Raw genomic sequence first — 72,089 nt, forward strand, 5'->3', positions numbered from 1 at the left:
ACGAGATGATCATGTGGTTTTTGTCTTTGAGTTTGTTTATATAGTGGATTACATTGATGGATTTTCGTATATTAAACCATCCCTGCATTCCTGGAATAAAACCTACTTGGTCAGGATGGATGATTGCTTTAATGTGTTTTTGGATTCGGTTAGCAAGAATTTTATTGAGGATTTTTGCATTGATATTCATAAGAGAAATTGGTCTGAAGTTCTCTATCTTTGTTGGATCTTTCTGTGGTTTAGGTATCAGAGTAATAGTGGCTTCATAAAATGAGTTGGGTAGAGTACTTTCTACTTCTATCTTGTGAAAAAGTTTGTGCAGAACTGGAATTAGATCTTCTTTGAATGTCTGATAGAACTCTGCACTAAACCCGTCTGGTCCTGGGCTTTTTATGGCTGGGAGACTATTTATAACTGCTTCTATTTCTTTAGGGGATATGGGACTGTTTAGAAGGTCAACTTGATCCTGATTCAACTTTGGTACCTGGTATCTGTCCAGAAATTTGTCCATTTCGTCCAGGTTTTCCAGTTTTGTTGAGTATAGCCTTTTGTAGAAGGATCTGATGGTGTTTTGGATTTCTTCAGGATCTGTTGTTATGTCTCCCTTTTCAGTTCTGATTTTGTTAATTAGGATTTTGTCTCTGTGCCCTCTAGTGAGTCTAGCTAAGGCTTTATCTATCTTGTTAATTTTCTCAAAGAACCAACTCCTCGTTTGGTTAATTCTTTGAGTAGTTCTTCTTGTTTCCACTTGGTTGATTTCACCCCTGAGTTTGATTATTTCCTGCCATCTACTCCTCTTGGGTGAATTTGCTTCCTTTTTTTCTAGCGCTTTTAGATGTGTTGTCAAGCTGCTAGTATGTGCTCTCTCCCGTTTCTTCATGGAGGCACTCAGAGCTATGAGTTTCCCTCTTAGAAATGCTTTCATTGTGTCCCAAAGGTTTGGGTACGTTGTGGCTTCATTTTCATTAAACTCTAAAAAGTCTTTAGTTTCTTTCTTTATTCCTTCCTTGACCAAGGTATCATTGAGAAGAGTGTTGTTCAGTTTCCACGTGAGTGTTGGCTTTCTGTTATTTTTTTTGTTATTGAAGATCAGCCTTAGTGCATGGTGATCTGATAGGATACATGGGAAAATTTCAATATTTTTGAATCTGTTGAGGCCTGTTTTGTGACCTATTATGTGGTCAATTTTGGCGAAGGTACCATGAGGTGCTGAGAAGAAGGTATATCCTTTTGTTTTAGGATAAAATGTTCTGTAGATATTTGTCAGATCCATTTGTTTCATCATTTCTGTTAGTTTCAGTGTGTCCCTGTTTAGTTTCTGTTTCCATGATCTGTCCATTGGTGAAAGTGGTGTGTTGAAGTCTCCCACTATTATTGTGTGAGGTGCAATGTGTGCTTTGAGCTTTACTAAAGTTTCTTTAATGAATGTGGCTGCCCTTGTATTTGGAGCATAGATATTCAGAATTGAGAGTTCCTCTTGGAGGATTTTACCTTTGATGAGAACAAAGTGCCCCTCCTTGTCTTTTTTGATGACTTTGGGTTGGAAGTCAATCTTATCAGATATTAGGATGGCTACTCCAGCTTGTTTCTTCATACCGTTTGCTTGGAAAATTGTTTTCCAGCCTTTTATTCTGAGGTAGTGTCTATCTTTTTCTCTGAGATGTGTCTCCTGTAAACAGCAAAATGTTGGGTCTTGTTTGTGTAGCCAGTTTGTTAGTCTATGTCTTTTTATTGGGGAGTTGAGACCATTGATGTTAAGAGATATTAAGGAAAAGTAATTGTTGCTTCCTGTTATTTTTGTTGTTAAAGTTGGCATTCTGTTCTTGTGGCTGTCTTCTTTTAGGTTTGTTGAGGGATTACCTTCTTGTTTTTTCTAGGGCATTGTTCCCGTTCTTGTATTGGTTTTTTTCTGTTATTAACCTTTGAAGGGCTGGATTCGTGGAGAGATAATGTGTGAATTTGGTTTTGTTGTGGAATACTTTGGTTTCTCCATCTATGGTAATTGAGAATTTGGCTGGGTATAGTAGCCTGGGCTGGAATTTATGTTCTCTTAGTGTCTGTATAACATCTGTCCAGGCTCTTCTGGCTTTCATAGTCTCTGGTGAAAAATCTGGTGTAATTCTGATAGGCTTGCCTTTGTATGTTACTTGACCTTTTTCCCTTACCTCTTTTAGTATTCTATCTTTATTTAGTGCATTTGTTGTTCTGATTATTATGTGTCGGGAGGAATTTCTTTTCTGGTCCAGTCTATTTGGAGTTCTGTAGGCTTCTTGTATGTTCATAGGCATCTCTTTCTTTAGATTTGGGAAGTTTTCTTCAATCATTTTGTTGAAGATATTTGCTGGTCCTTTGAGTTGAAAATCTTCATTCTCATCCACTCCTATTATCCGTAGGTTTGGTCTTCTCATTGTGTCCTGGATTTCCTGGATATTTTGATTTAGGATCTTTTTGCATTTTCCATTTTCTTTGATTGTTGTGCCGATGTTCTCTATTAAATCTTCTGCACCTGAGATTCTCTCTTCCATCTCTTGTATTCTGTTGCTGATGCTCAAATCTATGGTTCCAGATTTCTTTCCTAGGGTTTCTATCTCCAGTGTTGCCTCACTTTGAGTTTTCTTTATTGTTGCTACTTCCCTTTTTAGGTCTAGTATGGTTTTGTTCATTTCCATCACCTGTTTGTATGTTTTTTCCTCTTTTTCTGTAAGGACTTCTACCTGTTTGATTGTGTTTTCCTGTTTTTCTTTAAGGACTTGTAACTCTTTAGCAGTGTTCTCCTGTGTTTCTTTAAGTGATTTATTAAAGTCCTTCTTGATGTCCTCTACCATCATCATGAGATATGCTTTTAAATCTAGGTCTAGGTTTTCGGGTGTGTTGGGGTGCCCTGGACTGGGCGAAGTGGGAGTGCTGGGTTCTGATGATGGTGAGTGGTCTTGGTTCCTGTTAGTAGGATTCCTACGTTTACCTTTCGCCATCTCGTAATCTCTGGAGTTAGTAGTTATAGTTGACTCTGTTTAGAGATTGTTCTTCTGGTGATTCTGTTACCGTCTCTCAGCAGACCTGGGAGACAGATTCTCTCCTCTGAGTTTCAGTGCTCAGAGCACTCTCTGCTGGCAAGCTCTCTTACAGGGAAGGTGCGCAGATATCTTGTTTTTGGACCTCCTCCTGGTCGAAGAATAAGGCCCAAAACAGGGCCTCTCTCAGAAGCTGTGTTGTTTTGGCAGTTCCCAGAAGCTGTCAGCTTCTGTGGTGCAGACTCTCACCTGTGCAGACTAAAATCCTAAGTTCCAGGGAGTCCTGGAACCAAGATTGTGACCGCTGCTCCTGAGGCTGAGGCCGCCTCCCGAGCCAGGCGGACACCTCTCCTCTGGTCTGGATGGTGGCCGGCTGTCTGCGGCCCGCCAAGGGTGCTGCCTCAGCGGCTCTGTGCTTCCGCCCGTCCCAGAAGCTGTCCGGTTCTCTGGCGCACCCTCTAACCTGTTCAGACTAATTTCCTAGGTCCCGCGGAGTCCCGGAACCCAGATGGCAGCCGCTGCTGCTGAGGCCGCCTCCCAAGGCAGGTGGACACCTGTCCTCCAAATGGATCTTCTAACCCAAAGTTCCAAAGTACTTCCACAGTCCTCCACAAAACATGGCCAGGTTGTCACAGGAATACCTCACTCTTCTGGTACAAATTTGTCTTAGTCAGGGTTTCTATTCCTGCACAAACAGCATGACCAAGAAGCAAGTTGGAGAGGAAAGGGTTTATTCAGCTTACACTTCCATACTGCTGTTCATCATCAAAGGAAGTCAGGACTGAACTCAAGCAGGTCAGAAAGCAGGAGCTGATGCAGAAGCCATGGAGGGATGTTCTTTACTGGCTTGCTTCTCCTGACTTGCTCAGCCTGCTCTCTTGTAGAACCCAAGACGACCAGCCCAGAGATAGTTCCACCCATAAGGGGCCTTTCCGCCTTGATCGCTAATTGAGAAAATTCCTTACAGCTGGATCTCCTGGAGGCATCTCCCCAACTGAAGATCCTTTCTCTGTGATAACTCCAGCCTGTTTCAAGTAGACACCTAGAACCATCGAGTACAAGAAGGAAGACTAACATGTGGATACATCATTCCTCCTTAGGGAACATAATACCCATGGAAGGAGTTACAGAGACAAAGTTTCAGACTGAGACCAAAGAATGGACCATCTGGAGACTTCCCCAACCAGGGATCTATCCCATAATCAGCCACATAACACACACAGTATTGCATATTCCAGCAAGATTTTGCTGAAAGGGCCCTTATATAGGTGTCTCTTGTGAGGATATGCCAGTTCCTGGCAAATGCAGAAATGGATGCTCACAGTCATTTATTGGATGGAACACAGGACCTCCAATGGAGGAGCTAGAGAAAGTACCCAAGGAGCTGAAGGGGTCTGCAACACTATAGTTGGAACAACAATGTGAACTAACTAGTACCCCCAGAGCTCATATCTCTAGCTCCATATGTAGAAGAAGATGGCCTAGTCAGGCATCACTGGGAAGAGATACCCTTGTTCTGGCAAACTTTATATGCCCTAGAAGAGGGGGATACCAGGACAAAGAAGTGGGAGTGGATGGGTAGGGGAGCAGGATGAAGAGAGGGTATAGGGGACTTCCAGGATAGCATTTGAAATATAAAGGAAGAAAATGTCTTATGAATAATACTGGCCTTTACCTCTGACCAATTTTATTTCTTAACAAGAGGAGAATTAAAAATAAAAATAAAAACTAAGATATACCTTTTTAACTGGTCAAAATCTTTAGCAATTAAGGAAATAAAAATTAAACTACTTTGAGATTTAATCTACTCTAGTCAGAAATAATATGACCAAACCAAAAACTTACAACGAATACTGGTGAGATAAATGATTGTAATAACGTGGGAAATGGTGACCCTCACAAACTTAACTGAATTTCAATCTGATGAAGTCACCCTGAAAATCAGAGTGAAAAATGTATCATAAGGCACAAATAAAATATTCCTTGACAATTGTGAAAGGACTTTACATATTACTCCACAAATAGTTTCTCAGCCATGTTTATTACTGTTCTAGTCATAATAACTAGAAAACAAAAACAACTTAAATGTCCTTCAACTAATAAATGACTAATGAAACTGTGGTTTATATGTACAATCAAAATCTACTTAGCTGTGAAAATAAATGAAATCATGAAACTTTTAGACAAACAGGTGAATCTAGAAGAGATTTGTGCGTTCTGGCTTTGAATCTGTAACTGTGTGCTTATAACACAGAGTAACCACAGTAACCAGGAAAATTAAAGGGGATCATTTGGGAGAGAAATTCTAGACACTGGATTAGCACACAGGTATTACAAAGGGAGAAATGGGGGAAATAGGATGGAGTGTATTTTGGACACAGTACACAGGTCTAATGCACAGTAATAGAAAAGACAAAAGGATAAATAATACCAAGGATGTTTTAAAGAACGTAGAACATCATATTATCCAGTATTTATCTAAAATCACATATTACATACATATATGTTTGAAATATTAATATGTAGTTTAAAGATATTTTGCCATTTGGAATAATAATGTTCTCCACAAGAACTATGGACTATATATCAAAAGCCCAATACCATGCATGAGAAATATTCTCTAAAGTAGTTAGGAGAATCTGAGAATCCCCCCAAAAAACATCAGTTATTGATGCCCTTGGTTGCCTCTCAGAACTTGGAGGTGCACTTCAGACACACAATTTGGAGGAATTGATCTAAAATTGCCTGGAAATCTCTTGCCAATGAAGTGGTTTTCATAGTGTAAGACCTTGCTCACTATGCCAGGGAGAGGAACAATCACTCAAACTATGCAGGTATGAAGCCTGTGAGCCAGAAGAATGACTTGACTGGCAAAACATCCAAAGAAGCAAAACGGTGGCACTTTTATCTTGGGGTGATCAAAGGCTATATAATTAGACCTTAAGCCTACTCAAGAAGAGGGGAGCCATGTCTGGTATTATAAACATAAAACCAGGTGGGGATGGAAAAAGCAAAACCCCATGAGTCTCATTAGCAACAGTTCCCTAAACCAGTGTCATTTCCAGCAGTTTTCTAAGTACTTGACCTTAAACCCACAGGTCAATGCAGTTCTCACCTGTTGTCATACTTCTTTTTGCAAGATATGGTGACTCTGGCAAGGATCCACAATGGACCAAAATGTAGATAATAACAGAAAGGTACACAACCCCAACTGATATATCTGAAATAAATCCCTACAACCTAAGAGGCTCATAGAAAAAGTCACAGAAGAGGGTACAGAGTTCCCCCAAAGGCCAAGGTTCCTGTTGATACAATATGTCTCTCTTAGACACAACAGGAAAATAGACACATGAACTTTTAACAGTATAGTTACCCAAACAAACCAGCATAATGGTACTAGTAGGTATATTAAAGAGGCCAGGGGAAATTCTATATATTTTTACCCTATAAGAAGAAATACTTCATATCAATTGTTGCTACGATATGGAGAATAGGCTGTGTCTGAAGATGAAATCTCACATTGATTTTTCTAATCTCAACTGTACACCTCAGGATACATCGCATACAAGCTCAAATGCATGGACTCAGTAGGTTGACTATACATGTGTGCATATAGAAAATAGCAACAAATATTAAAGAAGAGATCAAAAATATGGGAAAAGTAGGGAAGGCTTTGAGGGGAAGAAAAAGGGCAGTTAATGTACTAGGAGTTTCTCAAAAGCAACCAGTATTTAGAAAAAAAGAAAAAAAAAAAGAAAGAAATTCCATGGAAAGGTTCTGTATGATCTCTATCATTTTTCTGCACATTCAAAATCATTTTGAAAGCTAAATTATATTACTAGACATTTTAAATTAACTTACATTTCTATGTCCTATTATGTTTTCCTGAGTCTCTGATTTGGGGTCATGAACTTGGTCTCACAAACTCTGCAGAATGTTATTTGTACAACTTTAAAATTTCTCAATATAGTAACCTTTGACTGTAGGTGACAATATTTATTTCTCCCCATCAGTAAATATTTCAAAACACATAAGAGAATGTTAATGATTTTTTACCTGTACTATAAATCTTACCTCTCAGCATTTGTTATAAGTTGAAGAGGTGTCCTGGACTGGAATCCTAACAGCACCTACAAGGAGTTATTCATGATGTCAGACTATAATTGGTTTGAAGGCATACCTTTTCCTGCCATATCATATCAAAGAGAAATTTTGGAAGATATTCGTAATAGGTTTGTGGTGAAAGAAGAAGACTTGTTGATATTGACTTACCCCAAGTCAGGTAAGGATCATCAGTAAGATTAATTCTGAAATGTATAAGGGAACTTAGTACTTTAATCCTAAATAATTTTGGGTGATGAGTAGAGTGTTCTATATATTAATGTCTAAAATGACTTGTGGGCATAGAGATTTGTGTATCTTCTACTCAGTCTGACATATGTGGGCAGAGGAGATCAGCTATGGCACCAGAACAATGATAGTGCTCCCTGAGACAGAATATGCCATTGGTCCCTCTCTCTGGGAAAGAGATAGAAGAGTGAGAGTTATGAGAATAAATACAAGAAATAACATTAAGAGATAAAGTCATGTATGTGAGGATATGTGGAGAAGAGGACAGTTTCAGGTAAAATTACTATGGACCTTGTCCAGGACATAGAAAGAATCAGAAAACTCAATAAAGCAAAAAGCAATATCATGATAGTTTTGAGATATGGATGATTGTTGTGTGGAAGAAGCACTGAACATTGAGTAAGTATTAGGTTGTTGACATATAAAGGAAAATGACACAGAAATTCCATAGGCAGTAGGAATACAGGAAAAAAGTACCAGACAATATCTGAGAGACTGAAGCTAGAGAAACATCCAGTGACAAGTATGCACATAAACACAAATCAAGTGTGTGTAATATAAATGCACAAGGCAACTGATTCACCTTAAAAATTAGAAGTACGCAGTCATATATTGCAGCATGGGGGTGTCTCAATGACACTGAATTAAATTAAACGAGGTAGTCTCAAAGGGCATGTGCTATGATTATAACAATCTGAAATATATAAGATACAAATTCATTCCACCAGAATGTAGAATGATGTTGGGCCAGGCCTGGAGGAGATATTCCATTGCCAGGTTGCTGTTTACTGAGTATAAGGTTTTGAAAATGAAGTCTAGAATATGATGAGTGAATATACTTTGCACTTATGTCAAACAGACATTGTGAACACAAGTCTGTGTGCTTGAAATTGGGCAGCACTGTAAATTGTATGGGCATATATTGTACTTGAGGCTTTTTCACAAGTAATGTTGAAATGCATGACAGTCACTTTTCCTTTTCATTCAGGAACAAACTGGTTGGTTGAGATTGTCTGCTTGATTCAGACCAAGGGAGATCCGAAGTGGATCCAAACTGTGCCCAATTGGGACCGCTCACCCTGGATAGAGACTGATATAGGATATCCTGCATTAATCAATAAAGAGGGACCACGACTCATATCCTCCCATCTTCCCATTCATCTCTTCTCCAAGTCTTTCTTCAGTTCCAAGGCCAAGGTCAGTGTCCAGTGGTTGAGATTTTCTTTGACTAAACACTCTTTCAACTTATTTTACCCGACAAGTCCTGGAGGTCTTGCTGAAATGTGAAGATGGGATTCTCATGCACTAGGTGATGCTGATGTTTCCCCACCTCAGACTATATTAGATAGAGTGCAAGGTTGTGGACCAGCACACAGTGATTCTGGGCAGCTTTAAGAAATAAAGTGAAATATCACACTGAAACATTCATGAACTACATATATAGGCCAAACAGAGTTCAATCTCTAATGTACAATGGATATTACTATATCATTGTCATCAAAAAGCCAATCTTACTTATATAATGTATAAGCTAAGCCCTGTGGGTGAAACAACTAAGACACAATTGCTCATAGGGGAAGAAAACTGACCAGGCATCAATGTTCAAAGATCAGTTATATATACAGTGTCATCACGTGTGTAGCTGTTAATTGAGATCAGTAGCCACAGGACTCTCCCATGAAATGGAAAGAGGATCAGTGGAAGGAATCAGAGATATCCACATACTGACCCATCCTAGTAAGAAAGTTTTGTGTAAATTCCTCCATCCATAAAAGTTATAAATAGTTTATGCTGCAACTACAAAGACAAACTTAGAATAATCTCTCACTGAAATGGTACAATGTTTGTGGCCATTCATATATATGTGTGTGTCTTTTCTGGATTTGGAAAATTTTGACCAGGGAAACTGAAGCTTAAAGAGATGAATTCTATATTCCTGGCAGAGCCTCTCAGGAGACAGTTCCTGACAGCATGCACTTCTTGGCATCAACAATAGTGTCTTGTTTTGGTTACTGAATATTGGATGGATCCCCAGATGGAGCAATATCTGTATAGTCTTTCCTTCAGTCTCTGCTCCACACCTTGTCTCCATGTTTCATCCCATGAGTTTTTTGTCCCCCCTTCTAAGAAGCATGGAAGTATCAACACTTTGGTCGTCCTTCTAGAGCTTCATGTGGTCTGTGAAATATATTTTGGTTATTCTGAGCTACTGGGCTAATAATCAATTATCAGTTAATGCATACCATTTGTATACTTTTCTGATTGGGTTACCTCACTCAAGATGATATTTTCTATTTCTATTAATTTTCCTATGAATTTCAAAAGTCATTGTTTTTTATTGATGAGTATTATGCCATTGTGTAAATGTACCACCCTTTCTGTATAGTTTCCTCTGTTGAAGGACATCTGATATATTTCCATATTCTGTCTCTTATAAATACAGTTGCTATTAATATATCCTTGTTATATGTTGTAACATCTTTTGGATATATCCTCCGGAGTGGGTCCCCAGGTAATATTTTGTCCAATTTCCCTAGAAACCACCAGACTGCAATCCCACCTGCAATAGAGGAATGTTCCTCTTTTCCATTTGTCCTAATGACAGTGTTCTTTGCCTTACAGAAACTCTGCAATTTTATTAGGTACCATTTGTCAATTCTTGATCTTTGAGCATAAACCATTTCTGTTCTGTTCAGGAACTTTTCTTTTGTGCCCACGAATTTTAGGTTATTCCCCCACTTTATCTTCTATAAGTTTCAGTGTATCTGGTTTCATGTGGAAGTTCTCGATACACTTGAAGTTGAGCTGTGTAAAAGGAGATAAGAATGGATCAATTCCCAGTGTTCTACATGCCGATAGCCAATTAAAACAGGCATCATTTGTTGAAAATGCTGTCTTTTTCCCAATGGATGGTTTTAGAAGCTTTGCAAAAGATCAACTGAACATAGGTGTGTGGGTTCAATTTTGGGTTTTCAATTCTATTGTTTTAATCCACCTGCATTTCACTGTACCAATAGAATACTTTTTTAAAAATCATTATTGCTTATAACACAGCTTGAGATCAGGGATGGTGATTCACCCAGTAGTTCCTTTATTGTTGAGAATAATTTTTTTTTTTTTTTTTTTTGCTATCCTTGGGAAGTAGGAGTGGATGGTTGGGTCAGGAAACACTTTAATTGAAGCAGGGGGAAGGAGATTGGATAGGGGATTTACAGGGAGGAGGTGGGAAGCTGAAAAAGGTAATAACATTTGAAATGTATACAAAAATATCCAATAAAAATATTTAAAATTTCTAAGAGAACTTAGAGAGATGGCTCAGGTGTTAAGAGTACTGGCTGCTCTTGCAAAGGACCTAGGTTCAGTTCCCAACACCCACATGGTGTCTCACAATTCTCTGCATCTCTAGTGCCACGGCATCCAACTCCCTTTTACTTAATGTCTGTAGGTTTCTGTCCACATATGGTGTGCAAAAATGAATGTGTGCACTCAGATATGCATAAATCAATATTTTAAAGTTAAAAAGATGAGATCTAGAATAATTGGTACGAAATATGAAGTTCCTTTTATTAAAAATTATTACTTTGGGGGCTGGAGTGTTGGCTCCAAGGTAAAGAGCAGTAATTGCTTTTCCAGAGGTACTGACATCAATTCCCAGCAACAACATGGTGTCTCATGACCATATGTAATGAGATCCAGTGCCTTTTGGTATGTCTGAATACAGCGACAGTGTATTCCTATATATAAAATAAATAAATCTTTTTTTTTAAAAATAATGATTTCTTTTAATTTATTTCTTTTATGTTTTGACATTGTTATAATAAAATATAATTATATACATCATTTTCCCCTACCATATTGTCCCTGCAAAATTAATATATCATTTTTTCTCTCTCTCAAATTTATGTTTTCTTTTTCCATTAATTTATGTTACATATATATATATATGTACATATTAATATACATATGTTTCTAAATATATTACTATGTTTATGTATTCCTATATAGATATATATTTACATGTTTCTAATGTATACAGCATATATTCATAAAATATAAATAAATAAATAAATAAATAAATAATCAATGTATTCCTAAATGAATCTGTATATCCCAAAACACTTCAGTACATCTTTCTCAGTCACTACAGTATTACTTGTATGTATATTTTACAGGCTTAGCTTTTGGTGTTGGATAACCAATTGTTATTGTAATCTAGAACTGTCAAATCAGTCTCTTTTTTACACTATTAATGAATTAGTCATTTTGTTGTTCCATTTTTACAAATCAAGTAAAATTAGAAAAGGGGAATTATGACTATAGATTTTTCACTTGTGTATATGCTTTCCCACATAAAAATAGCAAATGTAATTAGAAATCATTAGATATTAGAATATATCATGTAAATTATGACAGTTAAAAGGTGAGGAATAACTGTTGACCTTCATTTCCATTTTTATCCATTCAAGGCAATCTATCTCATCAGAAATCCCAGAGATATTCTTGTGTCTGGATACTTTTTCTATGGTAACACAAACATTGTGAAGAATCCAGGGTCTTTTGGAACTTATTTTGAATGGTTCCTCAAAGGAAATGGTGAGTAATCTGTGAAATATAGGAGGGGGGGAGAAACTCAAGACATTAATTACATTAATTAATTTATTAATAAATTCATTCATTCATATTATATATATTACATATTTATTTATTTATATTATATCACAATATTCAGAACACATCTCCTCTTAATGAACCCTAATCACAGCTCCTATCCCCATCCTCTTCTCTTCTGTGAAGGGATAGTTGCCCTAGGGTACCTCCCTACCACGACAAAATTCTCCCCAGGACTTGGTGTGTCTTCTCCCACAGAGACAAGACAAGGGAGCCCAGATAGAGGAATAGGATCCACAGAGGGAAACATGTTCATGGAGAGCCCCAGCTCCAGTTGTTGGGAGACCTGCTCGAAGACCAAGCTGCAAATCTGCTAAATATGTTCAGGGCCCCTAGGTCTAGCTCTGGATAACTTTTTGGTTGGTGGTTCAGTTTCTGAGAGTGCTAAAATGTCCAGGTTAGTTGACTCTTCTGGTCTTCATCTGGAGTTCTTAACACCGTTGGGTACAACAATCCTTTCCCCAACTTTTCCAAAAGACTTCCACAGCTCTAACTAATGCTTGGCTGTGGACTTACACATCTCTGTATTTCAGCTGCTAGGTGGAGCCTCTCAGAGTACAGTTATTCTGGGCTCTTGTAGGCAAGCATATCAGAGTATCAGTAATAGTGTCATGGATTGTTTCTTGTTCATGGTGTGTGTCTCAATCTTGACTAGTCAATTATTGCCCATTATTTCCATCTCTGCTCCATCTTTGTTTCTGGACATCTTCTGGTTAGGACACATTTGAGGTCAAAAGTTTTCTGAATGGGTTGCTATTCTTATCCTTCCACTGGAAATCCTACCTGTCTACAGGAGGTGGCATTTCAGGCTCCATGTCACTTACTGTTAAGAGTTTCAGATAGAGTCACCACCATAGAGACTCTGGAATCTCCCTAGTTGCAGGTCTCAGAGTATTTTTTTAAAAAGACAAAGTGAGAGATAGCTTAGGTTGGCCTTGAAATCTCTATATAGCTTTGGATGACCTTGAAGTGTGGTTCCTTCTTCTCCTAACTCTTAAGTTCTAAGACTAAAAGCACCTACTGTACACTCAACTTATTTGGTGCCTGGGCTCAAACCCACAATTTCATTTATGATACTTAACTTGCCTACATCTCTAGACTTTTAATATTTTGTAGACTCCATTTTATCTCTCTATGTTCAACAAGTCTATGGGCCCAGGACTCATCATCATTTCAACACTGATTGTGAAGTCTTTCTGTTCTCTCACACCACCACAGTACAGGACACAGTCAGAGATAGCCCCATGTTATAATATTTAAGCACCATTTGGAGTATCTAGTCTTTACAGACCTAATCTTGATATTGACATGGGTAATTATTTGAGTAAGAAATAGCCCACGTAGGCCCTCAAATTTCAACATTTGGTTCCCAGTTGGTGGCACTTTTTCAGAAGGTTTATGAGGCACAGACTGGTTGGAGAAAGTATTCCATTCAAGGTGGGCTTTGAGAGAATAAACACTCAAACCAATTCCAGTACACTCCTTATTTATTCCTGCATGTAGTTGAGAAAATGAAATCCCACGTTTCCATTCCTATCGTTCTGCCTGACACAAACAAGCTCTCTCTTCCTTAAGTTGCCTTCTTTAATGTTTTTTTTAAATTGGGTATTTATTTCATTTACATTTCCAGTGCTATCCCAAAAGTCCCCTACACGCTCCCCCACCAACTCACCCAACTACCCACTCCCACTTCTTGGCCCTGTCATTCCCCTGTACTGAGGCATATAAAGTTTGCACAACCAATGGGCCTCTCTTTCCACTGGGCCGACTAGGCCATCTTTTGATTCATATGCAGCTAGAGACATGAGCTCCGGGGGCAGGGGGTACTGGTTAGTTCATATTGTTGTTCCACCTATAGGATTGCAGATCCCTTTAGCTCCTTGGGTACTTTCTCTAGCTCCTTCATTGGGAGCCCTGTGATCCATCCAAGAGCTGACTGTGAGCATCCACTTCTGTGTTTGCTAGGCCCCAGCATAGTCTCACAAGAGATAGCTCTATCTGGGTCCTTTCAGCAAAATCTTGCTAGTGTATGCAATGGTTTCAGCGTTTGGAAGGTGATTATGGGATGGATTCCCGGATAAGGCAGTCTTTGCACAGTCTTTCCTTCCATCTCAGCTCCAAACTTTGTCTTTGTAACTCCTTGCATGGGTGTTTTGTTCCCAATTCTAAGAAGGGGCAACGTGTCCACACTTTGGTCTTCGCTCTACTTGAGTTTCATGTGTTTAGCAAATTGGATCTTCTATCTTGGGTATCCTAAGTTTCTGGGCTAATATCCACTTATCAGTGAGTACATATTGTGAGAATTTCTTTGTGATTAGGTTACCTCACTCAGGATGATGCCCCCAGGTCCATTCATTTACCTAGGAATTTCATAATTTCATTCTTTTTAATAGCTGAGTAGTACTCCATTGTGTAAATGTACCACATTTTCTGTATCCATTCCTTTGTTGACGGCCATCTGGGTTCTTTCCAGCTTCTGGCTATTATAAATACGGTTGCTATGAACATAGTGGAGCATGTGTCCTTCTTACCGGTTGGAACATCTTCTGGATATATGCCTAGGAGAGGTATTGCTGGGTCTTACAGAAGTATTATGTCTAATTGTCTTAGGCAACATCAGACTGATTTCGAAAGTGGTTGTAAAAGCTTCCAATCCCACCAGTGATGGAGGAGTGATCCTCTTTCTCCACATCCTCGCCAGCATCTGCTGTCACCTGAATTTTTGATCTCAGTCATTTTGACTTGTTTAAGGTAGAATCTCAGGGTTCTTTTAATTTGCATTTCCCTGATGATTAAGAATGTTGAACATTTTTTCATGTTTCTCAAACGTTTGGAATTACTCAGTTTATAATTCTTTTTTTAACTCTGTAACCCAATTTTATTGGGGTTATTTGATTTTTTTGGAGTCCAACTTCTTGAGCTCTTGTATAAAATGGATATTAGTCCCCTATCAGATTTAGGATTGGTAAAACACAATTCCCAATCTGTTGGTGGCCTTTTTGTCTTATTGACAATGTCTTTTGCCTTACAGAAGCTTTGCGATTTTATGAGGTCCTGCTTATCAATCCTTGTACTTACAGCACAAGCCATTTGTCTTTTGTTCAGGAAATTTTCTCCTGTGCACATATCTTCAAGGCTTTCCCCACATTCTCCTCTATAAATTTCAGTGACTCTCGTTATAGGTGGAGTTCTTTGATCCACTTAGACTGGAGTTTTGTACAAGAAGATAAGAATGTATCAATTCGCATTTTTCTACATGATAACCCCCAGTTGTGCCAGCACCAATTGTTGAAAATGCTGTCTTTTTTCCACTGGATGGTTTTGGCTCCCTTGTCAGAGATCAAGTGACCATACCTGTGTGGGTCATTTCTGAGTCTTCAATTCTATTCCATTGATCTACCTGTTTGTAGCTGTACCAGTACCATGCACTTTTTATCACAATTGCTCTGTAATACAGCTTGAAGGAAGGCATGGTGATTCCACCAGAGGTTCTTTTATTGTTGAGAATAGTTTTTGCTATCCTAGGGTTTTTACTTTTCCAGATAAATTTGCAAATTGCCCTTTCTAACTCAGTGAAGAATTTAGCTGGAATTTTGATGGAGATTAAATTGAATCTGTAGATTGCTTTCAGCACGATAGCCATTTTTCCTATATTAATCCTGCCAATGCATGGGTGTGGGAGATCTTTCCATCTTCTGAGATCATCTTCAATTTCTTTCTTCAGAGACTTGAAGTTCTTATCATATAGATCTTTCACTACCTTAGTTAGGGTCACACCAATATATTTTATATTATTTACTATTGTGAAGGGTGTTGTCTCCCTAATTTCTTTCTCATCTTGTTACTCCTTTGTGTAGAGAAAGGCCACTGATTTGTTTGAGTTAATTTTATATCCAGCTACTGCACTGAAGCTGTTTATCAGGTTTAGGACTTCTCTAGTGGAATTTTTGGGTCACTTACATATACTATCATATCATCTGCAAATAGTGATATTTTGACTTCTTCCTTTCCTATTTGTATCCTCTTGATCTCCTTTTGTTGTAATTTGCTCTGGCTAGGACTTCAAGTACTATATTGAACAGGTAGGGAAAGAGTTGGCAGCCTTGTCTAGTCCCTGATTTTAGTGGGATTGCTTCCAGGTTCTTTCCATTGAGTTTGATATTGGCTACTGGTTTGCTGTATATTGCTTTTATTATGTTTAGTTATGGGCCTTGAATTTTTGAATTTTCCGTGACTTTTATCATGAATGGATGTTGGATTTTGTCAAATATTTCTCAGGTCTAACAAAATGATCATGTGGATTTTGTCTTTGAGTTTGTTTATATAGTGGATTGCATTGATGGATTTCCCGAATATTGAACCATCCCTGCATCACTGGTATGAAGCCTACTTGATCATGAGGGATGACCGTTTTGATGTATTCTTGGATTCTGTTTGCAAGGATTTTATTGAGTATTTTTGCATGAATATTCACAAGGGAAATTGTTTTGTAGTTCTCTTTCTTTGTTGGGTCTTTATGTGGTTTAGATATCAAAGCAATTGTGGCTTCTTAGAATGAATTGAGTAGAGTACCTTCTGTTTCTATTTTGTGGAATAGTTTGAGGAGAGTTGGAATTAGGTCTTCTTTTAAGGTCTGATAGAACTCAGCACTAAACCCATCTGGTCCTGGGCTTTTTTTATTTGGGAGACTATTGATGACTGCTTCTACTTCTTTAGGGGAAATGGTACTGATTTGGTCATTAATCTGAATCTGATTTAAATTTAGTACCTGGTATCTGTCTAGGAAATTGTCCATTTCATCCAGGTTTTGCAGTTTTGTTGCGTATAGACGTTTGTAGTAGGATCTGATGATGTTTTAGATTTCCTCAGGATCTGTTGTTATGTCTCCTTTTTTATTTCTGATTTTGTTAATTAGGATACTGTCCCTGTACCCTCTAGTTAGTCTGGCTAAGGGTTTATCTATTTTGTTGATTTTCTCAAAGAACTTGCTCCTTTTTTGGTTGATTCTTTGAATAGTTCTTTTTCTTTCCACTTGGTTGATTTCAGCCATAAGTTTGATTATTTCCTGCCCTATGTTTCTCTTGGGTGAATTTTCTTCCTTTCCTTCTAGAGCTTCTAGGTGTGCTGTCAGGCTGCTATTTTATGCCTCCTCTAGGTTTTTTTTTTTTTTTTTTTTTTGAGGCACTCAGGCTTATAAGTTTTCCTCTTAGGTCTGCCTTCATTTTCATTGTGTCGCATAAGGTTGGGTAAGTTGTGGCTTGAATTTCATTAAATTCTAAAAAGTCTTAATTTCTTTGTTTATTTCATCCTTGACCAAGCTATCATTGAGGAGAGTGTTTTTCAGTTTCCTCATGAATATTGGCTTTCTATTATTTATGCTGTTTTTGAAGATCAGCCTTAGTCCATTTTTATGTGATAGGATGCATGGGATAATTTCAATAATTTTGTATCTCTTGAGGCCTGTTTTTTACCTGATTATATGGTCAATTTTGGAGGAGGTACCATGAGGTGCTGAGAAGAAGGTATATCTATTTGTTTTATAATAAAAAGTTCTGTATATATTTATTAAATACATTTTTTTTAGAACTTCTGTTAGTTTCCATGTATCTCTGTTTATTTTCTGTTTCCAGGATCTGTCCATTGATGAGAGTGGGGTGTTGAAGTCTCCCACTATTATTGTGTGAGGTGCATTGTGTGCTTTGAGCTTGACTAAAGTTACTTTAATGAATGTGTCTGCCCTTGCATTTGGAGCATAGATTATCAGGATTGAGAGTTCATCTTGGTAGATTTTAACTTTGATGTGTATGAAGTGCCCCTCCTTGTCTTTTTTGATAACTTTGGGTTGGAAGTTGATTTTATTTAATATTGGAATAGCAAATCCAGCTTGTTTCTTTGGACCATTTGCTAGGAAAATTTTTTCCAGCCTTTCACTCTGACATAATATCTGGCTTTTTCCCTGAGGTGGGTTTCCTGTAATCTGCAAAATGTTGGGTCCTTGAAGGGATGGATTCATGGAAGATATTGTGTGAATTTGGTTTTGTCATGGAATACTTTGGTTTCTCTATCTATGGTTATTGAGAGTTTTGCTGAGTATAGAAGTCTGGGCTGGCACTTGTGTTCTCTGAGGGAATGTATAACATCTGTCCAGGATCTTCTGACTTTATTAATCTCTGGTGAGAAGTCTGGTGTAATTCTAATAGGTCTATCTTTATATGTTACTTGACCTTTTCCCCTTACTGCTTTTAATATTCTATATTTGTTTTGTGCATTTGATGTTCTGATTATTATGTGTTGGGAGGAATTTCTTTTATTGTCTAGTCTATTTTGGTGTTCTGTAAGCTTCTTGTGTGATCATGGGCATCTCTTTCTTTAGGTTAAGGATTTTTTCTTCTATAATTTTGTTGAAGATATTCGCTGACCCTTTAAGTTGAAAATCTTCATTTTCATCTACTTCTATTATCCATAGATTTGGTCTTATCATTGTGTCCTGGATTTCCTGGATGTTTTGGGTTAGGACCTTTTTGCATTTTTCATTTTCTTTGATTGTTGTGTCCATGTTCTCTATGGAGTCTTCTGCATCTGAGATTCTCTCTTCCATGACTGTTGCTGATGCTTGCATCTATGATTCCTGTTTTCTTTCCTAGGGTTTCTATTTCCAGAGTTGTCTCCTTCTGGGTTTTCTTAACTGTTTCTGGTTCTTTTTTTTTTTTTTAATCCTGGATGGTTTTGTTTACTTCCATCCCCTGTTTGGTTGTGTTTTCCTCTAAAACTTTAAGGGATTTTTGTGTTTCCTCTTCAAGGCCTTCTATCTCTTTATCCATGTTCTCTTGTATTTCTTTAAGTGAGTTATTAATTTCCTTCTTAAAATATTCTACCAGCATCATGAGATGCAATTTTAAACCTGAATCTTGCTTTTTGGGTATTTTGGGGTATCCAGGACTCTCTGAGGTAGGTGTGCTGGGTTCTGATAATGGTGTGCAGTTTTGGTTTCTCTTAGTAAGAGTCTTGTTTTTGTTTTTGTTTTGTTTTTTTGAGGCATGGTTCCTCTATATAGCCATGGCTGTCCTAGAACTCACTTTGTAGACCAGGCTGGCCTCAAACTCAGAAATCTGCCTGCCTCTGCCTCCTAAGTGCTGGGATTGAAGGTGTGTGACACCACTGCCTGTCTTGTTTGTAAGATTCTTATGTTTGCCTTTTGCCATCTGGCAATCTCTGGCGTTAGTTGTTATAGCCGTCTCTGGCTGTAGCTTGTTCCTCTTGTGATTCTGTTAGCCTCTGTCAGCACTCTTGGGAGGCCAACTCTCTCCTGAGTACTCTCTTCAGGCCACCTCTCCTTTGACATGGAAGGAGCACTGATGTCTGGAGCTAACATCTGCTTCCTGGCTGAAGATGAAGGCCTGAAAAAGGGGCCTGTCCCAGAAGCTATACTGCTTCTGCAGTCTGAAGGCTCTCCTGCACAGACTGGTCTCTGAGGGACCTGGGATACAAAATCAAATTTATTGTCTTTAATAGTTGCATAGTATTCCATTCTGTAAATGTATCACATTTTCTGTATCCATTTTTCTGTTGAGGGATATCTGGGTTCTTTCCAGCTTCTGGCTATTATAAATAAGAATGATCAGCAGATAAAAATATTGAAGTAATCCCATACATCCTATCAGATCACCAAAGACTAAGGCTGATCTTCAATAACAACATAAATAATAGAAAACCCACATAAACGTTGAAGCTGAACATCACTCTACTCAATGATAACTTGTTCAAGGAAGAAATAAAGAAAGAAATTAGAGGCTTTTTGGAGTTTAATGAAAATGAAGCCACAAGATATCCAAACTTATGGGGTACAACAAAAGCAGTCTTACAAGAAAAATTGGTGTCTATGTTTTAATAGGGCATTGTGAACTTCCACGTGTACTGGAAACTGAATTCTTGCTTTTATGATTTCAAGTTTAGTGCTATATGACTTTTAAGGTAAACTCTAAAAATTTTCTTAATTTCATTTGTGCTGTGATAATGACTCCCCTTTTGTGTTTTACTGTATTACTTTTGGCATTTGCTATTTCTTTTGGTGAGTTTAGATAAGATTTGATCAATATTCATTATATTTTGAAGAAAATAATTTTCATCAACTCTCTATATTGTTTTTCTTGTTGCTGCTCTTTCCTTCTTTAATTTCTACACTGAGGTCACTGATATCTTTCCAGCTACTAAGTTTGGAGTTTGCTTTGTTCTTTTTCCAAATTCTCATGGTGAACATTAACTACTGTATTAGAAATCTTTTGATTTCTTAATGGAGGAACTTTGAGCTTTAACTATCCCTGTTAGGCCTGTTTTCATTTTATTTCACAGGTTAAATGCTGTTTTGTTTTCATCTTCATTTGATTATATGAATCCTTTTGTTCTTGACATCTTCATCATTCACTTGTGAGTTGTTAAATCTCCGTGAATTAGTTTGCATTATGGAGATTCTCTTTTAATTTATTTGTAACCATTTTATTGTTGTAAGTAGAATATAAGATATTATTTTAATTTATATTGGTTAATAATATATATATATATTTGAGTGATAGCTCCATAGGCTGCTGAGAACAATGTGTAGTCTGCTCTGTTTAGATTTAATGTTCTATAGATGTTGGTTAAGCCTGCTTTATCTGGGACAACATTTAATATTGTTTATTTTTTAATAAGATGATGTGTTAACCATTCAGATTGAGACTACTGTTTGTTACTGTATATCTAGTAGTATGTTCCATGTGGAACTAGTTGGACCTGTAATTACAACTGCACTGTCTTCTCCATGTGTTATTCATTTAATCAATATAAAGTGATGTTTATCATTTCTCACCAGAATTGATTCAAGTCAACTATGATTTGGTAAGATTACATCAGCAATATTTGCTTTTCGTAGTTACATTGGCCTGAAACACTTTGTTTAATCATTTCATTATTAGTTATTAGTTCCCATCTATCTTTTATGATAACATACAGCAAATATATTCTTCTCAATTTTTGAAGCAATATCCCAGCCCATGTCATTTGATTAAAGAATTGACATTAATTTCCTGGGATGGTGCCCTGAGCAGACTTTGGGTGCAAACCCTGAAGCCAGCCCCACAACACCCAGAGGCATCTCTGCTCCCAAATGTTCTAACACATCCAGGATCATAGGATCAGAAGTGAGGAAGACACAACATATGTCACAAAACTGGGAGTAACTGGGACCAGCAGAAACCAGGCAGGCAGGAACTCTTCCAGATCAGTGGCTTGGCTTATTTCCAGTCTGTCAGGGCCAGTGACCTAACATATCTTGGGCATAAACTATACAGTCAACCCCACAATACCCAGAGGAATCTCTACTCCCAGGCTGTCTAACACACCCAGGATCACAGGATCATAGGATCACAGGATCACAGGAGCTTGGTCACACCAGTATCTCAGGGTCCCAGAGGGAGCTTGACTCTCAGAAACTCAGATACACCCAGGATCTCAGGATTACAGGATTCCAGAACAACAGGGTCATAGAGACAGCTAGACTCTGAGAACTTCTGACACAACAAGGATCACAGGAAGGATGGGATCCAGTCAGACATATCCAGAGCAGGTAGCACTAGAAATAACCATATGACTGGAGGCAAGCTTAAGAACATAATCAACAGATACCAAGGTTACATGGCATCATCAGAAGCCAATTCTCCCACCAGAGCAAGTCCTAGAGTTTGGAGTGAGAACTGGGAAGCAGATATCTAGAAGCATGGAGACCATAAGCATGGTCACTGTCTTTTCACCCCATGTCTGCACTTTTAATGTACCTGGCTTCAAATACTTTATGTTCTACTTCTGGTTGACCTGTTGAGAGGAGAGCTTAGGAAATGAAGGACTGTGTTCCCTCAAGATGGTGGGGCCCCTGTTTTTGGAGAAAAGGAAGAAGTCTGTGCTGCATGCAGTGGTATATACAACAAGAAGTATTTGGTTGCAGTACTCCTACAGAACAGAACTCCATGCCCTGTGACAGTGTGCATGTGTGAACTTTCCAGTGTCATTCATGGTCAGCCATAGTAAACAGCCTAGAAAATGAGATTATAAAAGATTGAATAAAATCTACTTTAGGCTTCACAAGTGAACATTATAAGCAGTTTTTATTAACCTAAAATGTCAGAATGATAAAGCAACCAGAATAATTATGGTTGGTCATGGAGGATAAGCAAGAAACTTGTCCCTAGGGGACAGTGATTTTGTTTTTGACAAAGTTAATTTCAAAACAGAGAAGGAAGATGATGATCAAATTGCTTGTCACAGTTTGGAACAAGTGGACTTTAAAAGTGAGTCAGAGGATATGAGACAGACAGACAGTGTCGATGAACAGGCAGAAATCAGGGCAGCAAGCTGTGCCTGTCAGCCCTCTGGGAAAAACTTACCTGCCGAGAGTGAGGATGACTATGGCTCACTCTTCTTCCAGTATAGTAGCACACTGTACAACGTAGCCATGGAAACTGTGACCCAGAGCCTTCTTTCCTGGAAGAAGTCTCCAGCCTGGAAGCATTTCTTTATTTCCCCTGGAGATAGCATTAAGGCGATTTGAGCAAACTGTATGAAAGAGTTCAATAGGGGCAAGAATGAGAAAGACCTGAATAGAAGTTGCCTCATGAGACATGTGAGGCGGGCACACCCCACCAAGCTCATTCAAGAAAATGGAAGTCTATCAGCAGGGTCCTCCTTTTCCCCTCCCTCTCTTTTGCTTCCACCACAGCCTGCAGATGTGGGAGACCTTAGCACTGTGCTCTCGCCTGTCAGACTTGTCCAGAAAGTGGCTCACAAGATCCCATCTCCTGACCAAATAATGGAAGAGTTTGTGACTGTAGTTTCTTCTGAAGTGTCTGTCTGATGTGTCTGATGAAGTGTCCTCTGATGTGTCTGTCACTGAAAAGTACAGCAGAGAGGAGGCCTTGGCAGGCTCCTCTCCCAACCTCTCCGTGCTCCATTATGATGACACTTCAGAAACCATGGCAGACAGAAACCTTTCCTTTCCCAAAAGCACATCCAGGAAGAGATCAGCCATCTGGAAGCACTTCTACTTGTCACCTCTCGATAGCTCAAAGGCTGTCTGTGTCCACTGTATGAATGAGTTCAGTAGAGGGAAGAACCGGAAGGACTTGGGCACAAGCTGCCTCATCAGGCACATGTGGAGAGCACATTGCTCCATTTTACTACAGGAGAACGGAGCAACACAGGCATCCCACCATTGTACCCTATTCCAGAACTCTGCTGCCTGCCCTGCTTCCCCCAGAAGGGGAACTCAACTCTGCATCATTATCTCCAGGCAAACAATTCAAAGAGTCCCCTTCTCCCTCCTTATCCCCAGACAGGCTTCCTGAGGACCTGTCATCACACATTAATCCTGGGAATGTGTGCCCGGAAGATGTGTCCATGTTGTCATCCTCTCATGACTTGGGGGAGGCCTCTGTAGTGTTTTGTCCAGAGAAGCAGCCACCAGACACGGTAAATCCAAGGTATGAATCAGGCACTGTCTTCCAGCAAAATTAAGGTGATGAGAAGACTATAGTCAGAAGTCTGGCATCATTTTTCACTGGCCCCCATGGACAGTCTCAAAGCAGTGTGCTGGTACTGTAGCTGCATTATTAGTCGGGAAAAGAAGGGAGACGTTGGCACCAGTTGTTTGATGCAACACCTGTACGACACCACCCTGAGGTGGTTGGGAACCAGAAGGACTTTCTGGGTGCAAGTTTGGCAAACTCTCCATATGCCACTTTGGCCTTTGCAGAAAGCTCCTCCAAATTAACTGACTTGCCAGCAGTGGTCAGAAAGAAAACCATCAAGGTGTGTTTCCTACTAATAGCAAGAAGACCACAAAGCTATGGAATCACTTTTCTATTTGTTCAGCAGACTCAACAAAGCTGGTGTGCCTGCACTGTGGCGGGACCATCAGCAGGGGCAAGAAGCCCACCAACCTGGGCAACAGCTGTCTCCTGAGACATCTGCAGTGGTTACATGCCCATGTCCTCAAGAATGACATCTCAGAGACCACTCTGTCCCATTCTCCAGGCATCCGGAGGCCTCTGGACATAGAGCTCTTAGGGCCTTCCTCTTTCCGTGACTCCACAGAGAAGTTCTATGACTCTCATCCAGTTGCCAAAAAAAAAAAAAAAAATCACAAATCTCATAGCTGAAATGATTGCACTTGACCTTCAGCCTTATTCCCTTGTAGACAATGTTGCCTTTAACAGGCTGCTCGAATACTTGAAACCTCAGTACTCTTTACCCTCCCCTTCCAACTTCTCTAGAACAGCTATCCCAGATATGTATGACAATGTGAAACAGATAATTATGTCACATCTGAAGGATGCTGTGAGTGGTGTGGTTCATTTCACCTCTGGAATATGGACTCGTAATACCTGACCCTTACAGCTCACTGGGTCACCTTTGCATCTGCTGTCCCACCACATTGTGAGGACCACCATTGCACTTTTAGATGTATCACAGATTGACTGTGACTATAGTGGAAATAGCATTCAGAAGCAGCTGGAGTGTTGGTGGGAAGCCTGGGTGACTTCCATTGGCCTTCAGATTGGCATCACTGTCACTGTCAATCCAAGCATAGGGAAGATGGTGAGTGAGGGTGAACACTCAAGTGTGCAGTGCTTCCGTCACACCGTGAATCTGATTGTGAGTGAGGCTATCAAGAGCCAGAGGATGGTGCAGAACTTACTGAGTATTGCCCGGAAGCTGTGTGAGTGGGTCAATCAGTCTCCCAGAGCAAGAGAGAAGTTAGCAGAACTGCAGAAAAAGTACGAGCTACCACAGCACCAGCTGATCCAGTATGTACATCTAAGTGGAGCACATTGTTCCACATGCTTGAATGTCTGATTGAGCAGAAGAGGGCAGTTAACCAGGTATCCATTGAATGTATCTTCAGAGAATTGATCATCTGTGACCAGTGGGAGGTCATGAGGTCTGTGTGCCATGTGCTGAGACCATTTGATGCTGCAAGCCGAGAGATGAGTGCCCACATGTCTATGCTGAGCCAGGTCATCCCCATGATCCACAGCCTCAGCAGAAAAGTGGAGATGCTGTTTGGGGAGACCATGGGCATTGACACCATGCTTAAGACCCTGAGGGAAGCCATGGCAAGCTGCCTGTCTGCCACTCTCCATGACCCCAGGTACATCATTGTCACACTGTTGGACCCTCACTACAAAGCTTCCCTGTTCACAGAAGAGGAGGCAGAGCAGTACAGGCAAGACTTAATCAGGGAGCTAGAAATACTGAATTCTACCTCAGATGACACTGCCACCTCCAAAGGCTATGACTCAGGGTCCCCACTTAAAGACACTGGCACAGAGGAGAGCCTGTGGTCATTCACACGGATAAAGAGCGATCAGAGAGAGAAACTATCTGAAGACTTGGTGCTTGCATATTTGGAGGAAGAGGTGCTGGAACACATCTGTGACTCACTTACCTACTGGAACCTAAAGCAGTCATTGTGGCCTGGGCTGTTTACCTTAGCAGTCCGATTTCTGGGCTGTCCCCCAAGTACAGTCCCCTCAGAAAATTTGTTCAAAACACCCATGGATGCTGGCAGCTTTGGCCAGCCCAGGCTCATGATGGAGCATTTTGAAAAGCTCATCTTTTTAAAAAGTGAATCTTCCTTTAATATGCTTTCAGTATTGAACTCAATGATGGAGCCAACAGACTGGAAACGTGCTTCAGAGTGCTAGCTATTGTACCAGGGCTGACTTGCCTGGAAGAGCCATGTAGGACCCCAGACCAGGCATCTGGGAATACCTGCCAGTTCTCACCATAATATCCACATGTGCCTTACTCCTCCTTCAGGCCAGGTGTCAAGGTGCATTTTCAGAAGCCCACTAGAAACAAAGTCTTGGCAATTATGAATTAGGATTATCAGACTTAAAACTATAAAGGTTTTTTGTTTTGTTTAGAGGGGATAATAATCTGTTTTACTAGAATGAAAGGAAGATGTACACAATTTTATTATGTAGGGTTTTTATTCAGTTGTGTAACAACCACAAATTAGGTGCTGTATTTTAATTAAATATTTTAATTGCAACAAAACAGCTTTTGTGGCTGTTAATTGAAACCTGTAAATAGGAGGTGGAGGTTAAGCCATAATGACTGAACAGTTCTTAACCACAGGCTCCAAAAGTATGTCCTAGAGAGAATATTCTGGAAGCTGTTTACATTACTGAACCAGGCATTTGAAAACAAAACTGAACTTGGGCATATCATGGAGTGTCAATCACATGGCTAATTGGTCATGAGAACATTCCCATGTCAGGTGTTGCATTCAGGCTTTACAGGGTCGGTTAACTCAGAGATATCCTGCTTATCATGAGCCCCTTGAAATTGGATCCACGATTTAAAGTCATGCTTAGGACTTCACCAGGGTATGATATGACACGTATACAACAGATGGGGCCTGCTGATCAAATCTCCCTGCCTCTGGTTTACTTTTTACATGTCTATACAATAAAGCCATCTCGTAAGAAGTATGTACTGACCCCTCACAGTTTGACCAGATATTGCTCAGATTCTACTTTGAGGAGTTAACTTGTTGACAGGGAAAGCGCTTGTATATTGCAGTCATGCGAAAAGTCTTAGATATTTAGATTTTTTCCTATGATAGGGAAGTCTAAACCATCATTGGGACATTATAGAGTGCCAAGGATATCAAAATGAAGTATCAGCTATCAGACTCAAAGTTTTTGCTTATGTCTAAAAAACAAAACAAAACAAAAAAAAAAAACAAAAACTTTTTCATTTTCTCATTTCAAATCAGTTAAATATTATGGGTGAAACAAATCACTCATTTGCCTCTGACATTTTATATAAAAAAATGTTTTGTTGAAATACTGTATGTAGGCTCAGTATTTAATTTGCCTGGACTATGTTTTAGTGTATTTATAAATGACAAACTTGGATACTGAAATTAAACTTTTTATTTGTGATTTTCTAAAAAAAAAAAATAAAAAAGAAGAAGATTACTATTACCAACATATCCTAATCGATTGAAATTCAAAAATATAAAGAATCAGAAATTTGTAAGCTGAAATCCAGTGGTCTCTCTAGTTTGGTAATTGGAGAAATAGGTACAAAATTATGCAATCCATATAAACTTTCTGCTTGTTTGTACATGACCATGTCTTTTCATGTGCTTCTCCTATCTCAATCTCTCTCTTACTAACGTTGTTTATTTTATTTTTTTACTATACTATGATTTTCAGAACAGGTTACATATTTCAAAATTATTTATGCAGCCAAAAGAAATATAGACAACTAATTTGAAAGATGGCTTATAAGGGAACAACAAAGATTGAGATTAAATGCTTTGCTTGAATACATATAATTATTGTATCCATTTTTAAGAAAAGAACCATATCAGTTATTTTTATAAGGAGATGTAGGCTTTTCAAACTCATCACAGGAAAGGAACCAGAATCATAACCACACCTAATATCTGTGCCACCCTCCAAGCAGAACCATTCTACATTGAAACAGTTGATGAATGACTTCATCCATAGACCATCTTAATACTCACACCTTTTCTTCAATGAGTGTAACCTGTTCCTTGTGGGCTGAGAATGAAGACAATCACTCAAGTCAAAAAGCTTTGACCATAGCAGGAAATCTGTAAACAAAAATTATGCCTACAATTCATTCCTTAGCACAACAGAATTTTCAACTCTTAGCTTAGCTAATATGGAGGTATCACCTTTTGTTATGTGAGGAATATTGAAGTCCAGCCTTATTACAAAGACCTCCAATGTCCAAAAATTGTTCTTATTGTGGGTTTGCACCTCAGTAAGAGCAAAGATTGTAAACTCTACTAAAAACAAAACATTCAAAAAGACTTTATCTATTTATGTTCATTAAAAAAACCTAGTAGTGATGTCCTATTTTTTAATTTTTATGATATGTTTTCTTTATTTAAATTTCCAGTGTTATCCCCTTTCCTAGTTTCCCCTCTGAAAATCCGATATCCTCTCACCCTGCCTGCTTGCTAACCCACCAACTCTCATTCCTGGTCCTGGAATACCACTATACTGGGGCATAGAGCCTTCACAGGACCAAGGGTCTCTCCTCCCATTGATGACTTATTAGGCCATCATGTGCTACATATACATCTAGAGCCACAAGTTCCACAATGTGTTTTCTTTGCTTGGGGGTTTAGTTCCTAGGAGCTCTAGGGGTACTGGTTAGTTCATATTGATGTTGCTTCTATGGGGCTTCAGACTCCTTATTAAACTCCTTAGGTACTTTCTCTAGCTCCTACATTGTGGATTTTGTGCTCCATCCAAGGGATGGCTCTGAGCATCCACTTCTGTATTTGCCAGGCTCTGGCAGAGCCTCACAGGAGACAGCTATATCAGGCTCCTGTCAGCCAGCTCTTGTTGGTATCTGCCTCATGTCTGGTTTGGTGGTTGTTTATGGAATGGATTCCCAAGTTGGGCAGTCTCTGGATGGTCATTCCTTCATGCTCTACTCTGAACTTTGTGTCTGTAACTCCTTCCATGGGTATTTGATTCCCCTTTCAAAAAAGGATTCTGAGACTCTGGGCTAATATCCACTTATCACTGAGAGCATATCATGTGTGTTCTTTTGTGATTGGGTTACCTCAAGATGATATCCTACAGATCTATCCATTTGTCTAGGAATTTCATGAAGTCATTGTTTTTAATAGCTGCATAGAACTCCATTATGTGACTGTACCATATTTTTTGTATTCATTCCTCTGTTGAGGGACATCTAGGGTTTTTTCAGCTTCTGGTTATTATATATAAGGCTGCTATGAATATAGTGGAGCATGTGTCCTTATTACATCTTGGAGCATCTTCTTGATATATGCTCAGCAGTGGTATTGCAGGATCTTCGGGTAGCACTAAGTCTAATTTTCTGAGAAACTGCCAAACTGATTTCCAGAGTGGTCATACCAGCTTGTAATCCCACCAGCTTTGGAGGAGTGTTCCTCTTTCTCAAAATCCTCTCTAGAATCTGCTATCACCTGAGTTTTTGATCATAGCCATTCTGTCTAGTGTAGGTAGAATCTTAGTTTTGTTTTGACTTGTATTTCCCTGATTATTAAGGATGCTGAATATTTTTCAAGTGTTTTTCAACCATTTGGTATTCCTCAATTGAGAATTCTTTGTTTAGCTCTGTACCCCATTTTTAATAGGGTTGGTTAATTTCCTGGAATCCAACTTCTTGTATTCTTTATATTTATTGGATATTAGCCCCCTTTCCACTTTAGGATTGGTAAAGATCTTTTCCTGCTCTGTTGGTTGCTTTTGGTCTTATTTTCAGTGTCCTTTGCATTTTATGAGGTCCCATTTCTCTATTCTTGACAAGCCATTGGTATTCTGTTCAGGAATATTTCCCCTGTGCCCATATCTTCGAGGCTCTTCACCACTTCCTCCTCTGTAAGTTTCAGTGTCTCTGGTTTTATGTGGAGTTGTTTGATCCACTTAGACTTGAGCCTGATATAACTGTCTCCTGAGAGGCTCTGCCAATGTCTGAGAAATACAGAGGCAGATGCTTGCAGCCAACCATTGGAAGGAACACTCGGTTCCCAATGGAGGAGTTAGATCAAAGACTGAAGTAGCTAAAGGGGTTTAAAATTCCACAGGAAGAACAACATCTACCAACCAGATGCCCAGAGCTCCCAGGGCCTAAACCATTAAAGTATACACATGGAGGGACTCATAGCTCCAGCCACATATGTAGCAGAGGATGTCCTTGTTGGGCATTAATGGGGGGAGAGGCACTTTGTCCTGTGAAGGCTCAATGCCACTGTGGGGAGGCAGGGTGGGTGTGTGGGAGAACACCTTTATAGAAGCAGGGTGAGAGTGGATGGTATAAGGGGATTTCCAGGGAGGGGGAGGCTACCAGGAAAGGAGATGACTTTGAAATGGAAGTAAAGAAAATATCTAATAAAAAGGAAGACAAAAGAAAATATCCCAGAATAAATATATTACCGTTTGCTTGTTTGAAAGAGATGTTACCTCTATATTTCAGGCATTTGAATATGTAATGCCAAAGTGGTGAATATTTTGTGAGGATTATGAGCTGTGAACTTGCTTGAGGAATTATGTCACTGGAGGTGAGATTTAAAGTTTCAAAACTGGCACCGTTTTGAGTGATCTCACTCCCTCCTGCTTATGTATTCACTTGTGAGATAAAAATTGCTGCTCCAATACTTTGTCTACTTGAATAGTGTCATACTTCCAGCCATAGTAATGATGATATACCCTTGTCTCTCTAGATCCATAAGCCCCAAACAAAAAATTCCTTCTATAGGCTGTCCCATTCATTGTGTTTTATCAGAGCAGTAGAAAAGAAATTAATACAAGGAAGAGGTGATAGATCCTCTACAGTGAAAGTTTAACAGGGTGAGGCAGACACTAAGAGGTGGAAAATAGTCTCCTGCTCTAAGACTAGGAAAGTTAATGTTACAAAAAATTGTCATCCCTTCAAAAACAATATACAGATTCAACACAATCCCAATCAAAATATCAATGTCATTCTCCACAGAATTAAACAAACAAACAAACAAAAAAACTTGAATTCATACAGAATGGTAAGATGCTCATTCTTACATGGTACATTAAAAAACCACCTCTCATGCTCAGAGATTATTCCAGAAGAGATGGTGGAATAAAGGTAGGAGCTGAAGGTAAAGAGAGAAGTGCTATAAAATACTGGCTTGTGAGCATGACAGAGTCAATGCAGCAAGTAAAATCATCTGAAGCTGCTTGCAATGGGTCAGCACAAGACTGGCATCCATCAATAGTTAATCATAGGTTGGGGAGGAGACTCAAGGAGCATCACAAATCCCTGCTGAAGTGCTAGATACTGAAGGACTCTGGGTCATAGGAAGGCACTGTCTTCACTTATTCACCAATTCAGGTCCCTACTAGGTTTCAACGGGTAGTTCAACTCCACAGTTTCACAGATAATCCTATTCATGGTTATACTAATGGGTCATGAATAAAGAGATATGAGTGTTGTAAAAGAGAACTATAGGGAATGGAGGTTAATAAAGACAGAGGGAGATTAGAGAGGATGGATGCTGTCAATAATTAGAGTGTAATTTATACATGTATGAAATTTCCAAAAAACATATTCAGTAATGCATTCATATGAAAGCAAATAAAAACAATCACTCAGATAATCAAACTGATTTTGGGAAAAACAGTACCTTATTTCAAGTTATACTACAGAGATATTAATTAAAGACAGCATTGGACTGTTACAAAAACAGACATAGAAATTAATGGAGTAGAAAAACAAGACAATATGTTAACACAACTGATGGCTCTTTATGTTTGGCAAAATGAAAAAAATATATGTACATTCAAGAAAGATAATTTCTTCAGTAAATGGTGCTTTGGTAACTGGGTTGCTATATGTAGAATTGTGACTTATTTCTTCCTTTTCATTTTATTTTTTATTACATATTTTCTTCATTTACATTTCAAATGCTATCCCCTTTCATACTTTACTCTGAAAGTCCCGTTTACCCTACCCCTTCCTGCTCCCCAACCCACCCACTCCTGCTTCCTGGCCCTGGCATCCCCCTGTACTGGGGCATATAAGCCCTCATCCCTCAAACATATAAACAGTGACACACATAGACATAACAACAGACACAGACCGACAGACACAGCCTGACATACACACACCAATATCAAGTGGATCAAGAACCTCAACAGAAGACTCAAATCTATGAAACTGCTAAAAGAAAAGTAGTATATAGGTACAGGTAAGGACTTGCTACATAGGACTCATCCCACTCAGACAACAAGGCAAATAATGGACAAGTAGGACCTTGCTCAATGAAAAACCAATGTAACTCATTTGTCATGTGAAGATTCAGGCTACAAGATGGGTGAAAACCATTGCAATCTACATGTTCCCAGTCTGTGTTTGTCTAGAGTCTACAAAGATTTTTAAAAATTCAAAATCAAGAAAAAAAAACTGGAGCAAAACATGTATCATGGAACCTAATAGTTCTACCAAAACAGAAAAACAAATACCTCATCTCCAATTTTTAAACCATTCAACATTATTAGCCATTGTGGAAATGCAAATAAAAATTACTTTGTGAGCTTATCTTAATCCAGTCAGAATGCACATTTTCAAAAGACAGGATATTTATGAAGCCTTGGGAAAATAAAAGAAAGCATAAATATAAAGTGTTGAGAAATGATTTGTTACAGGTAATTTGCAAGAGTGTTGAAAGAGAATGCATGGCTAATTATTGTTTTATTTCTAAGTCTGTTAACACAGTTTTGTTTTGGGTGGTGGATAGTGAATTGAGGTGATGTTGAAATTGTAATATTTAATGTGAAGGTTTAAATATTCTTGTATGCCAATTCTTTTTTATTAGATATTTTCTTTATTTACATTTCAAAATGTTATTCCCTTTCATAGTTTCCCCTCTGTAACTCCTCTATCCCCTTCAACCTCCCCTACTTCCCAACCCACCCACTCCTATTCCAGATCCAGGCATTCACCTACACTGGGGCATAGGCCCTTCACAGGACCAAGAGCCTGCCTCTCCTCCCATTGATGATTGACTAGACTATGTTCTGCAACATATACATCTAGAGCCACAAGTTCTACCAGGTGTTTTCTTTGATTGGGGGTTTAGTTCCAAGGAACTCTTGGGGTACTGGTTAGTTCATATTGATGTTCCTCCTATGGGGCTTCAAACCCCTTAAGCTCCTTGGACACTTTCTCTAGTATCGCCATTATGGACCCTGTGCTCCATCCAACTGTTGATTGTGAGCATCCACTTCTGTATTTGCCAGGAACTAGAAAAGCCCTTCAGGAGACAGTTATATCAGGCTTGTGACAGCAAGCTCTTGTTGGCATCTACCACAGTGTCTGGGTTTGATGGTTGTTTATGGGATGGATCCCCAAGTGGAGCAGTCTCTAGATTGTTGTTCCTTCAGCTTCTGCTCTGGACTTTGCCTCTGTAACTCCTTCCATGGGTATGTTGTTCCCCTTCTCAGAAGGATTCTAAACTTATGGGTAATATCCACTTATCAGTGAGGGCATATCATTCGTGTTCCTTTGTGATTGGGTTACCTGAGTTAGGATGACATCCTCCAGATCCATTCATTTATCTAAGAATTTCATAAATTCATTGCTTTAATAGCTGCATAGTACTCCATTCTGTGACTGTACCACATTCTGTGTATCCATTCCTCTGTTTGGAGTTTCTTTATAATAAACTTAAAATGCTTAAAAATGTTATAAGAACTTATTTTAAAAACTGAAAAGAAAATGTGGGGAAAGAGAAACCCTGGTGGTACCTCATACTTGTACCATCACTATTGAAATCACTGTGGAGTTCACTCTGAAAGATGAAAAAGGATTTTCACGTAACCCATCTGTCCAATATTAAGTACATACTCTTACTACTTAGATGTATACTACTATATATCTAGGTGTCTATTGCCATGTACTTAGGTATATACTATTGTACACTTAGATGCACAATTAATTGCACACTATTATTTACTTAGATGTATAATACTACATACTTAGGTATATGCTACTGTGTAGTGAGGTATATTTCCTATATACTTAGATATATACTACTAATAGGTAGTTGAACATCTGTGCTCATTTCAACTCTATCTACAATAGCCAGGAAACAGGTTCAGCCTATGTGCCCATCAAATGAAAAATAGATAATGAAATTGTGATGTGTGTACACTACACAATGAAATTTCATTCAGGTATAAAAATAGCATTTGAGTTTCTTGGGAAAGTAGATGCAATTGGAAAATATACTTAATGAGGTAACCTAGGCACAGAGAGACAAAGAGTATTTGTTGTTAGTCATAAGAGTATCCCACATAACTTTTTATTGTGCTTAAATCAAAATGCATATAAAGGACAGAAATTCAGCAAGGGAACATTAGAAGGAGAACAAGAAAGAGACATTCCAAAATACTTATAATATGAGAGTGGAGGAATGAATATGAGAGTGGGGTGGTATATGAAAAGATAGGGTTGTAAGATGAAGGATATAATTAATCAAAATATGAATATATGAAAATGCCTTACAGAATCTCAATTGTTTGGAAACGCATTAATAAATTAGTCAAGATACCTTCCTTATACAGGTAGAAAATACTGCTTGTAGAAGTCATAGCTTGTTAAATGAAGACTCCATTGCTAGTGTTGGAAGACATCCCTCCCTAGGAGTTGTTGCCTGGGAAATGCCCGAGGAGTCAAATAATATGGGCAATTGTCACTGTTGTCAGCTGCCCATCAAAAAGTAGTTGGTAAGACACTATTGCTAAGGACATCCTTATGTGCTTGTCATTAGACATAAAGGAAGCATGCTGGGAGTAGGCTGGACTATGCCTTCCTGCTGAATAGCCCTCACAGTGTCAGTCAGGATGTTATTAGGAGATTGTCATTAACACTTACTCCACTGTGGACAATCTAATCTATACTTCAACCATCTTCACAAGATATGCTTAATAATGGCTATTGTGTTCTGTAGTAAACAGTCATTTTTTGATTTTCATTGAGAAGAGTTCACATCATTTTTATTCAACATGGTTAAATATCCACATTTTGGAGGGAATAGATCATAGTGTTGAAGCTGTCATTGTTATTCTGGTAAATGGATATGATGTGAACATCAACTTGTCTTCTAAATAACCATGATTTTCTGCTTACATATCTCTACCATCGACTTGATTAAAAAATGCTTCTTGTAATAGGCAATGGTAATTTCAGAGACTCAAAACTAGCCAAAGTGCTGAGAATAAGTACCCTTTTAGTGCTCACCATAAATGAGACATCTATAGCCCATAGTATAAATTTAGGAAACATCAAAGAAGAAGGTATGATATACGAGCCTAAAGATGGGATAGAATGATGTGGAACATTGATTTGTAGATATGATTTGGCCACAGCACCCTTGAACTCATATTATCTGTGATTACTGCTCAAGACTTCCAAAAGTCGGGCCCTTTTATATTCTATCAAGGAGAGAGGAGGTGCTTCCAAACCTTTTCCCCATTTCTTGAGAATTTATAGGCAATTAACAGTAGATAGGGACTGGGCTCATGAGACACTCCTCCTTCCAGCCTCTATATCATGTTAGTGGCTTCTGATGGAGGGAGGTTATTTTTCAGTAGAGTAGCTATTGTTAAGGTACCCATGTTAATAAAAATGACTCCTTTCCTTTGCTCCAGTAACAAACCCTAAAAAACTCAATGGGTCAAACACACACACACGCACACACACACACACACACACACACACACACACACACACACACACAGGAAAATGAAAGTAGAAAGGAGAGGTAGTAAAACTTCTTGAGTTCTTTATATATATTGGATATTAGCCCCCTATCTTGTTGTTGGTCCTCAGAGCCAGCTGCAACATGAACAACACAGACACCAAGTCAGGTTCACGCAGCAACTTTGCTTCGGGCTTTTCCTTTCACAGCTATCTTCCCCAACAGCTTCTTCTTAGGGCAAGGTCTAAACTACTCCTATTACAACAACTTCTCTTACTCTACTTCTACAAGAAGAAGTTTGGCAAGAGCTAAAACTACTCTTATTCTACTTCTGGCTTCTACCTAGGGCAAGGGCTAAAAACAACTCACTACTCATGGCAACTCATTTCCTTCTAGCTCTACTCCACCTCATCCAATCAGAATTCACACAGGCTCCAGGCCCATGCTCAGGTAGTTCACAGATAGGCTGACAGGTGGCAATCACAAGGAACAGTCCAGCCTGGCAGGCAGCCCAAGCATGCAGCCTCACTGTGCATGCTCTGGCAAGGCAGTAAACAAGTAGGTTTCATGGGGCCTGTGGCCTCACCCACTTCCCCCACTATCTGCTTTAGGATTGGTACAGATCTTTTCTCTGTTGCCTTTTAGTCTTATTGACAGTGTCCTCTGCCTTACAGAAGCTTTGCAACTTATTGAGGCCCAATATGTTAATTCTTGATATTACAGCACAATCATTGCTGTTCTGTTCATGAAACTTTCCCTTTGCCCATATCTTCGAGGCTAATCCCCAATTTCTCCTCTTTAAATTTCAGTGTCTCTGGTTTTATGTGGAGTTCTTTCATCCACTTAAACTTAAGCTTTGTACAAGTAGATAAGAATAGGTCAATTAGCATTTTCTACATGCAAAACACTAGTTGAGCCAATACAATTTTTTGAAGATGCTGTTTCTTTTCCACTGGAGGTGTTTGCTCTCTTGTCAAAGATCAAGGGGCCATAGTTGTGTGGGTTCATCTCTGGGACTTCAATTCTGTTCCATAGATCTACCTGTCACTGTGCCAGTACCATGCAGTTTTTATCACAATTGCTTTGTGGTACAGATGAAGTCAGGGATTGTGATTCCACCAGAGGTTCTTCTTTCTTGAGAATAGTTCTTGCTATCCTAGAATTTTTGTTATTCCAGATGAATTTGTAAACTACCCTTTCTAACTGGTGAATAATTAGTTGGAATTTTGATGTGGATTGCATTTAATCTGTAGATTGCTTTTGGTGAGATAGTCATTTTGACTATATTAATCGTGCCAATCCATGAGCATGGGAAATGGTTCCATCTTCTGAGATTTTCATTGATTTCTTTCTTCAGGGACTTGAAGTTTTTATCATACAGATCTTTCACTTCCTTAGTTAGAGTCACGCCAAGGTATTTTATATTATTTGTGACTATTGACAAGGGTGTTGTTTCCCTAATTTCTTTCTCGGCCTGTTTATCCTTTGTTTACAGAAAGGCCATTGACTTGTTTGAGTTAATTCTGGTGGAATTTTTAGGGTCACTTATATATACTATCATATCATCTGCAAAAAGTGATATTTTGTCTTCTTCCCTTCCAATTTGTATCCCCTTGATCTCCTTTTGTTGTCTAATTGCTCTGGCTAGGACTTCAAGTACAATGTTGAATAGGTAGGGAGAGAGTGGACAGCCTTGTCTAGTCCCTGATTTTAGTGGGATTGCTTCCAGATTCTCACCATTTACTTTGATGTTGGCTACTGGTTTGCTGTAGATTGCTTTTATTATGTTAAAGTATGATGAAAAAGGCTGTCCTGTGGTTGGATACTTCTCCAAGGAAAAGCTCTGCCAGCAGAAGTATAATGTGGCCTGCATAATGATCATGCCCCAGCACTAAGGGCAAGGATTTGGAGGCTTTCTCATTGATTTCAGCTATTTGCTTTCTCAAGGAGAAGGCCAAGCAGGGTCTCACAAAAGCCACTCTCTGACCTATGCCGGCTCTCCTACCTGACCTACTGGAAAAGTGTCATCTTGGAATACCTCTACCACCACCACAAGAGGCACATCAGCATCAAGGTCATTAGGAGAGCCACAGGTATGTGCCCACATGACATTGCCACCACTCTGCAGCACCTCCACATGATTGATGGAGAGATGGCAGGTTTGTCATCATAAGAATGGAAAAGTTGATATTGAGCCACATGGAAAAGCTGAAGAACTGTGCCAGACCCAACAAAATTGATCCAGAGGTTCTAAGATGGACTCCAATTTTAATTTCTAGTGCTGTGGTTTCTGAGGAAGAGTGAGAAGCTGAGAAGGAGCCTGAAGGACTAATGGAACAAGTCAGCTGATGGGAGAAGGAGGAGCAAGAGATCCTGTAGTCTAGAGTTACCAGTAGGCAATCGTCTGCAAAAATACAATAAAAAAATAAATAAATACCTGCATTGTCCAGATAGGCAGCCAGTGGCCAGGGTGAGAGGACAGTAGTTAAAACTGTCCAAAGAGAGCAGTGAGGAAGAGGAAGAGGAAAAGGAGGAGGAAGATGATGAGGAAGAGGAAGAAGATGGGGAAGAGGAGGAGAGCATTCACACATCTCCCCTACAGTTGACTAAGCCACAGTCAGTTTCCATTAAAAGAAAGAGGACTTTTGTAGTAAAGGAGAAAAGAGGTCATAAACGCAGGAGGATCAACAGCAGTGTAACCACTGAGACCATTTCCGAGAGGACAGAAGTGCTGAACGAGCCCTTTGACAACTCAGATGAGGAGAGATCAAAGCTGCAACTGGAGCCTACCTGTGAGGTCATAGTGTGGGGGGCGGGGAGACTACGACAACAGGAAGCCAGTTCTGAGAAAAGCATTCCAACATCAGCCAGGGAAGAAAAGGCAGACAGAGGAAGAGGAAGGAAAAGATGATCATTTCTTCAAGAACCCTGCCCTTTGTAGAAAAGATGTAGATAATGATGCAGAACACTTGAAAGAAGGCAGTAAAGACAATCCTTAGCCTCTAAAGTGCAGACAAGTGTGGCAAAAAGGAGCGAAGCAAGGGCTCTCCAAGAGGAAGCAAAGCAAAGAGAGGATGGATGGGTTCAAGCTGAATCTGTATGGGAAGAAAAGGAAGAGGAAGGAGGAGGACGAGGAGAAGGAAGAGGAGGAGGAAGAGGAAGAGGAGGAGGAGAAGGAGGAAGAGATCTCCAAGGAAAAGGAAGACCCTGTGCATTTGGATGACCATGAAGAGGATGAGGATGAGGAAGAAGAGCCATCTCACAAAGAGGACCATGATGCAGATGATGAAGATGATGGCCACATGGAGGCTGCCAACATGGAGAGTGGAGACCTCCCAAGAGAAACCTTCAAAGATGCACTAGAGGGCCAGGAGGCTTATTTAGACCTGAGCATTCAGTTGAGCCACTTGAACCCTGAGGTCTTGATAAACTGCAGTGTTGATCTTGCAGTGTCCTGTAACAGTGAGCCAAAGGAGCTTGCTGGGGACACTGGAACTGCACCTGAGTCTGACGGGGAGCACCCGGAAGAACAGACACAGAAGCAGGACCAAAAGAACAGTGATGGTATGGATGCTGAGCTCAAAGAGGGAGGCCCAGCTGCCCTGGAAATTGACTACAAGACTGCCAGGTTGTTCAGTCTTTGACCCAAGAAAACAGGGAACACGATGACACCTTTCCAGATTGTGCTGAGACTCAAGAGGCCTGTAGAAGCCTGCAAAACTAAACTCACACAGACCAAAGTCCTCAAATTGCCACCATACTGGACGAGTGCCAACAGTCAGACCAAGGTAGCCCACTTTCATCTGTCCATTCCTTTCCTGGCAAGCCAGTTCATTCTGTCAATAGCCCCAGCGTCCCTGCTAGAGAATAGCTTCATCCAAATTAGCCCCGATCAGACTGCCATCACAGTGCCACCTCTGCAGAACATGGAGACCCGTCCAATGATGGATGTCCTGTCAGTGTCAGATCACTCACAGCAGGTCGTTGACAGCAGGTTCAGTGATCTGGGCAGTACTGAGAGCACAAGAGAGAACTATGAGGACACAAGCAGCTATGACTCAACCATGGGAGGCAGCATCTGTAGAAATGGCTCTTCCCAGAATAGTTGCTCCTATACCAGTCTCACCTCTAGGAATGTGACACAGAACAGCTGTGCTGTCACCCAGTAGATGTCCAACATCAGCAGGAACTGTAGCATGATGCAGCAGACCAGCATCAGCTCCCCTCCAACCTGCAGAGTCAAGTTTCCCCAAGGCTGTGTGGTGGAGAGGCCTCCCAGTAGCAGCCAGCAGCTAGCTCAGTGCAGCATGGCCACCAATTTCACCCCAACCCATGAAGCTGGCTGAAATCCCCGAGACCAGCAATACCAACATTGGATTATATGAGTGAATGGGTCAAAGTGATTTTGGGGATGGGCACTACCCACAGCCATCTGCCACCTTCAACCCTGCCAAACTGCAGCAGTTAATTAATGCACTTATTATTCATTCCACTGCTGTGACCTCCTATGCTAACAGTGCCTCTTTTCCACACCATTAGGCAACACAGGGCTTGTTCAGCTTTCACAGTCTCTACACTCTGTCCCTGGAGGACCTCAAGCACAAGCTACCATGACCCCACCCCCTAACCTGACTGACTCCTCCTCCCATGAATCTGCCACTATCTCTCCTGCAGCAGAACCAGGCAGCATCAAATATTGGCACCTCCCACAGCCAAATACTGCAAACTCAGATTGCCAGCAAGGTCCACGTCTCCATAAGAACCATGTCCTCATCTCTGTCACCAGCTGCCACCACCCATCAGTCAAAAAATCGATGGGTGTTCCCAGACTGTAGCCATGCAGGGTCCTGCACGGACTTTAACAATGCAAAGAGGCATGAACACGAGTGTGAACTTGATGCCAGTGCCAGCCTACAATGTTAACTCTGTGAATAAGAAGAATGCCATGAATGGGTATAGCATGTCCCAGCTGATGATGAACAGGATGATGAATAGTGGTTACCACAGCTACCATGGCTACATGAATCAAACCACCCAGTTCCCTATGCAGTTGCAGATGTGCCCATCTGCTGGGCATATGATGGGAAGCCAGCCATATGCCCAGCAGCCAATGCAGACCCCACCCCACGCTAACATGATGTACACATGGCTACATGAACATGGGCATGTCCAAACAGTCTCCCAATGGATCCTACAAGAGAAGGTAGACAGCCTGGCAGCCCACCCAGCCCACTGGGCCCCAATATTGGATTGATCTGCACAAATATCTTTGAAGAGTACGATTTCAAAACCAGCATTGGTGTGAATGCAAAAACATTTGTTGGCACCATTTATTTAAAAAAAAAAAAGCTGTATAAAGCAGAATGCCTTATACAAGTTATTTTTTCCTTTTTCCTTCTTTTTTCTTTTTTGGCACCTTTATTTCTGTTACTTTTATATAAAATTCTTTGCAAAGGAAGGCCTCTCTTAGAACTCTAGTTGGCAGCGGCCACACGTCTTGCCTGCTTCCATTAAACAGTGTGCATACAAACCCCTCCCCAAATCACCTGTTTTAATACTGAACCTCCAGCTTTTCTTCTTCCTTGTCTACTCCATGGAAATGCCTTTAGCATTTCAATTACTGTATATTTTGTTTAAGGTGACCCTTCAGTATGCCACTAATGTCTTTGGTGGTGACAGTGCATTTTGTAGTACTGTACAAGTGTTGTGCTAACGGTAAGCCACTTCTTAAGTCTTTTGCCTTGATTAGGGTACCCTAATTTGAGGGTTTAAAAAAGACTGTATTTTTGTTCACTATAAAACTGTAAAGAGCTATCAGAGCTATCCCCGTCTGGTTAGTGAAGGGGGTTTATCGCTAAATGTTTGGTGTAAAGTTGAGAAAACCATTTTCCATTTTGGTGGCAGACTCCTATGGGGAGAGGCAGCTTTCTGTTTTATAAATGCACACTTCTATTTATTAAATGAAGCATATCTCAGTGTTTATCTGTCAGGTTTTGAAGCATTTCATATATGTCCAAATACTTGGCAAGTTTTTTTTTAAATCATGAATTTGGTGTAAAGTTGCTATTTTATGGAAATGCCTCTAACTTTACATTTTCATTCCATCTGTAGATTTTTCTATCTTTATAAAATATTGGAATTATTTTTTAAGGAAAAATAGAAAAGTAGCTTGTGAATAGCACAAAGTAATCTTACACATCTCAAGTAAAAAAGCAGAAAAGTTATTTGTGTCTGTTTCTATTGCTTCCTTTTGTAGCCTTTGCACCTGGACAGATGACATTAAGGGCCAAGAAGGACAGGTGTGCACGACCTTGTATAAAGTAGGAGCCAGCAGAACTCTTATATTTAACAGTTTTCTTTTTAGTCAGTTACTTCAAAAAAAAGAAGGAACCCCCCCAAGAAAAGCTGTACATTTTAATATAAAATAAATTATGATGAGCCATTTAAAAAAAAAAGAAAGTCCATTTTATTTCATATTAGAGTGGCTACTCCAGCTTGGTTCTTGGGACCATTTGCTTGGAAAATCGTTTTCCAGCCTTTTGCTGTGAGGTAGTGTCTTCCTTTATGCCTGAGGTGGATTTTCTGTATGCAGCAAAAAGTGGGGTCCTTTTTACATAACCAATCTGTTATTGTATGTCTTTTTATAGGTGAATTCAGTCCATTGATATTAAGAAATATTAAGGAAAAGTTGTTATTGCTTCCTGTTATGTTTATTCTTAGATTTGGAATTCTGTTCATGTGGCTGTGTTTTTAGGTTTGTTGACCGGTTAATTTCTTTCTTTTTCTCGAGCTTAGTTTCCCTCATTGTGTTCAAGCTGTCCTTTTATTATCCTTTGAAGGGCTGGGTTTGTGGAAAGATATTGTGTGAATTTGGTTTTGCCATGGAATACCTTAGTTTCTCCATCTATAGTAATTGAGACTTTTGTTGGATATAGTAGCCTGGGCTAGCATTTGTGTTCACTGTGGGTCTGTATGACATTTTCCCTGGATCTTCTGGCTTCTGTAATCTGTGGGGAGAAGTCAGGTGAAATTCTGATAGGGCTGCCTTTATATGTTACTTGACTTTTTCCCTTACTGATTTTATTTGGTGGTTTGATTATTATATGATGGGAGGAATTCCTTCTCTGGTCCAAACTATTTGTAGATCTGTAGACCTCTTGTATATTCATGGGGATCTCTTTCTTTAGGTTGGGGAAGTTTTCTTCTATAAATTTGTGGAGGGTATTTCCTGGCCCTTTAAGTTGAAAATATTTCTACTTGTCTATACCTATTACCCTTAGGTTTGGACTTCTCACTGTGTCCTGGATTTCCTGAATGCTTTGGGTTAGGATCTTTTTGCATTTTCCAATTTATTTGATTGTTGTGTCAATGTTTTCTAAGGTACCTTTGCACCTGAGAGTCTCTCTTCTATCTCTTGTATTGTGTAGGTTATGCTTGCATCAATGGCTCCTGACTTCTTTTCTAGGTTTTCTATTTTCAGATTGGTCTTCCTTTGTGAATTCTTTATTGTTTCTACTTCCACTTGTAGATCCTGGATGGTTTTGTTCAATTATTTCACCGGATTGGATGTGCTCTTCTGTGTTTCTTTAAGGGAGTTATTTATTTCCATCTGATAGTCCTCCATCATCATCAAAATAAGTGACATTAGATTCATATCTTGTGTGATGTTGTATCCAGGACTTGCTATGGTGGGACAGTTTGGTTCTGATGATGCCAAGTAGCCTTGGTTTCTGTTGCTTCTGTTCTTACACTTGTCTCCTGTTATCTGATTATCTCAAGTGCTTGCAGCCCTCAATATGTCTGATTGGAGCCTGTCCTTCCTGTAATCCCAGTTGATTCAGGACTCCTCAGAGTTTTATTTTATGTCTAGGTGCCTTTTATCTGCATGTATGTACGTGAACCATAACGAGAGCATTACCCACAGTGTCCAGGAGTATAAATTATCTGGTTGAACTGAAGTTACAGAAGATAATGAGTTACCATGATGGTACAGGAACTGAACCAACATCTTCTGTGGGAGCAGCAAGTGTTCTAGAATCCTGAGTCATCTCTCCAGTCCTATTGCTTTTTAAAAACATCCATTCCAATTAATTCTGCCTATACATTTTTGGGTATATGAATATTCACTGTGGTTGGATAAACACTCATAAAGTAAACTGACTCTCTTCAGGAAGCTATCAATCACTAGTAGTTCCTCATAGTTGGCACATCATGACCATGCTTGCTCCATGCAGGGACTCAATCTCACTTAAGCTTATACAGATCTTGCACATACTGTCACAACTGCTGAATACATGTGTCCAACTGCCGGGAAATGTTCAAAAAACACTGTTTTAGTTAAGTCATTCACCCACTCTGCCTCTATAATATGTCACATCTATATCCAACATGATCCCTGAACATCGGAGAAAAAGATTATTTTAGAAGCCAAATTTAATGCTCACCAGTCCAGAGTCTCTCATTGTCTGCACCTTTAAGAGCTGTGGGTCTGTGACTTAACCCCTCTTTACTACATGGATAAACTTTTCTGATGGTGGATTTGAGATGAACTAAACAATCATGAAAAGTCATTATGATGTGGTTTCTGAAGAAGATTTAAAAACTCATTCTTGGAATAAATAGGTCTTAGAAATTGGAAATGGTGTCCTTCAGAAGTAAAGTGAATTTGCATCATATATTGGCTCCTTCTTCCTGAATTATCTGCTTTTAGAATTTTATTTAGACAAGCATTAGATCTTCCTATGTCCTATGTTTGAGCTTGATTTAGTTTTCAAAATTTTTGTGTTTTTATACCTAATATTTCTATTCTTTAAAAATTTAAAAATGAATATGTTATATCACATTCTACCAGATTTTCCAGTATGCATTCCAACACACTATACATTGCATAATATGTCCATACCACAACGTAATTTTTTTAAAACAATACAACCCACTAATGATAATTTGTGGTGCTCATATGTGCATGGATGTAGGGCCATCCATGTAGGCACTAGTAACATAACAGTGGTCCTATATGAAAAGGGTGTGGGTAGGGAATGATACATCAATGACTGAGCACTCACAATTACGCTGCACATTTTGATCACTTCTGAGTCTACATTATCCATAGCCAGTTGCAAAATTAATCTCTAACAAGGTATAGAACAGCACAAATCCATGAGTATAAATACAAATATTTAGACGGTAGTTTGACAATATGACCATTTAATAAAATGACAGTAGGAAACCTAGTTTGGAACTATGACATCATCAACCATGTATTCATGACCAGGATTATAGTACCAGGCATGAATTGCATCTCAAGGATCAAGGCTCAAATCCAATCAGACATCATTTAAGTAAACCCATAATTATTGTGTCATTATTGCACTACTAGGCACCTCCGGCCTGGTACATCTATATTGTAACATGTGAGTTCAGCTCAGGATAAGAGCATTATGTAGAAAATCAGGGGCTGAAAATTGAAAACTGAGAAATGGAAATGATACCCTATATACTCCCAAAGGGCATTGTAGACATAGGTATGCTGAGTTGAGGGATTCTGTTAAATTTCCTCTGTCACTTGTCTTCCTCACTTGACAGTGCCTTATATAGTTCTCATAATCAACAGATCTGCATCCAATACATATGCTAAGATCATTCTAAAACCTCACAAACATTCTCTATCTCTCTCTCCCTATCCCTTACACAAACACACAAACACACACACAAAGGTGCCTTATCCCCTTAACTAACTTTGTTGATGTGATTATTAATGATGTCATATAGCTTTGATTTACACATCTATTAGAATTCTGCCAGTAGGTTGCTGTACAAATTGGAATGTTTCTTTTCAACACCATATAAAACACTGTTCTCCCATCTCTGTTATCAAATCTTTCTGTTGTCTTCATATACCTCACTAGGAGGCAGGTACTTACAGAAGTCACCTCTGGATTTCTGTATTGGTGTGATAGGTTTCCCCCAGCACACACCTCTGTCCTTGCACCTTGGCAGTAGAATATCTCCTCATGGCATTAATGGTAAATCTTAGTGGTAATGAGTTTGATAATGAACTTGATTTTATCAGTTCTATATATCTGTGTTAACCTCGAACATCATGTTTAATGCTATAAATACAGACTAGTTAGATTTTTCTTAGTGAAGCTTTCTGCTGCTGCTTTCAGAAAATGAAGAAAGTCAAGCAGACCCTGTGTTATTACTTTGTAATTGAGACTCTACTTCTCCCTGTACACAGTCATATATGGATCATGGTTTGAGCATGTCCGTGGCTGGCTGTCCATGAGAGAATGGGACAACTTCTTGGTACTATACTATGAAGACTTGAAAAAGGTGAGCTTACAGTTATCACTCAGTTAAGAATGAGAACCCATTACAACAACAATAACAACAACAACAACAACAACAACAACAACAACAACAAAAGGTGAATATTGGTCATAGGATCTAGAAAAGCAGAGAGAAAGCCAAAAATCTGCTCTCAGCCTACCTGCTTCCCTGAAGGAATGGAGAAAAATACTTATCAATAAAAAGTAAAAATGCAGCCAGACAAAAACTGAAAGATGCAATTATTCAAAAATAAATTTGACCTCGGAGTGTTTATCTCTCAGGAAGCAGAAGGGAGGAACCTGGGAGGGAAAGTGTATGGGGGGACTGGGAGGGAGAGGTGAACCTGATCTAGTATTGTGTGAAGGAAAAGGACTGAAATTCTGATGGCCAGCAGTAAGAATGGATACAAGCATCCTCTAAAATTAGGAGGTTTAGGGGACCCTCAAGAATTCACCAGAGACCTGGTAAGTTAAAGAATCTCAGGACTCAAAGGGAGAGACCTTAGATGAATTTCCACATATTAGGGAGAAGGATGTTATATACCGTATCTCCACTTCCATCAGGAAGACAGGGCATCAAATGAAGGAGAGTATGCCCATCCCACAGTCATAACTCTGACCCATAATTGTTCCTGTCTGAAAGAATGACAAGGTTGGAAATGGAGAGGAACCTGAGGAAAGGAAGGTCCAGAAAAAGACCCAAAGTGGTGTCCAGCTCCAGGGGAGGTCACAAGGCCTGACACTATTCCTGAGTCTATGGATAGTTTACAAAAGGGGACCTATCATAAATGGCCTCTGAAAACACCAGCAAGCAGCTGAAAGAATCAGAGGCAGGTGTTTGTACCCAGACAATGGACAGAAGCAGCTGACCCTAGTTTTTGAATTACAGTCAGCTGAAAGAAGCTGAGAAGAAGGTGATCCTTTAGGATGACCAAGAGTCTCGATTAATCTGGACCCCTGAGATCTTTCAAAAAGTGGACCACCGAACGAACAGCTAATATGAGGCCTCCAACACATATACAGTAGAGAACTTTTGGTCAGTGTTCATTCAGAGATGATGCACCTAACCCTTGGGAGACTGGAGGCCACAGGGAGATTAGAAGTCATCTGGTTTGGGCAGGACATCCCCATAGAGCCATGGTGGTGGGGAGGAGGTATGTGATGTGGAATAGTCATAGGGTTGATAGGCTATGGGGAAATAATATATAGCGTGTACAAAATAAATGAATTTTAAAAGTAAAAAAGTTTCATCACACTCTTTTTTCCACATGTAGAATCTTTTACTTAATCATCATTAAGTTCAGTTTTCCCAAGAAAGGATCACAACCCAGCTGTCTGCTACACACTACTGCACATTCCAATAAGTCTTCTATCTGTCCATTTAACACATTCTTTTCAGTTATTGTCATGATTGTTTACATTCGTGTGAAATATTAGGCAAAACTCTGATAAATATGTAAAAAAAAATGTTTTAAACCAAGAAAACCTATGTCCACATGGGGAGGGCTAGGATTGAAAGCACAATTTTTGGTGTTCTAAGATTTTACCTTGTAATGATTATATCAGAAGATTAAATTAATTGTGGTAGTACACAGATATCATTGCAACAGTTAGAGATCTGAGACAGAAAAATTGGGAATGTGATGCCCACATGATCCACAAACTGAGATGCTTTCTCAAAAAACAAAATCTCTCGGAAGTACCCTCAAGTAATAAATATTGAGAACATTTCTATGAAACTGTCGTAAAATCTGTATTGTTTTCAGTTAGCCTAAGCAAACAGTATTATCTGGAACTAACATTAATCTCTGCTGAGGATTTTGTGCACATGTCTTCATTTGCCTTGATCATTGTCTAGCAGCATTTCTATAAGTTTCTTTAAACCTGCCAGGGAAGGATAGGTATGCTTGTACATATTTTCAGTGCCAGCACTTGGAAGGAAAAAGCCAGATAGATGGATTGGTGATCTCTGTGAGCTTGACACATACTAATCTCTACAGCAACTTCCAACACACAAGAAAAAACTCCATAGTGAGGCCCTGTCTTGAGAAAAAAAAAAAAAAAAAAACTCAGTATTCTGAGTGACTGTGTCAGCACACACCTGTGACCTTAGCACTGTGGAGATTGACCCAGGAAGGTCTGAAATTCAAGGTCATGATCCTCTAAAAAGCAAGTTTAAATTTAACCTAGGTTCTATGAGAACCTCTCTCTTACATTTTCTCTTCCCTAAAAAGAATCCCCAGCCTCTATCTTTTAGAGAGCAGAGATGAGCCACATTGAGAGTTCACTCAATATATAAATGTTGAGTCTGAGTCCTTCTTCCCTGTGTTCCATTTCCTTTATTGCCTAATTCCTATTCATGCTCTCTCATTTGATGATGCCCTTTTCACAACAGTTTGATCATCCCCATCCACAGATCAAATGTTTGAATCATTTCTCTCAGTGCCTTCTGTTTATTGCCCTCATTTTACGTTCTTCTTTTAGGATCCAAAGGGAACCATAAAAAAGATCTGTGACTTCCTAGGGAAAAATTTAGGGCCAGATGAGCTGGATCTTGTCTTCAAATACAGCTCCTTCCAAGCCATGAAAGAAAACAACATGTCCAATTTTAGTCTCATTACGGAAGATCGGGTTACTAATGGCTTGAAGCTCATGAGAAAAGGTAAGAGATCATCTAGCTTCAGAATATGTCAGAACAAGTGAAGGGCTTGATGTGGCAATGAAGCTCTAAGTAGTTGTTGGGAATGTACTGAAAGTCACTGCTTATCACTGATAGCTTCTCACAGACATTACAGGGAAGGTTTTTATGAAGAAGATGTGGGTTTAAGACATTCTGCAAAGTTGATTTATTCTGGTAGATGAACTTAGGATTGGAGATGGTCATATCCAATAATACTTCAATGAAAACAATGGGAGAGTAGTCAGTATTCTATGAGACATTGTAAAGTTTCTTATATCACATTCCTCATTTCTAAAATATAAAAAGTGTAATACAGTAGAACAAAGATATATCTAAGATGATAACCATAGAACCACAAAAATTACATTAACTGCTGGAAAAGATGTTGAACAGGTCAAGATTTCTGCCAACTGTAAACCAAGGTTATACTCCAATAGGACTGAAAAAAAATCTCTAATGTTAAAATCTGATGGTATTTGCCAACCTATGTTTAGATTACCTTAGGTTCATGACCCCTCACTTCTTTGGAATTATCTTTTCTGAAAGGGGGATTTTAATGCTCTCTATTTATTTGTCAACTCCTCTCTATGATGGGAGCAGATTGTTTGTGTGTGTGGTGTCATAGCTGTACAGATCTGGAGTGACTTTGCCAGAATAAATCAGACCTTGTGCCTCACCCAGACCTAATTAGATAATGATAGGTGAGATGGAACTTAGATTAGAAGAAAGAAGGTGTCATTCATCAGATATTTAACACTGAATAAAAACATGGGTATAAATGAATGAAGTATAAATTATAAGTCTAATTTTCTTTATCCATAATTTAAATGTTTCAGCCTTTAACTTCAATCGAAGGCTTTGGAGTCTGAAATTTGGATACTAACAATATATGTTAGTATCTTTTTTTTATCCATAATTAAAATGTTTCAGCCTTTGCCTTCCATCGACAGCTTTGAAGTGTGAGATTTGGACATGAACAATATAAGGATATCAGGAGTTTATGTAGAAAAAATGAAGTCTAAGTAGATACCAAATTGTATTTAGTCCAGGATTCGTACTATCCATATAATAGGAAATTTTGACTGAGATGTAAACATAAAGATATGTCACCACTAACTAAAAGAAAATGGAAATCTTTACACTAAAGCTCAAGGTATGTGGAAGAACTGTTCTTGCCAGCTGTCCTCAGACTACTGCACTCCAGACTCTGAAGAGACATATTTCTCTGCACTAGAAATGAAGGTCTCACCTAAGCAAAGTGGTCTGTTTCTGGATTTTCTATAATGAATGAGAATTTGGCATTGTTAAAACATTGTAAGAAAATAAGTCTGTTATTACATACCTAAAGGAATGAAGTAGCTCTGTTAATAGCAAAGGGAAAAGGAAAGTGACAAACAAAAGCATTAGCAGAGACAAATCAGAGCAGATGGAATAGAATTTAAGACAAAATTCCATGAAGACAACTACTGTTTCTGCTTTGCCAGGAAGATTCTTTTAGGATGAGGCCACACTTGGTTTTAATCTCTTCCAAATACAAGTACTATTTGTCATGCAGCACAGATGATAGCAGGAATACATACATACATACAGTAATTATAATATAGTTCTGCCTAAATACTTGATAAGACTTCATTAGTCTTTGGAAATTTAATTATCCTAGTGATTATATGTAGCATTTTTTTTGTTGTTTTCTTTTTTCTTTTTTCATTTGAAGACAGCTTTTATTTTGTGGGATTATTTTTCTTATACTAGTGTGACACCAATATCCTTTAAGCCAGGTAATACTGGAAACCAGGTCACTGATGGGGGACACCAAATACATTACCCACTTGCTTCACTAATTCATTGTAGAGAATGATGAAATGAATATGTTTGGAAATAACTTTGAAAGAAAAATGTATATGAAGATAATATTTGTCTTCTCAATTCCTCTATCAGATTGGTGCCATTTTTTAAATCATCAAAATATGTGCAAATCTAAGATAATGCTAATACACATTCCATTATTTACCATTAGACAACCTAATTCCCTAAATCATAAAACATTAAAAATCTGTACTAAGTGTTAGACTTGCCTGAGCCAGGAGGAGTTCACTAGACCTATTTTCCAAAATCCTTTAATTGTTCTTATCTTAAGACACAAGACATTATCTTTTATTGTCTCTGCAGAGCTACTTTGTAAGCTTTATCCCAGAGACTCAATCATTCAAGTTTTTGAGATGCATCTGGTTTTAATCTCCAAGCAATGATTTTTCCACGTGCAATTGTAGTCAGTTTAATTCAATATTTAGGCTCTGTAGGAAATGCATACTAGAGAGATATTCAGCTACTCTTTGGGTTTGGGTGACAAGACTTTATAAAGACAATGCCATGATCAAGATATGTATAGGAAATATATTCTGGCAAACCTCAAAATTCCCAGCACTCATTACTTCACAGTGTATGTTTAATGGACACAGTAGTTGGGCCATTGATCATTTTCACTGGTATCTTCAGAAGGCCTTAAACAGAGTCAAAAAAAGAAGATGACACAAGGACAGAAGAAGAAGCCTGCCATTTTCAGGCCAAAAAGAAAATCCTACAAAGGTTTGGACAGTACTCTGATGTGAGATCTGCAGCCTCCAGAACTATGAGGAAGTTCTTTTTCAACAAGAGTTAAGCCACCAGATGTTAGGGTTATCCTGCCATCTGACACACAAAAGTTTAGGGAGATGTTTAGAAACAGGAAAGAAAATAAAAGTGTATCAATAAGGTGCACAGAATTTGCACATAGGTGAACATACAACTCCATGTGTGTGCCTCCAAAGATGTGGTTTCTCAGATGTACTGATTTATTCCATTGGGAATCCATATTGAGTTTGTTGAGATGCTTATAGTCTAACATCTATCTGGTTTGGCCTATCAGGATCCAGGCATGCTGTCAAAAACTATAAGATTACATGTTCTAATAAAGAAAAGAAAGAACATGAGAGCACAATGGATATTAGTAGGTACCCATCTCATTAGATGACACTTTTATATTCATATCAATTATAGTATATTATTTTAATATGCTGTATCAGGGATTTACATTTTTATGAATTCTTTATATTTTCTTTAATATAGCCCTCTGGGGAATTAAAATTAACTTATGTGATGATACAGAAAGAAAGTAATGTGATAGAGAAAGAATGGCTTCTATTGTCATTCTTTTTGGATTCAAATACACACACATCACTGTCATACTGATAACATCTCAAAGACTAATTTTTCCTCATCAGCAAAATAGGAGCATTGCCTATACCTTCCTCAGGTATTCACAAATTTATTTAACAATCCCACACTGAGTATGTCCTATAAGTTTGGAACTCTTTGTAAAATGAACCATTTAGTAATTTCAAAAACACTTTCTTTTCAAATATATTAGATGCATGTTCTGTGTGTATATTCAAAGAATAAATGCATGGTACACATAACAGTGTCACAGCTAGGAAATAAAGCAGGGATGGGGCCTGCTGGGTTGTAAATGGAGGAAAGATGGGAAGAGACGTTTACAGTGTCATTAATAAAGAGACAAAGAGAAAGATGTAATTATATGAAAAATATTAGCTCTCTATTGTAAAGGAATATACAGTTTGGGCAGTTTGTTAATCTTTAAGGTTCCAACTAGAGACATTCTGGAATAGATATATGGTCAGAAGACACAGTGCTACATAGGACAGGGCCTGAAATTATACAGATCTTCATGCATTACCAAACACCATGGATGAATGAAACAGAGTCCTGCAATTCCCTCAGCTGGGAGGGGCTGGGTCTACTGTATTTGGTGAGAAAATCAAGATAGTTGAAATGCCGCAGATAACTGTGTGTATCTGCATCACTCATGAACCCACACACACATAAGTAGAAACTACTTTAAAATATTAGTTAAAAGTTGCTTTAAAATCATTTACTTCTATAAGTAAATACTAAGATGTAGACAGAACAGTTGAAGTCTGTTTGAATCATTGAGATGATAAAAACTGCTGAGTAGGTTAGCATGATAGGAACAGGTTTAATGGGAAGCAGGAATAGTCTGAGTATATATAAAAAGATCAAGCCAGTGTTGCTGCTGTTAGATTGTCTAGCATATAGGTTGGGAGAGGAAATTGTAGGACATAATTTAGACAGAGTTAGAAGTTTGTATATATGATTTCAGGACTTAAGAAATTTTCAGTAGGGTGTGGTGGCACACGCCTTTAATCCCAGCACTGGGGAGACAGAGGCAGGAAGATTATTGAGTTCAAGGCCAGCTTGGGCTACAAAGTGAGTTACAGGACAGCCAGGGCTATACAGAGAAACCCTGTTTCAGGAAGAGAGAGAGAGAGAGAGAGAGAGAGAGAGAGAGAGAGAGAGAGAGAGAGAGAGAGAGAGAGAGAGAGAGAGAGAGAGAGAGAGAAATTTTCCACAGAAAATGGTAGTTTGATTTGTTAATGCCATGGACCAGGCTCAGTTGGCCCCTCTCAATCTGTGGAAATCAAGGTTTCAACAGGTGAGCTGGAGTCTGTGAGGATTCACTGACAGATACAGACAGGAGAGTGTGTGCTGAATCTGAATGTATTGTCACAAATCCAACACCAATCTTATATAATACAGAAAAGAAAGGAGTAGGGTGTCACAGCATGCAAAGTACAATGAAGTATATGGCACAAAACAGAGAAATGACTTGAAAAGACTTACAGGAAACAGGTAATATTTACAGTAAAGACAAAACAGCCCTGCCTATGGTAAGCTAATGATAGGTAAGGATTTCACAACCTAGTCACATTTGTCCTTCTCCTTTGAGCCTTGTGAAAGCTAGCACCATGGGGTTCTTCTCTAGCAGACCTTCTCATGAATAATGCAATAGCACAACCCTACTATTTCCTAGGCATTGGTACATTCTTGCATATGAGTGTAACTTGGCTGTTCATTTAAGTATCTGTAGGGAATCTCCATTTGTCAGAAGAATTCACCAACTTGCTTCTAATATGCAATGTAGTCTGCTGTACCTGGCTGTAATGAAGAGTCTAAGTATACTTTGCTAAGCTTGCCCTGAGACTTCTAAATCTTATCCAGTAAAATACCATAAGAAAGCATGCAAGACCCTCCACAATATTGCAGACACAAATCTGGGGCAATCTAGCTATGGGAATGCCAAGGTTCCAGGAAGCTCTTTCCTGTTTTCCGGCTTCCAGATTTCTAAACCTGTAATGTGAGTCACTGCTGTAGTGGATGTAGCATATTAACTGGGTGATCATTATCAAACAGAAGGTAAAAGCTTATGAAGAGATGAGCTAGTGCAGTATTACGACCATTATTAATCCACCTATGTATCTTCTTCACATTTTACAGGTACAACTGGGGACTGGAAGAATCACTTCACAGTAGCCCAAGCTGAAGCCTTCGATAAAGTTTTCCAGGAGAAAATGGCCGGATTCCCCCCAGGGATGTTCCCATGGGAATAAATTTTCAAAACTTTTGAATATTATATGAACACTGATGTTTATGTTCCTGTTGTTCTATATCTTGAATACCTGAATATGGTCATAGAATAAAACCTGTTGTGGAATTGTGAGGGTGATTTTTTTTTAAAGCTAGTGTTACTAACACTACTAGTAGTAGCAACAGCAGTGATGATAGTGCTGCTGCTGCTGGTGGTGGTGGTGGTGATGTGTATACCTTTCTGTTTGTAGTACCTTCAGAGGCCAGAAGTGTGCATTGGTTCCGAGGGACCTGCAGTTGCATGTAACTGTAAACTTACTTCTTTGGGTCCTAGGAACTGATCTCAGGTCCTCTACCTAAGCAATACAATACTCCTAAAATCTCTCCATCTTTGAGAGTCATCTCTTCAGCCGAGAATCCTGGAATCCTGAGTCATCAAATATTTGCAACTTTTATTATTGTCTTGTTTATTATCAGCAAATTCCAATTCACTTTATAGAATTGCAGCTTTGAAACATTTTATTTTTATTTAAATAAGTCATTTGTTTGTAGTTTTATTGACTGAGATTGGACACGAAAAATTTTCTAAGTGTGTCACTATGGAAATTACACAAGTACTCAGTATTTGTGTATTTATCATACTTTGCATGAATACCAGCTTAATTATTTGCAAAGAAACATATATATATACATATATATATATATATACTTAATGTTTTCATTTGTTTATTCTCTTTACATCCTGCTTGCAGCCAACTCCCTATTCTCCTCTCAGCCACACACTTACAACTTCTTCTCAAGGAAGCCCCTCTCCTCTTCTTCTCAAGGAAGGGGCTTCCCTTGCATCCACCCACCCAGGGACAAACCCACCCTGGTGTATCAAATCGCATAGAACTAAGTACATCCTCTCCCACTGAGGACAGACAGGGCAGCCCAACTGTTGGAAAGGGGTGCAAAATGAGGCAACAGAGTCATAGTCAGAGACAGCCCTTGCTTCAATTAGTCTTCATGAGACACACATGAGACTAAGATATTTGTTACATAGGTATAGACAGCCTAGGTCCAATCAGTGCATACTCTTCTGTTGGTGGTTCAGTCTCTGGGAGCCCCCATAGACCCAGGTTAGTTGGCTCTGCAGGTTTTCTTCTGATAATCTTGACCCTTCCAGCTCCTTCAATCTTACCCACAATTCTTCCATAAGACTCCCTGAGCTCTGTAGTAGAGGTTGAGATCAGGGATGGTGATACTTCCCTGAAGTTCTTCTCTTGTAAAGGAGATTTTAGTTTCTTGGCTTTTTTTTTTTTAACCACATAAAATGAAGAATTATTCTTTCAAGGTGGGTAAAGAATTCTGTAGGAATTTTTATAGAAGTCACACTGAATCTATAGATTGTTTTTGGCAAAATGGCCATTTTAACTATGTTAATCCTACTTGTACATGAGCATGGAAGATGATGCCATCTTCTGATTTCTTCTTCAATTCATTTTCAGACATGAAGTTCTGGTCATACAAATCTTTAACTTGCTTGTTAGAGTCACACCATTGTATTTTATATTATTTGTGGCTATTATGAGAGGTTAATTTCCTAATTTTTCTTTTTCTTTTCTTTTTTTTTTAATTTGGTTTTTCGAGACAGGTTTTCTCTGTATAGGTCTGGCTGTCCTGGAACTCACTTTGTAGACCAGGCTGTCCTGAAACTCGGAAATCTGCCTGCCTCTGCTTCCCAAGTGCTGAGATCAAAGGTGTGTGCCACCACACCCGGCCTTTAGCCTATTCATCTTTTGTGTAAGGGAAGGTTAATGATTTCTGAGTTAATTTTGAATACATCTACTTGGCTGAAGGTGTTTATCAGCTGTAAGAGTTCTTTGATCGAATTTTAGTGGTCACTTATGTATACTATCACATTATCTGCACATAGTGATATTTTGACTTCTTCCTTTCCAATTTGTATCTCCTTCATCTTCATTTGTTGTCTTATTGGTCTATCTAGAACTTCAAGTACTACACTTAATAGCTATGGTGATAGTGGATAGCATTATTGACCCATCCAGCAGGTCCAGTTATTCGAGGGTCTCGAGGGGACCTTCTCCTAAGAACCAAATGGGGGGGGGGTGTAGAGAGAGACGAGAACCTTGTGTAATGAACAACACAGGGAAGCAGTTTGAGTAACATCAAGGTCTCCCTGTATTAGCCAGGCCCAAGGTTTAAATGCACAAGAAAAAGGGGAAGTACTTCTCAGCAGGAGGAATGGGGCAGTGGAAATGCACCTCAGCAGGAGGGATGGGGCAGTGGAAAAAGAGGAAGTACTTCTCAGCAGGAGGGATGGGGCAGCAGAAATTTTTCTTTTGGCAACTACAAGGTGAAGCAGGAACTTGGTGGTATCAAGGTACATCTTGAGGTCAGGACGTCCGGTGCTGACTTAGGGCTGGAACAATTTTGACCCCCTTTTCTTCTTGGGGGGAGAGGCCCAATTCAGAGATCAGGACAATAGTGTTGTCTTAATAGCTCCCAACATCTCCCCCATTTCAATATTTTTATAAAGGCATATTGTATAATAAATTTGTAGCCACGTTTTTAATGACCGCCTAAATGTTTGTTTGCTCACCGGGTGATTCTCTAAAACCATGAAGGACACAAGGACAAGTTATCTATGAGGCTTGAATTAACGGTTCCAGTCTGTTATGTATAACCTGGGCTAGCCAAGGGATGTAGGAATAAAGCAAGCTCCAAGGGTAGAGGTAGAGGTCTGATCCCCAGTGTGCAATGTTAGGGGCCATGTACAGGATTGACTCTCAGGTTCACAGATTTTTACCCAGATTAACCCTGACCTGCTCCCATGCCAATTTTCCTAGGGGAAGGACCCTAGGGCCCTCAACCTTCATGCAATCAGACATGCCTCTCAGAGACTGTCTAACAGCTTCCAGACTAATCCCTGTGTAGTACTTAGTCTCACAACTTTCACAGGCAATGGCTTCAAGTTCCAATTTTTTGATGTGTCTAGCCTGGGATGACTGTTTAGTTTCCAATGTGGCAAGAATGTATATCACCATGTCAGAAGTACAGACTAAGGCAATCTATAAATGATACGTGGCATGAGACTGATGGCCGAATTTAGGGGGAGGGGAATGATCTTACTTAAGCATTTTATGGAAATTGAGTCTCTCTCCCAGAGACCAGGGTGATGAAGCAGCATCCCCGTCTGACTCTTCTCCAGTAACCTGCTTGTTATCACCAACGTCCAGCCAATGGTAATGAACTGAAACAAATGCACTTGAAAGAGATGAATCATTTTGAGATTTAACAAATTGGGTCAATTTCTGAAATGCCCAAGGACCGAAGGAAATCAATAATAGGAGTCCCAATAGGGCCCCAATAGGGAGGGCAACAAGGTCGAAAGCCACGGGGAGGTTGAAAACCAAATTTGGTACTATGACTCTTGTTGTTCTCTCTTTCTTTCTTTTAAACTGGCAGTAACCTTGGCAATGCTATCTTTAACTAATCTAGTTTTATCAACATATATGCAGCATTCTTCCTTAAGTGCAGCACATAAGCCTCCTTGTTGTAGAAAGAGCAAATCTAATCTCCTTCTATTTTGAAGGGCAACTTCTGAAAGGGAGACCAAGGAATCAGTAAGATCATCTAGGCCCCTTTTTATATTCTCTATATCTTGGCTAATAGCCTCATTGAGCAGATAGTAATTGCACGCAGTCTGTTGAGAAGACACAAGGGCTGCAATTCCAGTCACGGTCCCAGCAGCACCAAGGCCATGAAGGACCGCAAGGGTCACTGCCTAGATAGGCTCTCTTTTGTGGCAGGATGGCGAGGAGGCACCTCGATCCCAAAACTGCAGTAAGTCATCTGACTCATGAATACTAAAGTTTGGAAAAAGCTGAACCAAGACACAATAATCTCTATTATTTATAAAATCTTGTATAATAATGTACCGTGTAAGGCCTGTGGAACATGCCAAAAGGTATCATTTGGGGAAAGAAGATAAGAAAACCCATTTTTATTTACTCTAAACATGTTATTGCAAATTTGTAGCAAGGGCCGCAGCAGAAACATACTTGGACCCAACACACAGCTTCCTACCCCAGAGAGTTCTGTCAAGGTAAGCTGAACTGACTTGAAGGGCAGCTGCCTAGCATCTGAAAGCAGGGTAAAATTTCCAAATAAGGCTGTGCCCTCATAAAAGGGCAGGGAAGCAGAAAATCACATCCAACAATCTTCAAATTCTGACACATTATCTCTTTGTGTCTTATCCAGCAAGGTCAAAGCAAAAGCTTTCAATATAGACCACAGTAAATCAGTGGAAGAGGGGGGCCCCTGCAGGGACAGTGGGCTGAAATAGGGTTCTAGCACGCCCTGGGGCAGGAACCTGGAAGTCAGGGACTGTTTTGGAATTAGGGTGACGTAATTGGGGGTTAGGTCCTATAGATGCTTTATATTTGTTGGGGATTTCCTTTTGTAGTTTAATCTTGAATGTCAATCCTCAATCTGTGCCCTCTTTATATATGTGCAACCCCCAAGAGAATCCTCTCTTGGTCCAGTCAGCAGTCCTTGCAGCTGTTGTAAAGCCAATTTGTAATGGGTTGCACCACCCTTGTCTAGAAGAATTGGGGGAACAATAGCTAATAAGGGGTTGTTTTCCAGGGGAGGTAATTTTAATATTGGGGTAAAGTCGTTTAACTGTGACATAATCCCAAGTGGAGGATGGGGTCCAATAGGTATTCCCAGTGGTTTCACATCCCCAAGAGGCACAGTAAAAATCATTTTCATAGCCACATTTATAATTTAGAGATCTATCTCAATGTGTTCCCGGACAGATATATATATATACCTCCAGTGTGTAAGGCCAGGGCAGCACGATGTATATCACTGCTGCAACCTGGATCAATCTTTTTATCACCTGTGTTAACTGCTGTTAATTGAGGCATATAATAATCAGAGGTGCCCCAGGTGGCTTCTGCACACAATGCGAGGACACAGATGTCTACTTCTAACTCAGGCCAATGGGGCTCGGCACCAATCTTGGAGCTGGAGTTAGAGCAGCCCCAATGGCCAGGTTAATAGACTTAGAAACTTGTTGAGAAAACACATCTACCTCAATACAAAGCTTGATCATACCACTTATATCTAAACTCTTGGTTTTACCTCTCAGGGCAGCCCTACATGCTGAATTGGCATTTTCAAGAGCAAGTTGTTGGACCAACAGACCCTCACTTTCCTCAGGTCCCAAAATTCTCTCAGCTGATTCCTGAAATCTGACAATGAACTGTGCATAGGACTCTTGGGAACCACCCAGCACCTGCCTCTCTCCCTCTCCTCTTCCCTTATTTCTGGGGCCAAGTGCCATCCTGGGGCCTCTATTCTGTTCTCAGCTCCTCTGCTATATCGAGCATGCAATGCTGGAGGCTGAGAACCTGGTACCTGGGGCTGCCCCTTGTCCACCATCAGACATGTGGAGTCAGTGACTTAACACAGTCAGGTGCCCATCCAAGGCCGCATGAAAAGCATCCAGCAGTCCTCCCATGTCCACCCACCCAGAGCACCGGATCTCTGGTGGGATGCAGGAACTCTCTACCCTCTTTCCACACACCCATAGACTCACAGCCATCCACAACATTTCCCCTATTTTGTCCAAAAATAGGCTCTTTTCTCCAAGATATAAATTGATCACAACCATTACAATTATGTAAATTATAAAGTATAAGATACACTCAGACCATTATATTTGTCAATTTAGATAAAGCACTCTGCCATCTATGCTAACTTAAATTGCTTACAATATTATAACTGAATTATGTCTTAGTTTTAGCTTGGATTACGATGTGAAAACTATCCTCTCACATCTATATCATCTCTCTCAATGTTAAACAACTTGAGATGAGTATGGCACTATAACTAGTCTACAATTTTGTCAGAATATGAGAACAACTTAAACATTACCTGCAATTACTAATGTGTAGAGACAGTTGACTACCTTCATTCCTCAAAATGTTGGAATATCATTCTTCAGTATGCTGGCCCAGGATCATCTGACAGACCTATGTAAAGCAGAATTATAAAGGACTTGATATCCTCTCTTGTCAGCTATCAGTTGACTATTTCACATAGTGTGCCATTTTCCCACACAGTATTTTTGTCAATAGATGAATTAGGGCAATTCTTGCCCAGTAGGTATCTTGCCACAAATGGAGCAACCCCACTGTTGCTCAGTTTTTTCTTTGAACCAAGAAGGGGGTGTGGCCAGGAGCACATATGTCATATGTCACTAGTCAAATGATCTTTAATAAGGAAATGTCCTTAAATGTCATATCCTGTGGGTTTCTGTCACTGTTGAAGATTATATAAAATATATCTGAACTGTGAAACCTAACTATTCTTAGTCACTTCTATTTGAGTAAATTGAAAACACTGTATAATAATTAAATCAGAATCTAATGTAGTCATGAGTTTAGTATCTGGTCTTTAACTTGTGTTACTTAATTATCCTAAACAGTTTGTAATAGAAGAACTGGGTTTAAGCCTGTGTTCTCAGATGAGTTGCATAAGCACAATGCCTATCAAAGGGTAACAATATTAATTTCAAATTTTGTATAAATATAAGAAATTCACAACAATGAGAACCTTAAATATGTATCAATCTTGAAATACTTTTTTATCATTCAGACAATATTTTTATTAGATATTTTCTTCCTTTATAATTCAAATACTATCCTGAAAGTCCCTTAAACCTCCTCCTCTCGGGCCCTGCTCCCCAACCCACCCACTCCCACTTCCTGGCCCTGGTATTCCCCTGTATTGGGGCACATAACCTGTGCAAGAACAAAGGCCTCTCCTCCCTATGCTGGCCTATTAGGCCATCATCTACATATGCAGCTAGAGACAGGAACTCAGGGGGTACTGATTAGTTCATATTGCATTTCCTCCTATAGGTTTATAGACCCCTTCAGCTCCTTTGGTACTTTCTCTAGCTCCTCAATTGGGAACCCTGTATTCCATCCAATAGATGTCTTTGAGCATCCATTTCTGTATTTGCTAGGCACTGGCATAGCCTCACAAGAGACAGCTAGATCAGGGTCACATCATCAAAATGTTCCTGGCATCTGCAATAGTGTCTGTGTTTGGTGGTTGATTATGGGATAGATTCCTGGATGGGCAGTCTCTGCACATTCCTTTCTTCCATCTCAGCTCCAAACTTTGTCTCTGTAACTCCTTCCATGGGTATTTTTTCCCCATTCTAAGGAGAGACAATTATTGAAATTTGGGGCTTCCATCTTCTTAATTTTCTTGTGATTTGCAAGTTGTATCTTGGGTATTCTAACTTTCTGGGATAATATCCACTTATCAGTGAGTGCATATCATGTGAGTTCTTTTGTGATTGGGTTACATCACTCAGGATGGTATCCTCCAGATCCAACCATTTGCCTAAAAATTTTATGAAAATCATTGTTTTTAATTGCTGAGTAGTATTATATTGTGGAAATGTACTACATTTTCTGTATACATTCCTCTGTTGTGGGACATGTGGGTTCTTTCCAGCTTCTTGCTATTGTAAATAAGGCTGCTGTCAACATAGTGGAGCATGTGTTCTTATTACCAGTTGGGACATCATCTGGATATATGCCCAGGAGAGGTATTGCTGGATATTCCAGTAGTACAATGTCCAATTTTCTGAGGGACTGCCAGACTGATTTCCAGAGTGGTTGTGCAAGCTTGCAAGAACTCCACATAAAACCACAGACACTAAAACTTATAGAGGAGAAAGTGGGGAAAAGCTTCAAAGATATGGGCACAGGGGAAAAATCCCTGACCAGAACACCAATGGCTTGTGCTATAAGATCAAGAATCGACAAATGGGACCTAATAAAATTGCAATGCTTCTGTAAGGCAAAAGACACTATCAATAAGACCAAAAGGACAGTAATAGGTTGGGAAAGTTTTTTACCAATCCTAAATGTGATAGGGGACTAATATCCCAATATATACAAAGAACCCAAGAAGCTGGACCCCAGGAAATCAATATCCACATTTAAAAAATAGGGCACAGAAGTAAATTATCTTTGAATTCTGTACCAATGTAAAATTATAACTAATTTGCACTAATTATAAAGATTTCTGCAGTGTGAGATATGGCAATACAGTGTTTTCTTTAAGAGTAAAATTGATAACCTATACCTATTTTCTATTCCTCTAATTCATATATTACTATATCCCTATTTTTCACTCTCATTTAGCCTTCCTTTACCTAAGAAGGAAGGATAGAGAAGAGGAAAGGAAAGGTAAAGATTCCTGAGTTTATGCTCTTCAATTTCCTCTCTTTCCAAAGCCACAACATTTGTGAATTGTTCCTTAAAATGAAAATATATCTATAATTTATAAAATAATAAGAACCATCCATCCCAAACTAAGTGGCTGGAATAATAATATTCTTTTGCTTGCTTTTAGCTGAATTAGGGAAAAGAATTCCCATATGTGGGCCCTAAGGGAAATAGGAAAAATAGTTTTGTCCAAGGAGGGCTAATTGGCATCATTTGCCTTCCAGTCTCTATGTGTTGAGAAAGTTCACAGCATAGCTGACATCCTGATTATAACAATTTGAATGGTAAGATGGACAAGCTAGGTATTCTGGAAATGTCCTGGAAGCAAGTCTTTAGAGGAGACAGCTTCAATGTAGTTGAGGTAGAATCAATCAAGGAGCTGGAATGGAAGGTCCCAGAATATTGTAAAGCCTGTCTTCCTCCTCTTTCATTCTGCAATGTATAAACCTTACAACCAAAACATAGTTCTGTAAAGACATTCATATTAAAGGTTTAAGGTGCCAAAATTAATTAATGAAGATCAATAAAGAAAGACAACTGTTTTTCTTTAGAGGTTACTTTGATCATATAATCAAAATAAAATATAAATTTCTATTCATGCCATCTTAAAGGATTGTATGTAACAACAAGTCATGAGAATTTTATACCCAATAGGTGTTATTGGCTACATATAGACATTTAAATCTCAGCTTGTTCTAGCTGTCTTTGTGTACACAGATCTATACATCACCTATCTTTTTGTCTTTGTTTGTTTCTTTCTTCTTGTCTGTAGCCAAGGTCTTTAGGGATTCTTCCTTTGTCAACTCTGATTTTTATCAATTTGGAAGGAACCCATAGCTTTTCTCTCCTTATAGAAATATAGGCATAACCCCTCTGCCAGCCTAACACATTTCCCATTTTCCATTCTGATGTCAGAACAACCTTAATGTAAAATAGGCTGGTTCACTTTAGCAGTTTTTTCAAAAAAATCCAATGTCTTTCAGCAGTGTTAGTTTTCTGTTCATTAGCAGATTAAAAAAAAGGTTAATATAGCACTATATAACCTGCCTCTGTGTGTTTTTGTTGCCCTCTCTTGCCTGTTAAGCATCTCTTTTAGAATTCAATTAGAGCTCTCCACAATTGTTTGTCCTGTATGATTATGCTATATGACTGTAACATGTTTTACCTTATAATGTATTAAAAACTGTTTCATCTTATTAGATACATATGTCATACCGTTGTCTATTTTAATTTACGTGGGTATTCCCATAATGGCCATAACTTCTAACAAATGTGTAATATCAGAATCAGCCTTTGGCTCTTGTCCATTGGAATCCTGAATAGGTTTTTATACTATGAGGTACATATCAGTTTATCAAACTCTGTAAAAAGGAACATACCTCTGCCAAATTTCATTTCTTTGGCTAACGTTAAGGTTACTTCCTGTAGGTAATGGAGTTTGGTTATATAGTAAACAAGTAGGAAAGTGCCTCATAATTTTCTTGGCTTCTTGCCAAGTGATAGAGAATTCTTTAAGTCTTTGCTGTTAACATTTTTTAATGGAATTCTGAGTCCTCTCATACACTTCCTATCAGTAGCTGGTCAGTTTCATTATTACCTTGTGACAGACGGCCTTGCAGACCTGTATGAGATTATATATAGTGGATTACTCCTATTTCTGATCATTTCTTGTAGCTGAATATATAGTGAAGTCAATTCAGAATCATCCTGAATAAGTTCAGCAGTCGCTATGTGTAAAACAATGCTTTATGCACATTGAGAGGCAGTTATTATAGTAAGAGACCCTTGAATATCTGACAACACCATGAGTAGTATATATAATTCAGATTTTTGGACCAACTTATATGGACTCTCAGTTACCTTACTTACATCTTCTAAATTATATTTTCTCTTTCTTGATTTATTAGCATCAGTGTAAACTGTAGGGGCTCCAGAAACTGGAATTCCCTTTATTATATGAGGGAGCATCCAATTAGTTTTTTATGAAGTGAAGTCACTTGTTTGTAAATTATCTGTTATTAATCTATCCCAAGAAATCTTTTCATGCTCTTTGCCAATGTTCATCTTGTGCCCATAATGAGTCGATCTCTGTGTCAGTGAATGGTACGACAGTTTCAACTGGGTCTATTCCAACTAATAGTCAAAGTCTCATTTTCCTTTTAGTATCAATCCAGAGACCTTTTCTAAGTACTTTTAAAAAATATGTTATTCTGTTTATGTGCTAAAAAATTATCTATTCTAAAATATAATCTTCCCTCTGTATGAGAATTCTCATAGGGAATGAGTAGAAGGTAAGATAACTAAGATGTAGGACATTTTTGGATTAATACAATCTAGCTGTGTATGCTGTAATTTCCTTCCTAGCAGAGCTAACTCCTCAGCCTCAGCTGGCAATTTCCTTGGCTATTTAAATCTTTATCAACTGCAAGGTATAAAATAAATTTGTTAGCTCTTGAGTAGTCAAGGAAATCACAAGCTGCACCCAGTTAATATCTCCCAGTAACTTCTGAAAATCATTAAAAGTCCTTAATTTGTTTCTTTTGATTTGTACAGTTTGTAGTCCAAACTTTTGTAGATATATTTGATATCCTAGATAATTAGTAGAATTCTTTGTATTTTTTTCAGGGGTGATCTGTAAATTTGTAATCCCCAGCAAGGGCAAGGTGGTTGTTTTTGTTGTTGTTATTGTTTACTTAATCAAACATTCCTTCAGGACTTTGTATCTAAATAAACCAATAGGATATCATCAATTTAATGATATATAATGGATTGAGAAAATTATTTGTGAGGTCCCAAGCCTGGGAAATGTAAAACCCTGCATACGTCTCTCTGCCCCAGCTATTGGCTGTGGGCACCTGTATTTACCAATTGAAAATAACTGGGGGCAGGTTCCCAGAAGCTCCATGCTGACTCCAAATCTTAACATTAGAATACAAGCAGCATTGGGCTAACCTCCTACAAATGTGTGTCTATTTTCACTCTTCTACATGTAGACCTATAGTTAGAACAGCACCATGTGTTGAAGATGCTTTTGTTTTTTCCATTGTTTGTTTTTGGATTATTTGTCCAAAACCAAGTATGCATAGGCATGTGGGTGTATTTCTGGATTTTCAATTTTATTTCAATGATCAACCTGTATGTTATTGTCATAAAAACAGACACATCTATCAATGGATATAGCGTGAAAAATGTCTAAAAAAGCAATCCATGCTACCACTGGCAAGGCACCAGTGGTCAGGCTGGACTGTTATCGGCACAGCAGACTCTCTGACCCAGAGCTCTGAAATCTCTTCACCTGGCTCACTAAGTTCCCAATGCAAATTGCTGCCATGCCAACACCACGCTTCAAAAATTCCACAGCTAGTTGGGGTGCACTTCTCACAAACCCGTGCTTTTTGCAGTACCTTTCTCTCTAGAACCCACTTGCCACGCGAAGACAAACATTATACAACTTAGTTTAGAATCAACAGGTAACACAATCGTTGGGTGCAGCACCTAGTGGCCTAATTTGTAAGCTCTTTTGAATTACATATCCTCTGGAAGTGGATCCCAGTGGATCTATCACCTGAACTGGGGCCTTTGGTACCTACATCCACTACATCCACTCTCCCATTCAAAAGACTTCTCTCCTGCTTCTCAACTTCCTTTCTCCAACCTGGAAGTTCTGCCTACTCATCCAGTGATTGACTCACAAGTGGGGAGCTGTTAGGAGCATATATATTTCAACAACAAGTGAATAAACAACAATAAATGTCACATCTGTGAATTTCTGACATTTTTACAAACTATATATGTAAAATAATCTGGACTGTTTTCCATTAAACACTCTCATCAGTTTCTAATTAAAATAACTTTCAAGCACCTTAACAATTAACTTAGAGCCACGAATTTGCTATCTGGCCTTTAACTCAAAGGCTTAATCATCTCCCAGCAGTTTATGATAATGGTCATAGAATGACTGGGTCTAACCCTTATATTCTTAAAATTGCTGTATAGGAACAATGTCTATAAGAGAGTAACAACTCTAATACCAATTTTATATAAATAAGAAATTTATACCAAGGAAAAGCTTAAATTTGTATCAAAATACGTTCTGTACCAAAGTAAGAATTTATGATTTCAACTTAGTAACTATTACAAAGGCTTCTACCAAATGAGATTATCGCTGCACAATAATTCTAGCTGTTTCCTTCCTGTTCAAAGTATGACCATTTCTAAATTCCCCAGATAGATGACTTAGAATAACCACCTGCAACTCCCAAATCGAGGGAACTTGGACAACAACTCTTAATAATTACTTCCAGCTGAATATGGGCATTGAGATATATTTGAAAGTGAAAAGAGTAGTCTTTGATGATGTCCCTGTCCTGATTCCATCTGGCTGAAAGTCTCTGAGATCAGGAGTTCAAGCAGATCAGTTCAGCATGTCTGATGATGAGACTCACTAAAGCTGTGTCTTCTGAAATATACAAATCTCAAAACAAAATTTTAGTATCATCAAGTTATCTGTATGGATTGTATTAATCTGTGTAGGGTAGTCAAATAAGCTAGGATCAAATTGTGCTACAATCATAAATCTTCATGTAGGGATGGCACAAAGATATTTTCTTGTTTGATTCACCTGAATTATTCATGCAGTATGCCTCTATCAAATCTGATCCGTATAAATCTGGAAGATATGTAAATACTAATCACCTTTTCTAAAAAGAAAAGGAAAAACAATTTCTCCCAAATCAGCATATCCTTCAGTTGGCAACCAACAAAGTTTGTATCCTGCTTCTCTCACAAAAAATAATAAAACCAAAACCTCATATTACTACTCATTTTGAAAATCTGTATCCTTTCCTAACTATAAAAGATTTAAATCATACTTCTATTACCTGTTAACAGGAAGTAGACAGCTTTTGTTTTTTGATTAGATATTTTCTTTATTTACATTTCAAATGTTATCCCTTTCCTAGTTTCTCATCCAAAAATCCCCTACACCCTCCACGACCCTCCTGCTCCCCAACCTACCCACTTCCATTCTTGGTCCTGGCATTCCCCTATACTGGAGCATAGAATGTTCACAGGATTAGGGCCTCTTCTCCCATTGATAACTGACTAGGCCATCCTCTGCTACATATATAGCTAGAACCAAAAGTTCCACCATGTATTTTGTTTCATTGGTGGTTTAGTTCCAAGGAGCTCTGGGGGTACTGGTTAGTTCATATTGATGTTCCTCCTATGGGGCTTCAAACCCCTTCAGTTCCATGGGTACTTTCTCTAGCTACTTCATTAGGAACCTTGTGCTCCATCCAATGGATGATTGTGAGCATCTACTTCTGTATTTGTCAGGCACTAGCAGAGCCCCTCAAGAGACAGCTATATCAGGCTCCTGTCAGCAGGCTCTTGTTGGCATTTGCCATAGTGTCTGGGTTTGGTTGTTGTTTATGGGTTGAATCCCCAAGTTGGGCAATCTCTGGATGGTTGTTTGTTCAGTCACTGCTCTGAACTTTGTCTCTGTAACTCCTTCCATGTCTATTTTGTTCCTCCTTCTAAGAAGGATTCTGAGCTTCTAGGTAATATTCACTTATCACTGAGTGCATATCATGTGTGTTCTTTTGTTATTGGATTACCTCACTTAGGATGATATCCTCCAGATCCATCCATTTGTCTAAGACTTTGATAAATTCATTGTTTTTAATAGCTCCATAGTACTCCATTGTGTAAATGTACCACATTTTCTGTATCCATTCCTCTGTTGAGGGATATCTGGGTTGTCTCCAGCTTCTGAATATCATAAATAAGGCTTCTATGAACATAGTGGAGTATGTGTCCTTATTACATGTTGGAACATCTTCTGGGTATATGCCCAGGATTGGTATTTCTGGGTCCTCAGGTAGAAATATGTCCAATTTTTGGAGGAACCACCAAAGTGATTTCCAGTGTGATTGTACCAGCTTCCAGTCCCACCAGCAATGTAAGAGTGTTCCTTTGTCCACATCCTTGCTAGAATCTGCTGTAACTTAAGGGTTTTTTTTAAATTAGATATTTTCTTCATTTACATTTCAAACGGTATCCCAAAAGTCCCTCAACCCTCCCTGAGCCCTGCTCCCCAACCCACCCACTGCTACTTCCAGGCCCTGGCATTCCCTTCTATTGGGCCATATAATCTTTCCAAGATCAAGGGCCTCTCCTCCCATTGATGGCCTACTAGGCCAACATCTTCTACATATGCAACTAGAGACACAAGCTCTGGGGGGGAAGGGGGTACTAGTAAATTCATATTGTCATTCCTCCTATAGGGTTGCAGAGCCCTTTAGCTCCTTGGGTTTTCTCTAGCTCCTTCATTAGGGGTCCTGTGTTCTATCCAATAGATGACTGTGAACATTCAATTCTGTGTTTGTCAGGCACTGGCATAGCCTCACAAGATACAGCTATATCAGTGTCCTGTCAGCAAAATCTTGCTGACATATGCAATAGTGTCTGGATTTGGTGGTTGTTTATGGGATGGATCCCAGGGTCGTGCAGTCTCTGGATGGTCCTTTTTTCTATCTCAATAAACATTTTTCTCTGTTCCAAACTTAGTCTCTGTAACCTCTTCCATGAGTATTTTGTTCCCCATTCTAAGAAAAAAACGAAGAATTCACATGTTGGACTTCCTTCTTCTTGAGTTTCATGTGTTTTGCAAATTGTATTTTGGGTATTCTAAGTTTCTGGTCTAATATTCACTTATCAGTGACTGCATATCATATATGGGTTTTTTGTGATTGTGTTACCTCACTCAGGATGATATCCTCCAGATATACCCATTTCCCTAAGAATTTTATAAATTCATTGTTTTTAATAGCTGTGTTTACTCCATTGTGTAAATGAACTACATTTTCTGTATCCATTCCTCTGTTGATGCACATTTGGGTTCTTTCTGCCTTCTGACTCCTATAAATAGGGCAGCTATGAACAAAGTAGAGCATGTGACCTTATTATATGTTGGAGCATCATCTGGGTATATGCTCAGGAGGAGAATTTCTAGGTCCTCAGGTAGTACTATGTCCAATATTCTAAGGAACCACCAAACTGATTTCCAGAGTGGTTGTACCAGCTTGCACTCTGTAGTGGCTATTCCTGGTTGTCAACTTGACAATATTTGGAATGAACTACAATCCAGAATTGGAAGGCTCACCTGTGACCCTTATCTGGATCTTGGTTTGGAGATCTTGAGCCATAGTGGCTATGGATTCCAGAAGATTGAATCTCCGAGTTTAAGGAACACACCTTTAATCTGGGCTACACCTTTAATCTGGGCTACACCTTCTGCTGGAGAAAATATAAGGACATTGGAAGAAGGGAGTCTAGCTCTTGCTCCTTCGCCTGCTTGCTGCGTGAGACTGAGTAACTGCTAGATCCTTGGACTTCCATTCACAGCTGTGACTGAACAATTGTTGGGAATTGGGCTGCCAACTGTAAGTCATCAATAAATTCCTTTACTATCTAGAGACTATCCATAAGTTCTGTGACTCTAGAGAACCCTGACTAATACACACTCCCATCAGCAATGGAGTGTTCCTCTTTATCCACATCCTCACCAGCATCTGTTGTCACCTGAGTTTTGATCTCAGATATTCTGACTGGTGTGAGATGGAATCTCAGGGTTGTTTTGATTTGCATTTCCCTGATGATTAAGGATGTTGAACATTTTTTTTTTAGGTGCTTCTCAGCCATTTGGTATTCCTCACTTGAAAATTCTTTGTTTAGCACTATACACATTTTTTAATAGGGTTGTTTGCTTTTTCTGGAGTCCAACTTCTTGAATTCTTTATATAAATTGGATGTTATCCCCGTATCAGATGTAGGATTGGTAAAGATCTTTTCCCAATCTGTTGGTTGCACACAGTTTTTCAAACCAGAGTTTTAACCCAAAATTCCTGTGGAGCCCACATTCAAAGAATATGAGTTTCCTGTAGACTGTGTTATACCATCTATCTTTTTGTGTTCTCTGCCTGGAGCCACGGACTTCTAATAATTAATACCTGTTCATAGCAGGCAATTATCACTGCCCTCTACTTGGAGTCAGTAATATTCCCTAGTCAAGTTTCAAACCACAGGCAAAATTCCCCATGTGCTTCTGACAAAGTTTGTATATAAATCTATCCTAAAAGCAAATAATCCCAATTTTATAAATTCAAAGCTCAATCAATATCTAACACAAGAAGTAGGAATCTTGCATTCTCCAGTTCTCTGACTCAGAGTAACCGTCTTGTTTCTTCACACTCCTTTTCAGAGCCTTCTTTCTTTGTTTCAAGGTTTCCATGCCTGAGTCATCACATCACTAGTCCCTGCACAGCATGCCAAACCTCCAAATTTCTAACTCATAGGCTAACAATCTTAAATTTGTAGTAGATTTTTTCCTCACAAGTTGGAATACCACCTGTAGTCGTAAATATTAAATAAGAATCCCACACTACCACCAACTAGGCTAGACTCTTCTCAGCCCTGCAGACCCTTTGACCCTGAGTTCTGAAATATCTCCACTTGGCTCAGTAAGTTCCCAAGGCAGGTTGCTGCCATTCCAGCCCCATGCTTCCAAATTCCCACAGATAGTTGGGGTGCACTTCTCACAGTCCCATGCTTTGCTGCAGTACTTTTCTCTCTAGAACCCAGTTGAGTCACAATGTGGAGGAAACACCACAGAAACTTAATTTAGAACTAACACAACACAATCGCTGGGTGCAGCAGCTACTTTTCTAATTTGTAAGCTCGTCTGAGTTACATAGCTTCTGGTAGTGGATCCCAGTCGATCTACCAAATGAACCTAGGGCCTTTGGTACCTGCATTTGTCCTCCATCCACTCTCCGATTCAAAAGACCTCTCTCCTGCTTCTCCTCTTCCTTTCTCCAACCTGGAAGTTCTGCCTATTCACCCAGGGGTTGATTCCTTGAAATCTTTGTTCATTAGAGGAAGTTTCACCTGAAGTCAACTGAGTATTTCATTCCTTGTCTCAGGCAGCCTCCTCTTGAGTAAGCAGAATTAGCATCAAAATACAAACAGCACCAGGGCAATCCACAACAAATGGATAGTAGCTGTAAGGTCCACATTTTCAGGGCAAGACTAGCATAGGAGGAGAGAAGAGAGGGGCTGCAATTGGGATGTAATGTGAATATAAAATAAATTATTAGGGAAAGAAATGAAACTTTCTGGAGGTGCCAGTAACATCTCTGATGGTGTATTCCTCTTCTCACATTAATCCAATGGGGGAATTCAGACCATAAACCAGTGGGATTTAGAAAATTCAAGACCTCTGACACCCTCTCAGAGTGTGGATGGAATCAGCCCTCTTATTGATAATCCTAGCCTAAGGCAAATGTATTAGTTATGCCAGGGAGGAATAAGATTGGTATCCTTTTACTGTCTGTGTGCTCTTCCCTGCCAATCACACATAAATACATTGGCCAAACCCTCACACTGAGAAAAATAGTTTTATTTCTCCTCAGCTATAATTGTGTAACAGCAAAGTGTCATTTATTATTACCATTGTTTAGCCAATACAGTGTAGAGATAACGAGAGTAGCCTCCTAACGTGACTTTGTAAAGTGCCCTTCTTCAAGTTGGAAAAAAATGTTAAAATCAATAGCTGGCACAGCAGATACAGGCACCTGCTTTGCAAGTGGGATGTAATGAGTTCTTTGCATATCATCCATAAAGCAGAAAGGAGTAATGACTCCTCACAGAGTTCTTTTTGTCCTCCACACACAAGTGATGACCCATACCTATAATGTGATTATACTATATAATATTATATAACATAATAGTTTTATATCAATATAATATTATATAACATAATAGTTTTATATCAACTTGACACAACTTTTCTTAAAGGAGGGAACCTCAATTCAGAAAATGCCTCCATAAGATCTGGCTGCAGGGCATTTTATTTTAAATTTTTTATTTGTTTTTATTTTCAATTATTAACTTTAATTTTTTTACAAGCCAGTCATT

General features: G+C 39.1%; 1 protein-coding gene and 2 pseudogenes across 1 annotated transcript; all 3 read left to right on the plus strand.

The window, feature by feature from the left end:
- The first annotated feature begins 7,079 nt into the window (after nt 1-7,079).
- On the plus strand, nt 7,080-53,920 carry Sult2a5 (sulfotransferase family 2A, dehydroepiandrosterone (DHEA)-preferring, member 5). The gene is made up of 6 exons (NM_001184980.1): nt 7,080-7,293; nt 8,350-8,558; nt 11,828-11,954; nt 45,575-45,669; nt 48,150-48,327; nt 53,698-53,920. Exons 1-6 carry the CDS (start codon nt 7,158-7,160, stop codon nt 53,808-53,810), a joined length of 858 nt encoding a protein of 285 aa, NP_001171909.1. The 5' UTR covers nt 7,080-7,157; the 3' UTR covers nt 53,811-53,920.
- Zbed4-ps1 (zinc finger, BED type containing 4, pseudogene 1) lies at nt 22,020-25,912 on the plus strand (annotated as a pseudogene).
- Nucleotides 37,099-40,738, plus strand: Kat6b-ps1 (K(lysine) acetyltransferase 6B, pseudogene 1; annotated as a pseudogene).
- Nucleotides 53,921-72,089: the final 18,169 nt, after the last annotated feature.

This window comes from Mus musculus, chromosome 7 (assembly GCF_000001635.26).
Source record: "Mus musculus strain C57BL/6J chromosome 7, GRCm38.p6 C57BL/6J".
In the NCBI taxonomy this organism is placed as follows: domain Eukaryota; kingdom Metazoa; phylum Chordata; class Mammalia; order Rodentia; family Muridae; genus Mus; species Mus musculus.

Coding starts and splice junctions, on each gene's coding strand:
- Sult2a5 (NM_001184980.1), top strand. CDS start 7,158: ATGATGTCAGACTATAATTGGTTTGAAGGCATACCTTTTCCTGCCATA. Junction 7,294..8,349: donor ATTGACTTACCCCAAGTCAG/GTAAGGATCATC, acceptor CTTTTCATTCAG/GAACAAACTGGTTGGTTGAG. Junction 45,670..48,149: donor ACTATGAAGACTTGAAAAAG/GTGAGCTTACAG, acceptor TTCTTCTTTTAG/GATCCAAAGGGAACCATAAA.